This window comes from Lepisma saccharinum, chromosome 3 (assembly GCF_977018435.1).
Source record: "Lepisma saccharinum chromosome 3, izLepSacc3.1, whole genome shotgun sequence".
NCBI classification, from domain to species: domain Eukaryota; kingdom Metazoa; phylum Arthropoda; class Insecta; order Zygentoma; family Lepismatidae; genus Lepisma; species Lepisma saccharinum.
The window spans coordinates 25,031,953-25,102,613 of record NC_139231.1 but is presented as its reverse complement, the minus strand read 5'-3'; the positions used below and the strand labels follow the sequence as shown (position 1 = coordinate 25,102,613).

The following is a 70,661-nucleotide window of genomic DNA, read 5'->3' as shown; positions in this document are numbered from 1 at the left end:
TTCCCCTCCTAACGCAGGGGGGGTGTCGCGGCATCCTTTAATCCTTTTACCCAGCGCCCGCTATTCGGGGGTACCGATTGGTTTCGGCCAATTCCCGGCTGTGGTTGGGGGTACTACGCACAACCTACTCTCTCTTACAGGGGAAGCCGTGACGTCAGCGGCGACCAAAGCCCTAAATAAAATTAGGTCCCCATACTCCCCCCTGGCGCCTCACTGCGAGGAATAAATTGGATGTTCCCTGCCCCCCCCCCCTTATCTCTTCGAGACCAAAGGTGGTACAGGTGAAAGCATGTGCGTGGTACAGGTAAAAGCACGTGTGTGGTACAAGTAAATGCACGTAGGTGTTACAGGTAAAGACACGTGTGCTAACAGACATTCTTTTATTAAGATTATAATAAACATATATAAATATATATAAAACTGGTATAACCTTTCTTTACACCCAGCAAGCCCTGAGATAATTCTGAGTCTATGTTCTACGGCAGACAAGAAGTTAGCACATATGGGTAGACTTTTGCCGTCCACCATATGGCAGGGTTTAGTGTGCTGAACGCAGCCAGTGCCTGTACTCCTGCGCTGTGTTGTTGGGGTTACGTTAGTGCTGTTGTGAGCACGGGTAGACGTTGCACACTGCCCATCCACAACATGGACCTCACTGCGACAGCCACAGGAAACATCACACCGTGATCTGGTTTATATCTTCTAGTATATTTGACCACTTTGGGAGGCAACTGTGCCAAATACATCGTCAGTGCACGGACTGCAATTCTACCACTTTCACTTCACGATGTTTCATCATCATGGATTATTCTAATCTTCTGTGGTGTTGTTTTGGCATATACAAGTATTCCAAAAATACTATAAATTCAATCCTAATTTCTGTATTACCATATTTTTTTTTGTTTATTTGCATTATATTAATTTAAACACACAATACGGTGTACATGTCAACCAGTTATGTTGTTCCATTCTTCCTCCCCACTCGCATGCCTATAGTGGTTATCACAACGCGCTGCGACGCCAAGGGTCCCGGGTTCGAATCCCGCTCGGCCTTGGTTGTTTGTGAATGTCCATTCATCAATTTCATAATTTCATCACTCATCCCCATCCACGCAAATTAGCCAAGAGACACAAAACGCGAAGTAAAATAAACTAAATTAATCAATAAATAAATAAACTCACATGTCTATATTTTCTCTCTTCCAACAATGCAGCGTGTGGTATTGGACAATGTTTTGTTCTCATAGATTACTACCGTTCCTTCAAGTTCACTGAACCTTTTCTTTTTTTACGTTCGGATGTTCAATTGTTCTGTCATCCGGATTCATCCAGAGTACAATAGATCAATGTAACATTTATCTTGTGTTGATTTACAAGAGACCTGTAACACCTTGAAGTTACAAGGCATTACTACGCTCAAAGGTAGCAACTCTGGAAACGATAATCACAACTGCAACAAGTGTGGCAGCTTCTTGCATACCTGAGTTTATCTCCAAGTGCAGAAGATAATTTTCTCGGCCTGGGCATGGATGTTTGTGAGTATCCATTCATCAATTTCATCATATCATCACTCATCCCCATCTTCGCAAATTAGCCAAAAGTGGCACAAAGTGCGAAGTAAAATAAAGCAAAAATCAATCAATCAATAGATAACTTCGTAACAAATTAATGGTAACAAGTAACATATCCATATTCTTTCAGCCCGATTATTAATAACCAGTATCTATAAAGACCATACGAAAATATTTCTTACGTCACTGCATGTTGTAGTGTATTCTCAGTTATAATTCCTAGTGAAGACTTCGAAACATAACTATGCTTTGCTCAAGGATAACCATAGGGTATGCAAGTTTACTATTTGTAATTGCCATGTAATTTTTACCAACTTTTAATTTGTGCTTTTACACTTCAATTTCCAATTGCTGGTTTATTCAGCAAGGAATGGATTACGAACCGCTAGCGCCCTCTGTTGATCTATACTCCGTCCATTATGAGAACGAAGAAAATATACACAAAAGCACGTAATATGTGAGAAATCATATTCGTTAATTCGGATGGCAACAGTTCCACAATAATTTGCGCATGTGCATATGCGGTAGTACTTATGATTAAACTGTACCATTAAACTAAGACGGTAACGCTATCGGACCTAAATTCATGACGTTGTCAAAAATTCTGTGGACAACCTGAGTTACGATTTAATCAATCTGCAAACATAGTCACGTGGTTTTGTTTACATTCACTTCGTTCTTGCAGAGAATATAGTTTTTACAAGTTCCTTGATTAAGGGTCACAACGGTGTCTTTTGTATTCTTGGAAAACGTTCTATATGGATGCCCGCAAATGTGAGCGAAAGGTTATCGTATCATTGAAGTGAACCTTCAGGTATCAAGGTTCAGAGGATAACCATGAAGAATCACCCTCCCAGAACCTCTCTCTCTCTCTCAAACAATTGATTGTAAAAATCTTAGTGAAGCAATCAGTCATAATGAACCTAATTAAAAACGTCTTTCAAAGCACAATAAGGCATTCGATCACAGGGCCGCAAATTAAATTAAATTTAATGTTGTTTTTTGTTTAATAGGTGAACTTTATTTTTTGTGCCATGCTGATCACGAATATGAAATTCGTTTTTCTCTATCACGCAAGGTTTTCTTACAAATCAAATTTCAAAATTTGGGCTTTGTACAATATTGCATACTGTTTTATTATAATTTTTCTTTTCTTCAATCAGAATAAGTAGCTTATCTAGTGTGATGTTTATTTTAAAATGAATATAGACAGACACAAAGGACCCATACAATATAGAAAACGACATATAGCAGTATATAATATACACACAAGAAAATCATTACACAATACATATTTTTCAGTTCTGTTTACCACACTTTCTTCTGTAAGCTTTCCTAACTTTCTTGTGATTTTCTTCTGGCGTTTCTCTGTACAATGCCCAACAGTAGTCAGCCATCATGCTAACACTCCAATGTCCTTGATACCTTTCCTCCATATCCCTCATGTCCTGATGGAACCGTTCGCCTTGTTCCTTACTTAATTCACCGAGATTTTGTGGAAAGTTATCAAGGTGTGAATGCAAAAAATGTAATTTGAGATTCACGTTACAACCCAGCTCTTGAAATTTAAGTAACACATTCTCAACAACTTCTCTGTAATCAGGACTTTTGTGGTTCCCCAAGAAGTTCAACACTACACTTTTAAATGCTATCCAAGCATCTCTTTCAGCCACAGTCATTGTTTCCTCGAAGTCTGGTCCAACAAAAACACATTCTTTCACTTTGCCGTACGACAGGGATGGAATTTTGTTGCATATGAACTGGAAACATTGTCCTTCCTTGTTAAGTGACTTCACAAATTGTTTAATCAGCTCTAATTTGATATGAAGAGGGGGAAGTACAACTTTCCCAGGACTGACTAAATGTTGTTGTACGATGTTCTTTGAACCCGCGTTCAACGTTTTCCGTATTGGCCATTCTTTTCTTTCCCAAGTGGTAATTTCGTGCCCTACTATCCCACTCACAGATGTAACATGGCATTTTCGTATATCCACATTGTAGTCCAAGTAAAATGCTCAAAACTTTAAGATCACCCCACACCAAACAACCATGGTCCTCATATTTAATTTTATTAAGAACAAGTTGCATATTGCTGTAGGTTTCTTTTAGTGACACAGAATGAGCAATAGGAACTGAGGGGAACTTAATTCCATTATGTAACAGAACAAATTTTAAACTTGTTTTATTCGAGTCAATGAATAGCCTCCAATCAGTTGAAAGACAAGGAAAATTTAACTTACTCAGAAAACCGGACACATCACAACAAAACACGAGAGAATCTTGTTTCGAGAAATAAGGCACAAACTCTTTTTCTCGGTGTTTGTACCAGGAAAATGTTGTTCCACAAGCCAGCAAGTTCTTTTCGTTAAGTCTGGAACCAAGAAGCTCAGCTGATTCTTTAGATAAATTAAGGACTCTAACTAAATCATTGAGTTCGCTTTGAGTGAACGGTATATAAATGTCATCTTCCATTTCACTTCCTTCCACTGAATCACTTAGTGAACCAGGATCACTTACACACTCAAGGCTTGATGGAAGTGTCGGTACAGGCAAGTCTGGACCGTGCAACACAGGTCTCATGGCAAAGGGAATATTGGAATACACTATCCTCTTCTTGTTTCTAATATTTCGACCTACAATTTCACAGGAACAGAAGTAACAATCATTGCTGTGATCCTGAGGCTCCCTCCACACCATGGGTGTGGCATAGATGGCCGCTTTCCTGTTCTCCATGTGTGGGGCCCACGATTTATCTTGATCTCCTAGTTTCATTTTTAAGTATGCGTAATATGCTCTTCTTACAAAATCTGTAATTTTCTGTCTCAGTGCCCGGGGAACAAGTTCACCGCAGATGTAGCAAAACACATCTGGGCTATTCAGACAACCACGATAGGCCATGGCCACACCACAGTATGTACCACACTAAACAACCAAATGTTAATGTAGGAGATCAACGTATCTTACATACAACCATGGAAGCAAATTAGGACTTTTGACAGTTACATATAAAATTAATTTCAAATGATATATCAATGTTTTACATAGTATTATTTTCAGCATTTAGGCAAGAAACATATTAGTTAATTTAAATAAAACAAAACTTCTCTGTATTTAAAGCTTATTCGTCTTTATTACTTGTTGAATAATTTTGAAACGTACCAGTGACATCTAGCGACAATCACTTCAATTGCACTGAAACGTGCATACCACAACCCACATATATAAATCGTGAATTGTAAAAAATTCTTGCGTGATGTGAGAAAACTAATGCCAGTTTCAGCATCAGCAAGTTCAAATACATGTAAAGCAGCCAAAATTATAAAAACAACAGAACCCATGCGGCCCTGTGTAATGTATGTTATGGATGCTTCAATACTAAACGAGAAACTTCAGTTCTAGTAGCGTTCTAGAAGAAGAGGGTTGAAGGAAGTTAGGCGTTAACATATGGCCTACTTTCCTAATAAATATTATGCACGACAAACTATTATATAAAAAAAAATTAAACTTAATACGATTCAATTTATAAAATTATGAAAAGTGCGTAACATAAATAAAATCGTCCGCCATTTTGTAATTTGCCGAAAACTTTCTCTCAAATATCATGCAAGACCTGTTCTCAAAGATGTCTGATATAAAAAATTCACACTGAAAGCATTAAGAGTAACCACAGCAATGGTGGGCTAGCCTAGATCCTTTTAAGTAACTCAAATTCAAAGTTATATAACGTAATTATAGTCTTACTGATGTCATACAATTGCTTTCAGTTCTTTTAATTTTATAATAATAAAAAATATAATTCAGGTAAAAAGGTAAAAAAAAGGTAAAGTGTTCCCCTGTGCATAGCACCACGCCATGAAGGCGTATAGGGGGTGTGGGGGTAACGCCCCACACTTTCTTGATCCGGTCGTGAGTGGGGGTGATGTGATCAGCATCACGCCCCTGACCGCCTTTACCCCCCAGGGTTTCCCCCAGGTACCCATGTTATTCGACGCTGGGTGGGCGCCGGGGCCGCTTTCACCGTTAGAAAAGTTCCCGGATTTGAACCGGCCGGGGATCGAACCCGGGACCTTGAGCATGGTAGTCAGACGCGTTACCGACTGAATATAATTCAGGCAAAGTTGAATTTATCAGCAGAATAAAACACGAGTAATGTAAGGAATATATATTTTGTCTACCATTTTGAAACGTGTCGTTCAGATACAATACTTCATCAGGCTTTTCATGTATCTAGCGCCAGTCAAACCTCAAAAACTTTGATCCTCAACCAATATCGGAATGAATAATTAAAATATATCTTCATCGTATCAGCAGTGTATTGTTCAAGAACCGCCATCTTGAAATTTGTTGAACAATTTCTCTCAAATGCAATACCAGAACAGTAAAAAGGCAGCACCTATTTTTCCAGCCATAACCCTGCATGGAGCGTCTCTGCGGTGATGGAAGCGTGGTGCAGATCATCTCCACAAAAAAAGTTCGAGATCATTGAAGTGTGGGACCCTCCTACCCACACACACACTATGTACCTCCATGGCAAACAAATTGACTTTACAAAAGGTGTCACTCTCGTTCTCCTCTCGATTCATAAATGGTGTTCTCGGTTTCGAATTTCGATACGAGACCTTCTCCATACCATCCCCATACGCAATACATGCACCTTTTCTCGGATCATGTTTCACGTGAAAACAAGGAAGTAGAGAGATGCTATAAAAACACAGAAATAAGCGGATATGCAACTTTCCCGCCGAGCGTACGCAAAATAAACAAATCTCCCAGAGAAAGGCTGGAACGTTCCCATCCGCGCCGGGAGGAATCCGCAGATCCTGATTCTGGTTAATGCTTGCTTCCGGTTTCAAATTGCATCACGACTTGCACGTGTGCACTGGGAGACTTGTTTCCTCAGGAAAAATGTTCTCTATGTACCCACAGATTTAAGTAAATTCTATTTTGGAAACATGGTCGCGTGCGTGTGTGTGTATGTACTACGCGCATGTATGAATTTGTGACTGATTGATTTAAAATGTTTGTGTGCGTCAGCTCGTATGGCCATTTTGCACCCTTCAGTATGTGTGTGTGTGTGTGTGTACATGTGTATACAGAAATGATGGGTAGAGTTCAACCTACAGCAGGTCAAGGATGGTACATTTCTAGCAGTTATGATATAATTTTTACTATTTATTTGTTATTAATAAAGACTTTTAAATAAAATCAATAAAATTTTATCTCGAAACCATTTACGTAGATGTAAATATGGTAAATATAATCATAAAAGTATTATTTATATATTTAATAAATAGTTAAATAACTTTGTTACAGTTAGACTTTTATTTTTAAATCACCTACTTCGTGTGTCATGTGACCTATCTATCTGAAAAATCCTTTAGCTTTCGTAACAATTTGTGACCTAAATATCATCCCATGTTACTCGGTTTGTTTTAACACAACTTATAATGTTTAAATGTATCCACCTGATATTTAAATCGAGTACCAACGCAAATTTTAGCCATGTTATTTCGTCTTTCCAGGTGACATTCTCCTAAAAGGCATGTCATTTTAAGTCTTTGTTTAATCCAGTTTATAACTATCAACTGCTTATATTCTGGAGCCAATTCCCCCATTGTATTCAACAATCAAATTACCGTCTATATACCATCTCTTACCAAAAGGAGAAAAATGAAAGCATACTTATATAGAAATTATCGGTATTTAAAACTTGAATTATAAATAAAGATTAGGCCTATTCTCTGTCTGGAAACCATATTGGGTTTGACGAAATTAACCGTAGAAGTATCTTTAAAAGCGATATAAAATTAAGAAAAATTATCTCTTACACTGAAATAAACATAATTATTTAAATTAAAACTTCGATAAACGAAAAGTTGTTTTACCTTGATCAGTCTCATGTCAACCATTCACCAGTGTTCTCGGAGGTATAAACATAAAGCACTGACAAAATAACTTATATTGAGAAAGTTAACATCATGATTGTAAAATCTAGGCAACAGATAACAATGCTTGCACACCATGATCGATGTAATAATGAACAGTGAAATATATTTTACATTCCTGTTTCGATTGATTTACACTGTGTTTGCTTAAAAGAAAAAATTTCGATCACATGCCAATAGAACGTAATTACTTTGAATACCTATGTAGACTAGAACTTGATTGAGCTAGTTTTAGTAACGTAGCATCAATGACTTTTCTTAGTAACGTTCTTCTCGCTGAGATCTCGTTGTGACGCTACGATCTCTCCACGAACAATAATTTTTATTCTGTACGTATGCAGCACAGATTCATGAGATATTTTAACAGATGTCTACCAATAGTATCATATACACAATAAAAACAAAACACGAATACAAGACGCATAAGTATAAAAACCTCATTGATCAGTATTAATACAAAAGAAATAGCGCTGATATTTGGGGGGGCGGCAAAGCTAAGCAAGTCATAAATACATATTTCGTTCAGTTTGCGGCGAAGGGGGAGGGGGTGCCGAGAAAGTTCTTTAATATCAATAGTAGGGACCTATGAAATAATAGCTCTTTTCAGTTCTTACGGCAGGCGCTCTAGAAGCTGGCAGGGGAAGTGGGGAACGGGGAAACGACCTATCCAGCGCAACGAGACAGGCCGGTTAGAGAGAGAGACTGCAGCGTTGCCAGAGTAGCGGGAAGGGTGAGTTGAAATCGAAAGAACCATGAAATACAGACGTTCCATTGTTCGCGTATGGCCTGAGTATGCGTATTATCCCCATCTTGTGGTCAGTAGAATAACGATAAGTGTATGGTATCAACTGTATGAATATTCCTAGCAGATAACCACGTTATGATATTCGTTGTAGGAATTTTTTTCCAGCTGTACCGAATGGTACCGATTGTCCATTACAATCACTGCGTCCTTGATGTACCTTTCGTCAAGCGTATCTAAAACTGCAAAAACCACTGTGTAAATACTTTATATCAGTATGGTTTTCATCAGACGTCGATATTGCCTTTGGCCTGAAAACTAATTTACATTCCTGTAGAAAACCAGTGTGACTGGAACCTACGTGAGAAACAATAATGCGCCCACTATTACCCACGGACACTTTTAAACCCCCTGTACCCTCTTTATTTTGCCAAATTTTCGTTGGAGCGTAATTCTGGTGTATGTACGTTTCATCTAAATAAAATATATAGGGCAAGGGTTCCTTATTTCTGAGAAGATGCATTTTCCGCAAAAAGGTTACTCTGGCTGTAACTATATCGGCTCTCTCCATCAGGAATCGTCTACCGTCGTTGCTCTTTTTGTACTTGAACCCCATAGACTTCAGTATCCTCCATAACGACGAAACTCCCCACTGAGTGTTTGCAAATCAACGCGTAACTTATTCAGTGTCAGATATTCACCCTTTACATAATACCCGATGAAAGTTCTTATTATTATATCTTTATCGCAACCGTCGATTGCCTTTGTGATACTGTTCCTTTTGATTCGTTTGCGCGGTGATTCAAATTACGTGGAACCCGACGCCTCAAGACTGTTTTGCCTTCCCTAACAATACGCTGCACAGTTCGCATAGTCACTCCACAAGCTTCCGACATTCTCTGTTGCACTTTGTGCACGCTTACCAAGGGACAACTGTTTTCTGCTTCCTTTTGAAAATATTCATGAAGCCCACTGATTATTTTCCTGCCTTGGCTACGAACTACCTCCTTCCTGTTCGCCATCGGACGATACTTACTGCGTTGATAAACATAAAGCTCCCAATGGAACAACGAGAGTACAAATTAACGTCACATATCATGCAACATAGCCTATACGTTTATCGACGAAACAATGCAGTTAGGCAATACACGACGCGACAACAATTACTCCCACGCATGTTATTCCTACATTCCGCTCATAAAAAACAGGAATCAACAATGGGGCAAAACACCATCAGCAGCGCGACGAATTGGCAACACAGCAACGTCCAGAGCGAGGTCAGAGCTGCAGCTTCCTCCCGCGACTGCGTAATTCTCGGCTCCACCGCTAGGTGGTCTGTTCTCTGGTTGGTCAGCGGCACGTTCCCCGCTCCCCACTTCCCCTGCCAGCTTCTAGAGCGCCCGCCGTAAGAACTGAAAAGAGCTACCTTTGCAAAACTGTAATTACAATTTCTTACTCTGAAAACATAATTATATACATATCAAAGTACATGGACTCTGATTAGCTGGACAAAAAATCACTATATTGTGATTAAATATAATTATGGAACATAATACTTTATATGTAACGCATTATATGAATGTGTAACAATGCAGTATGAAGTAGCACATAAATGTAAAGCGGTTAAAATTACTGCTTTAACTGACCAAAATAACAAAAACGAAAAAAAGTGACCAAATACTGACATATTTCTGATCAAATGTTGACCAAATGCTGACCTTATTTACACCATATCAATAAATTGCCGTCCTAAAAGTAATACTGGTAGGTATTTCATTTTTTTTAAAAAAAATATCTGATGTCCACCATTCTCGCACATTTTTTATCGATGATCGTTTTTATAATTGTACAAAATTATATGAGCCCATAATACTGTACCATTCTATCACTTCTGTAGCTCAACTAGCAATGACTCACGTGTTGAAAAAAGCAAATGCTCAACAAATGCTTTCATAACAGGTAGGTAAAATATATTTTAGTTGGATTGAAGAAAAAAAATCATCTCAGTGGGGAGTGAGATGTGATGTAATGGAGTAACTAAATCATAAAAGTAACAAATTGCAGTCATGGAAACACAAAAATACTGACTTTACTAACCATCTTTAAAGAAATACTGACATATTACAGACTAAGATCAAAAACTGACTTTTACTGATTTTACTGACAATTTTTCACCCCTGCGTACATCAACAATAGACGCCAACAATGAGTTAAAAGTAGCTTCATTCGTGTGTGAAAACAAAGGCACATATTTTTCTATGGACTGACCAACTCAAGAACACGAGTACTACAGCATTCCCATAGTTCTTCCCCTATTCTCGCACATAATCATAACATACCATGCGTTTGCTGTAGAAAAAAAAATCCACTGCGTATTGGGAAAAAGTGTAAACGCATACACACTCTAAACCATAAACACTCAACTGAGTCATAGTCCCACATTACTGATGTGCCCATTTCAGAGCAGGGGCCTCCCCCATGGCGCAGTGGTAGCGTCATTGCCTTGTAATCAAGGGGTCCCGGGTTCGATACCCGGTGGAGGCACAAGTGGTTCGGATCCCACTTTAAACTGTAGGTCCAGTCCCAATTAGCCTTACTGTGCACAAAGTGGACTTAAAACACCAACTCAAACTCCATTTCAGAGCAGAATCCCGCGTAATTTTGCACTTGTGCCTCCACCGGGTATCGAACCCGGGACCCCTTGTTTACAAGGCAATGACGCTACCACTGCGCCATGGGGGAGGCCCCAGTCTCACATTCGTGTTCTATTTTTATTTTGTATTTGTTGCTATAAGGCCCGAACCCATGATTTTTAAAGGAGGAGGGGGTAGATCCGAAAAAGTGTAACAAGAGAAGAACATAAATGCTGTGACGTTCACTGCTTTTCTGCCAAGTTTATCTAATCGCGACAAGAGATTATGATGAGCAATGATATGATGAAATTGATGAAGGAACACATTCATTTATGCAAGGACAAAATATAAATTTTTAGAAATTAGAAAATCGTCAATGTTTGTTTCGTAGTTTTTATCAGTTAAGAGTTAAATATTTCATAGTTCGAGTACGGGGAGGGGGGCATGGCTCGCATGGCCCCTTTCCTGCTTTCCTGGGTACGAGCCTGGCTCATGTTATGTTCAAAGCAATCGAAAGAGTCGGACTTTTCGTAGCAAACTATGTAATATTAATGAAATTGGTTCATAAATAAAAAATTACTTACCTATATGTCAAATCGTACTCTGATATTTGCCGTACTCTGTATTTTATAATAATAGCCTACACAATAATAAAATAATTGTTATGCATTCCCCCCCACTTTCTCCCCCCCTCTCTCTCTCTCTCTCTCTCTCTCTCTCTCTCTCTCTCTCTCTCTCTCTCTCTCTTCGTGTGTGTTTGTGTAAACTAACTAGACTTTCCTGCATTTTTTAAAAAATATATTTCGCGCCTGATATGGTTAGATTTGGGTGGGTCGAATTGATACGTAGTACCCCCCCCCCCCCCACATCAGGTCCTGACATTAGTAGCTACATTGTATTTTATGTGAACCTCTTTTACCAAAACTTCTCCTGATAAATACGGCCTTGTCAGTTCCATCAATCTACGTGAGTACGTGATCATGGAAAGTGAAATTGGGAAAAAATCAATCTCATCATTCCTAATCACGAAGGCACGACCAATGTTTCTCACGGTACAAATATCCCGTGTTTCATCATTACCAAATATAGGATATTAGTATTGAAAAAGAAAGTCAATGTTCAAACTGTTACTAATAATCAGGAATTAAAGACATGAAAAATAATGCTGTCTAATTATGACTATTTCGGACAAGAGCATTTTTAAAATTATTAATTTATATTGTAGTTATACTTTATTTATTTATTTATTTATTTATTTCCCTTCAACAGAGACAAGTCTCCAATTACAGAAGGTAGTATCATAATGTTACATTTACATTTACATTTACATTTAGGTTTACATTTACATTTACAACGTGTATATACGTGCTCGCCCTTACTCAACATCTCTCCCTCCTGCCTCCTTTACACACACACACACATACATAAACATAGACATATAATACATAATACACACACACACAAACACACAAACACACAAACACACATACATCTTGGTGACATAACAGGTCTACCACTTAACTTTGACAACAAACGTTTTCAAATATTTACCCATTTCACCTGAATCACACAAAACACATATGACAAATACAATTCATATAATAAATCTATTATTTAGGAATAATACCCCTTAAACATATTCATAATTTTGGCCTGTGGACATATTTACTTGTTGTAATGCGAAAAGTACTTTAGAAACAATTTTTAAGGTAAGCAGTGACAAACGAACAACAATTTCTTTGGCCCTTGAGTACGTATCGAGGGGCTTACGCCCAACTGATATATATATAATAATTTCTATCTTTTCTCTTATCACTGCTATCATCTATAGAAGGGAAATTTCCTCAACGATCACTATACAGGTGTACTTTGTAGGTCTATTCATTCTTCGATTAAATTCAACTAAATTTTTAATCGAATAAGAAATTGTTTTGAAGTATTTTTTTCAATGCAATAAGGTTTTTCTAATATTAATAATATTTGTATTAAAATATAACATTAGATTTTAATATTGACACGCGCCTTCTGCCTTTGTAGCTTGAGGTTAGTTCGTATACAGCCTCTCAAAGGCTATAAGAGGGTCTGTAGGACCAAGTCCCTGCTTTGGTCTGTGGTGTAGGATTTGTTTGTTTTACCTAGAATTATTTGGAATAAAAGATTGTTATTATCTCTTAATTAGAGCTTTATTTCAGCTTCGGTCGATATCCATAATTCTTTTAAACAAACAATTCACCCGATATAACTTGCAGACCGAAACCTATTAGTTGCACCCCAGTTTTAAACCCTGGCCTTTTGGTGATGCAGAGAAGCACCTGTTCAGAGTCTGCGTTATAAATATCCGCCTTGGAGTACACCAAAGCTGCACCGAAGAGCGCAGCAATATATTTCCCTAGACATCACCTGAATCACCAGCCTTTCAGCAACCAGGAGAGTGTCACCCCTTTTATACAGAAAATTTGTTTACATTTTTCCAAGGCGACACCATAGTTGTTTTCTCATAGTTAGAGAATGATTTACAATTTTCTTGTATTTCAGCAAATTACCAAACTCTTTTAGATTATTTTTTAGTAAGATCTCAGTTCAAAAAACTTTTACATGTATGATATGAACAGTATTTTTAAAGAAATAAACATCTCTCAAAGAAATCGGAGTTGGCCACAGATTAATCTTACACAGATGGAACAGTTAGCCTTTGAAAAACGCGTAGTTGACTAGGCAAAACAAAATATTATTAATAACAAGAATATTATAATAATACGTCTTTTCTGCTTTTAATAATAAAAGTCGAATGGAAACTTGCTTATTTTCACTTGCATTAGGTTCGTCTATGGAAAGGCACTTGCCCACTCCCCTCTCTCCTATGCGGTCAGGCATTATCGAAGACACTGGAATCTTGTAACTACACCTGGAATAAAAGTACAAGTAAGTATAAGCCAGGAATTCTAGAAGGAAGGATAATGGGTCCATGGTTTAGAATTCGAGATTCGGACCGTTAATCACAGGTTAGGGCAGTAAGTCATGATTTGGGATTCGTTAGCACGTTGGTTTGGACGATGAAACCATGGTTTCGGGATTCGGACAGTGGATCTTAGGTTCGGGTGGTGAATTCACATTTTGCTATTCGAGATAGTTAATCTTCAATTCTGGTACCAAATGCAAATTCGGTGTTGAAATGCTGAATCCCGTTGTAAATCCGCCTTGTAATCAAGGGGTCCCGGGTTCGATACCCGGTGGAGGCACATAGTGGTTCGGATCCCACTTTAAACTGTGGGTCCAGTCTCGATTAGCCGTACTGTGCATAAAGTGGACTTAAAACACCAAATCAATCCAATCAATCCAATCCAATCCGTTGGAAATCCGTATATGGAATCGAATAATTCGGATTTGAATTCAAGAGCCTGCCTCAAATTACAAAAACTAGCTTAACTGCAGCGAACATGCGGAGTGTGTGTGTTCTCGTGGAGTTACAAACAATTAGGCAGTGGTTTTTGAGAAAGCGTTGTTTATCATGTCTATAACAATTCAAAATCGCTTACTTTTATTATTATTATCATGTACGCCCGTAGGAAGGGTGAAGGTGAAAAAGGGTCATTTCTTCGCCTCTGGAATAAGGAAAATTTCCCTACTTCTCTTCTCAATTTTATTTGTAACCCCTTCTTCTTTTCTTGTATCTTCTTCATCTCTTTTCACATTTATTTATCATTTTCTTTCCCTCTTGCTTATTTCTTGTACTGTGTTTTTTTTCTCTAAGTCTCTCAATCTTCACTCATTTCCCTTCTTGCCTTCTCTCTTTTCTTAACTTTTATATTTCTCCTTCTGTCCCTTATTCTCCATTGCTTCATTCATATCTTTTGACACGGGTTTCTGGCTGGTTCTCTTTTCATTTCTCTGTATTAAAAACTAGCTTTATTGTTTTATTTGGAGCACCATAACCCATTTTTATACTGCCTATAAATGTTTATTTGAATTTTAGTGTATAGTTTGCATAAAAATGCCTATTTCGGTATTTCTTGCTTTTCTTCACTACTTGGGATCGTCCCACAGTACACAGTAGAAGGTAATCTCTGTTTTGTGAGTTTTGTTTTTAATGTAATATACCCATCATCATCGTCACGATTAGCCGAAAGTGACATAAAAGAGACTTGAAAGTAAAAAAATAGAACCCAAAATTGAAGTCAATAACCAACTAAGGACAATTAATAACAAGTTTATGTTTAGTTTCCGTTTCGGCGCGTTTTTTCATTTGATAGTGTCCTTTTAAATGTTTATTTTGTAAGCTTTTAATGCCGATAAATCAGCCCCTAATGGATTACTCACAAAGTATGACATCAATATAACTTATGCTAGTTTGACCTTCCTCAAAATTTTCCGCAATTGTGTATTATTGTTGTTGCTATTATTATTATTATTATTATTTGTCAAAACAAGAGTATTTGAGTGAAATGTGGCTATTTCTTTTGCCCCGAGGGCACGTCTACACAAGAAAGAGGGGAACAAGCTCGCGCACCATGTATACGTACTTGCCGTGATGTAAAGTGCACCGCATGCAACTGAGAAAGATACACAGGCACAGTTTCATGGCCGCAGCGACGTTTTATCGCAGCTTTCCATGCGTCAACATTCTCTCCGGTGTTCGATGATCCACTCTGGGGATGGAGGAAGGGGAGGGGGTCTCTTTCACCCGTACTTTCACCGTTTTGTCGAAGGCTATGAGAAATTTCGTGCTCGCGTAAGTGCTTACCCACGGGTTGCTGCACAGAATACTATCAAAGTACTTTTACCGCCACACTTAATGTACGCGAATGACAATGATCGCATGGTCTATTAAGGTGTGTCGATATTATGTCGAGGTGTGAATTGGTCTGCAACTTCAAACAAAGCTGGCGACAAGCCCAGCACTTATTTTCGTACCATGCTTATTAAGGAATATTGCCCTAAGCCCCTAACCTTTCCTAATTTTGTATATTTAAAAGTTATGAATATTTCAAACGATTGAGTTAAAAAGTTGATTGATTAATTTCTTTTATTTGATTTCGTTTTTCTGCCAGCTGTGACTAATTGTGAAGATTAGGATGAATGGGTGATAAGATGAAATAGATGAATGAACAATAACCTGGTCCAAAAATTTGAAAAATGTGAGAATTTGGCAAGCGTCCCCGCCCCCGCCCTCTAAGTTGTGTGCCAATGAACGTAAAAACATCCCACACGGAATTTGAGATCCGAGCGACATTTTCCGGCCTTGCACCACACGTTTTTATTTTTCCCATAAGAATAACACGCCTAAAAAAAGAGCATTTGGTATTTAACACCTCAACACCGCGAGTATACACCAAGCTTGGTGTTCCTCAACACGATTACTGATGTTCTAAAAACATCAGGTAGGGAGTTTCTGTCGCACAATTTGATTTCACTGATTCATTTGCTTTATTTTACTTCAGTAGTAGAGGTCTACGCCAACGTCAATCGCTATTTAATATTCGCAATTCATTTGCACGGGTGTTAATTAATTTGCACGTACTTAGAACTAATTCGCATGTACTTAGAATTCATTTGCAGGTACTTAGAATACTTTACATTTATGTATTTGCATGTTTATAACTTTTTATGAATATATATTTATTTATTTTATGAAAAATATGTATATAGAAGGTAATTAGAGGTACTAAACGGTATGCATATGTTTTTATATTCATTACTGCAAAGTATGTAATGTATAAATCGATAATAATTAATGTTTATAGTATTGAAAATAAGAGTTTACGGTTTATGAACCGTTATGAACGGTGGTAATGGGTGTAGGTACAGGTCCAATTACGATTGGGGACGGTCCCGGTACTCGAACCCGCGATATGTAATATTATTAATTAGTACTATGTAATAATTGCATTACGTTATTATGTTATGAAACACGGTGGTGCAACACGCTAGACAGAAGACGGTGAACTCCGCGCTCCGCGCTGAGGGTAGACGAGAAAGGAATTTGGGAGATGTGCGGTCAAGGTCAAATGACGTCACAACGTCAGGACAAAGAAGGAACCCGATTGACCAATCAGAGAACGCGTCGGTAGGTTTTCAGAACCGGTTTTTTCAAGGTTAACCAGTACGCAAGAACAGGGGAAAGCTATGCAATGCCGTAGGGCAGGGGAGGGATTCAACCAGACAACAAAGAATGTCTGGAAATGCGCAGCAAGAGTCAAATCTCTGAAGCTATGCGGTTTCCGCCGCCAATTAATATTCCGCTCAGGTTTGCCTTCAAGGCACAGGACGCTTTAGCGCAGGTTTTTTTTATCTGTACTATGAAGAAGGGAGAGCTATTAGGGACGGGGCCTACAGTTTTCACCATTTGCTTTTATCACGGGGTAACGAACCTAGGACCCTTTGATTATTGATTTAGGTAGTAAATGTATGTTACTGTGTGCTATTTAACTTAATTTTGAGTTTATTTTTTACCAAACTTTGACTTTATGTCAAATCTTTTACAAGTTTTTATGTATTTTTACCAAAATAACACTATTTATACTATTCAGGCAACACTTTTATTAAATTTTGGACTCACAAAGACATTTTTTTACAACTTTTTAACTTATTATTTACAATTTTATACCTATTTTTAACCTAAATAACACTATTTATACTATTAAGGAAAGACTTTTAGTTATATTTTCGACACACAAAGTGTGTGTTCTCAACTTCTATCTGTTTATTTTACAATTTTATGTTAATTTTTTTACCAAAATAACAGTATTTGTACTATTCAGGCAACATTTTTTATTAAATTTTGGACTCGCAAAGACATTTTTTCAACTTTTAACTTATTATTTTACAACTTTAAGTTAATTTTTTACCAAAATAACACTATTTGTACTATTCAAGCAACATTTTTTATTAAATTTTGCACTCACAAAAAACATTTTTTCAATTTTTAACTTATTATTTTACAATTTTATGTTAATTTTTTTACCAAAATAACACTATTTGTACTATTCAGGCAACATTTTTTATTAAATTTTGGACTCACAAAGACATTTTTTACAACTTTTTAACTTATTATTTAAAATTTTGTACCTATTTTTAACCTAAATAACACTATTTATACTATTAAGGAAAGACTTTTAGTTATATTTTCGACACACAAAGTGTGTGTTCTCAACTTCTATCTGTTTATTTCACAAGTTTAGGCTTATTATTATTCAAATAACACAATTCAATCTGTTCAGGAAAGACTTTTAGTTACATTTTCGACACACAAAGTGTGTGTTCTCAACTTCTATCTGTTTATTTCACAAGTTTAGGCTTATTATTACCAAAATAACACAATTCAATCTGTTCAGGAAAGACTTTTAGTTATATTTTCGACACACAGAGTGTGTGATCTCAATTTCTATCTGTTTATTTCACAAGTTTAGGCTTATTATTACCAAAATAATACAATTCAATCTGTTCAGGAAAGACTTTTAGTCGCATTTTCGACACACAAAGTGTGTGTTCTCAACTTCTATCTGTTTATTTCACAAGTTTAGGCTTATTATTACTCAAATGACACTATTTGAACGTGTTTTTTATTACATTTTGGACTCTCAAAGACACACACACACACACAGAGAGAGAGAGAGAGAGAGAGAGAGAGAGAGAGAGAGAGAGAAAAGAGAGAGAGAGAGAGAGAGAGAGAAAGAGAGATTTTTTCCAACTTTACAGGATTATTCTCTAGTTTACTCAAATAACACAATTTAGATGTGTTTTGAATTATATTTTGGATGCAAAAGTATGTTTTGACAAGTTCTACCCTTTTATTTTACAAGTTTAGGCTTATTATTACTCAAATAACACAATTTAATCCAGCCAGGAAGGATTTGTTATTATATTTTGGATGCACAAAGAGATGTTTTCAACTTTTTTACTGATTTTTTTTGCAGGGTATGTATTAATTTTTATTTATTTTGTTTTGTATCATATATACATTTACAAATTTTTAACTTAGAGTTTAGTATTTATTTAATTTTTTTCAAAAACACTAAAAAAAAGTACTTTTAGCTAAAATGTAAGCCACAGAATATATTATTATTATTATTATTATGGTTTACTGATTTCCACTATGCTATTTTTGGTTCTGTATTTCTATATGTATTTATTTAGGGCAGGTTACGCCTGCCACGTAGGAAAGTTTGTTTATTTTAGAGTTTGCTGAGTATTTTGTTACTACTAGGTAAAAGTTTTCTAAATATACCAGATAGAGTTCTATATACTTTTGTTTTTGCTATTTTGGAGATGATGCGATCAGCACCACTCTCCATCTGCTTTTTATTTTATGTACCCAATATTATTTTGAGGCTTAGTGAATTCTAGAGCCTATTTATGCAGGAGAGAGGGCTTGAAAATTTTGATCTCAGACAACCCACAACTATTTGTCAGAGTATTTTAAAGGATATTTTATACTTATTATGTGCCACTAGAATATCAAAGCTTGCTTAATTTTTATGTCTGTAACGCATTTATTGTATTTCTAGCTAAGGCTTACTGGATAAAGTACACGAAATGTTTAACATTTCAACTATTTGCTTTTATACGAGGGCAATTTTTTAGTGTAACGAAAATTATGATGTGTCTATGAGGTCTGAAACCCCTTTACCGAGGGTCCATATTTGGACGCTTACTAATATTGTTTTTTCCCCTTACATATAACAATTTAACAATATAATTACAATACGAAGTTAACAGACGGCTTAGGGGCCTAGTTCCACTTTCCAAACTTTTTTACTATTCTAGAAGAATTATTTAGCTTTATAGCCTTTTTCAAGGTATTTTTGAAGTATTACTTGCTTCTTTGGGTGCATCAACACTTGGGTTATTTCTATTTGGTTTATTATACGAGGCTACAATCACTATCTGAACACTGAAATCCTCAGATTGAAACTTAAAGCTTAGGCTGTAACTAGGGACTTAGTATGTATATCGACAATTTATAGGACAACACGAACCTTACAAAGGATTATAGGTGACGTAGGACCACACGCCAGAGCTTTGTTAATCTGCAAGAAGCAGTTGCAACTAATGCTATGAGGATATAATGTTGATTTTTTACTGTTTCACAAGAATGCTATTTTTTACACAACCAATATTTGCTTTTTCAAGTAACTACATGTACCAGAAGCACACATGCCAACACTAACTAGATTTTGATTTATACTATCTCAGGTGCTAAATGTATCAAGAACACTGATTGTATATATTTTTGAGAATCCAACTATATCAGGATTTTTCTATGTAAGTATATTTTTATTGACTGGCTTATTTAACAGATCAAACATAAAGACTGCAAAATTCACTAAATGTAGGTGGTTTCAGAGATATAAAAAGAACAAATATAAGATTTCGCTTTTTTTTTTTGCTTCTGAGGCTAATCGCGACGCTAAGGGTAAATGGCGAGGAAATGTAACGGAGGAGAAACAGTCCCAAAAGTTATGGGCTGCATGTAAGTTAATACCACAGAGATATTACAGTAGGTGTAGGTTCTACCACCAGAACTTTTCTATCATAATAATAATGGTTATGCTGTACTGTTAGCTAAAGATGCTGATATTTGAGAAACTTAAAAGCTTACTCACGACTTACTGTTGCAAAAGATCCGATGACAAAATTTAAAAATTGTTATCGTCCAGACAGGGACTCGAACCCTGGACAGATAGGTTAAAAGCCTAACGCTATACCAACTAAGCTATCTGGGCACAAGGTATTCTTTTTTTGAAAAGTTAGTTATTTTAAGAAATATATTGAAACACTTGAGAACACTTTTGGTCTGGTTCGACAGACAAGGAGACAACATTTCTAAATTTTTACAGACTGGGTGTATTTTTCCACTATAGAGGCCTTCACTATATGTAATTCGAAACGCTAAAGTTCAGCTAGCTTCCAAAATTGAGGTAAAGATTGTGTTTGGCGAGATTAACAAGTTACAATTATATCCAGTTACGGACAAATAAAGCTAAAACTCTTAGATTTACTGTACTAGCCAAGTTTTAGTAATATTTTCTTCACTTTAGTACAAATACCAAAGAAATAGGTATATTTTATTTATAATTTGACAAAATGTACTAGTATTTAATTTACAAAGTTAGGTAAAAAGCAGTATTTTTTAAAAATATTGTTACTGCCTTCAAATTTTATGTTATTTAGCCACTAACAACTGATTTACACTGTTTGGAATTCTTTAAATAGGAAAAGAAGGAATTATTTGTTTATTATTTTTACTTTATATTTATATTTATTTAAGAAAACAATTCTACAGTTTAACTTAATTTTAACAAATTGTTACTAATTTATATATCAAAGTTATGTTATTTAGAGTGTATCAAGGCGTATAAAGTTAACATTTGTACTTATCAGTTCAACTAACAATTATATTTTACACACAAAAGATGATGTTTACAGTTAAATTACTTGAATCGGAGAATAATATTTTACAGTAATTGATTCATTCAGCACTAGTCAGTACTTTTATGCTTCAGAAAGTTTTCTTAATTTTCTATTACGCATGCTATTTTGGGCTATTTTTAAAATGTATTTCTAAGGCAAACTGGTTTAATTTTCTGCTTATAATGCAAAGTTGACATAGTTTTCGCACAATGCATTGTACATTTGTTATATTCTCTACTTACAATTCAAATATTATGCTTATTTAATGTATAACTAACTAACTCTCTAGCCTTCTTAAACCCGAAGGTTCATGGCTGCAGCAACACATGCCTTTCATCTGTCCCTGTCCTGAGCAAGATCTATATACTCCTTTCCTTCCCTACCAATTTCCTTTTGGTCCATCTCTACATTATCCCTCCTTCTTTGTTTTGGTCTTCCTATTGATCTTTTGCCATCAGGTTTCCCAACAAGAATCCTGTATACTCTTCTTTCCTCTCCCATTCGTACCACATGATCTACACACCTAAGTCTTCTTGATTTAATCATTCTAATAATATCTGGACATGAATACAAATTATGTACTTCTAATTTATGTAACCTTCTCCACTCATTTGTCTCCTCATCTGTTTTAGGCCCAAATATTTTCCTAAGGATTTTATTTTCAAGTAGTCTCAATTTATGTTTCTTTTTCAATCTAAGGGACCAGGTTTATTTACTGTATTTAACTTTTATTTTTTGTAATTAACAAAAATTAAAAGCTTATACTGTAGTTATTATATCTTTTTCTATCAGCTTATTTTGAAATTAATATTATTAGTTATAGTCTTTGATTTATAACTATATTGCTTTTTTATCAATTTATCTAAGAGTACACGCACACAAACACATGTGTACACACGTTTATGTAAATAGATATGCCTTTTTTCAATATTTTAGTATGAAGATTGCACTTTAGCTATTTAAGCAAGGGTAGGAAAGGTAGGATTTCTGAGAATTTGTTGCAGGATTTTGTTGTCCAAGTATAGATGAGAACTGAGCTGGGAGACTGTTTTGAACATTTTCATGAGAGTTTGCATGTGAACTGTATGCAAATTGAGCACTATTGACTGTGCATGCTTCTAAGTTTTGCTGTTATTTCACATCAACTTTGTGAGACTGTAGACAGTTTTCCTATTTCAAGTAGTTTTTATTGATTGTATTTGTATATGTTTTGGGGACTTAGCAGTTTTATGTTATGAGGCAGTTTGTTGTAGAATATTTTTACCGGATTGTTTTGAGATATTGAGTGCCTGCTGTTTTACTTGTAATTATTTTCCTTCTTGTGTTGTCTATTTGACTATATTTTGTTCAAGTTCGTAGTATTTAGAATAATTGTTATTGACTTGTAGATGTAGGGAGTAATAATCCTTTGCAAGATGCTCTATACTTTAGTCTGAACATTATTCTTAGTGTTCACTTTTGAAGCCTTAGTATTCTGGTAGTATTATTAATGTAGAGGTAAATTAGGCTGAAATGTAGGCATTTTTCTGATACATTATACTCACTTAGTTGTTTCAGCACGTAGAAGTTGCATGATGGTTTACTGCTGATGATGTTAATTTGCTCTTCTTATGTACTACGTATGATGTAGCTTACTTGAGTAATTGGAATTTTCTACTGAAAAAAGGATTGCTTGTCTATTTTATTCCTATGTTGTTGAGTTTGTCCATAAGCAAGCCATGTTTTTACTCTATCCTATGCCTTGGAAGAATCTAGATATATTGTGTTGGCAGTTTTATGTTTCTCTAAGGTTTCAGCTATGTAGTTTTTTAAACTGTGCTATGGGTGTGACTATTGATTTCTCTTTCTGGATGCCATGTTGGTTTCTGTGTATTCCTCTTGCTGCTTGAATTTGACTTAGGTTGTTTGCTTTTTTTCTTAGATCTTTATTTGTTTATTTGTTCAGTATTTTTTATTTTTTTGAATTTTAATTATTTTAATTTTACATTAACTAACATATATTACTTTAACAACAAAATAATTTACTCTAGTAAAAAGAAACTTCTACTAACAAAAATGTACTATTATAACTTTTAATTTTAGAAAATTGTATTTTTAAAACTTTAACTTTGAAAAATTGATGTTTAATTACTTTAATTTTACATTAACTAACAAATTTTACATTAACAACAAAATAATTTGCCCTAGTACAAAAACTTCTACTAACAAAAATATACTATTATAACTTTTGATTTTAGAAAATTGTATTTTTAAAATTTTAACTTTGAAAAATTGAATTTTAACACACTTTGACTTTAACAATGTACTTTGATTTTTTTATGTAAAAGAATATTAAAAAAATAAAAAATACTGAACAAATAAACAAATAAAGATCTAAGAAAAAAAGCAAACAACCTAAGTCAAATTCAAGCAGCAAGAGGAATACACAGAAACCAACATGGCATCCAGAAAGAGAAATCAATAGTCACACCCATAGCACAGTTTAAAAAACTACATAGCTGAAACCTTAGAGAAACATAAAACTGCCAACACAATATATCTAGATTCTTCCAAGGCATAGGATAGAGTAAAAACATGGCTTGCTTATGGACAAACTCAACAACATAGGAATAAAATAGACAAGCAATCCTTTTTTCAGTAGAAAATTCCAATTACTCAAGTAAGCTACATCATACGTAGTACATAAGAAGAGCAAATTAACATCATCAGCAGTAAACCATCATGCAACTTCTACGTGCTGAAACAACTAAGTGAGTATAATGTATCAGAAAAATGCCTACATTTCAGCCTAATTTACCTCTACATTAATAATACTACCAGAATACTAAGGCTTCAAAAGTGAACACTAAGAATAATGTTCAGACTAAAGTATAGAGCATCTTGCAAAGGATTATTACTCCCTACATCTACAAGTCAATAACAATTATTCTAAATACTACGAACTTGAACAAAATATAGTCAAATAGACAACACAAGAAGGAAAATAATTACAAGTAAAACAGCAGGCACTCAATATCTCAAAACAATCCGGTAAAAATATTCTACAACAAACTGCCTCATAACATAAAACTGCTAAGTCCCCAAAACATATACAAATACAATCAATAAAAACTACTTGAAATAGGAAAACTGTCTACAGTCTCACAAAGTTGATGTGAAATAACAGCAAAACTTAGAAGCATGCACAGTCAATAGTGCTCAATTTGCATACAGTTCACATGCAAACTCTCATGAAAATGTTCAAAACAGTCTCCCAGCTCAGTTCTCATCTATACTTGGACAACAAAATCCTGCAACAAATTCTCAGAAATCCTACCTTTCCTACCCTTGCTTAAATAGCTAAAGTGCAATCTTCATACTAAAATATTGAAAAAAAGGCATATCTATTTACATAAACGTGTGTACACATGTGTTTGTGTGCGTGTACTCTTAGATAAATTGATAAAAAAGCAATATAGTTATAAATCAAAGACTATAACTAATAATATTAATTTCAAAATAAGCTGATAGAAAAAGATATAATAACTACAGTATAAGCTTTTAATTTTTGTTAATTACAAAAAATAAAAGTTAAATACAGTAAATAAACCTGGTCCCTTAGATTGAAAAAGAAACATAAATTGAGACTACTTGAAAATAAAATCCTTAGGAAAATATTTGGGCCTAAAACAGATGAGGAGACAAATGAGTGGAGAAGGTTACATAAATTAGAAGTACATAATTTGTATTCATGTCCAGATATTATTAGAATGATTAAATCAAGAAGACTTAGGTGTGTAGATCATGTGGTACGAATGGGAGAGGAAAGAAGAGTATACAGGATTCTTGTTGGGAAACCTGATGGCAAAAGATCAATAGGAAGACCAAAACAAAGAAGGAGGGATAATGTAGAGATGGACCAAAAGGAAATTGGTAGGGAAGGAAAGGAGTATATAGATCTTGCTCAGGACAGGGACAGATGAAAGGCATGTGTTGCTGCAGCCATGAACCTTCGGGTTTAAGAAGGCTAGAGAGTTAGTTAGTTATACATTAAATAAGCATAATATTTGAATTGTAAGTAGAGAATATAACAAATGTACAATGCATTGTGCGAAAACTATGTCAACTTTGCATTATAAGCAGAAAATTAAACCAGTTTGCCTTAGAAATACATTTTAAAAATAGCCCAAAATAGCATGCGTAATAGAAAATTAAGAAAACTTTCTGAAGCATAAAAGTACTGACTAGTGCTGAATGAATCAATTACTGTAAAATATTATTCTCCGATTCAAGTAATTTAACTGTAAACATCATCTTTTGTGTGTAAAATATAATTGTTAGTTGAACTGATAAGTACAAATGTTAACTTTATACGCCTTGATACACTCTAAATAACATAACTTTGATATATAAATTAGTAACAATTTGTTAAAATTAAGTTAAACTGTAGAATTGTTTTCTTAAATAAATATAAATATAAAGTAAAAATAATAAACAAATAATTCCTTCTTTTCCTATTTAAAGAATTCCAAACAGTGTAAATCAGTTGTTAGTGGCTAAATAACATAAAATTTGAAGGCAGTAACAATATTTTTAAAAAATACTGCTTTTTACCTAACTTTGTAAATTAAATACTAGTACATTTTGTCAAATTATAAATAAAATATACCTATTTCTTTGGTATTTGTACTAAAGTGAAGAAAATATTACTAAAACTTGGCTAGTACAGTAAATCTAAGAGTTTTAGCTTTATTTGTCCGTAACTGGATATAATTGTAACTTGTTAATCTCGCCAAACACAATCTTTACCTCAATTTTGGAAGCTAGCTGAACTTTAGCGTTTCGAATTACATATAGTGAAGGCCTCTATAGTGGAAAAATACACCCAGTCTGTAAAAATTTAGAAATGTTGTCTCCTTGTCTGTCGAACCAGACCAAAAGTGTTCTCAAGTGTTTCAATATATTTCTTAAAATAACTAACTTTTCAAAAAAAGAATACCTTGTGCCCAGATAGCTTAGTTGGTATAGCGTTAGGCTTTTAACCTATCTGTCCAGGGTTCGAGTCCCTGTCTGGACGATAACAATTTTTAAATTTTGTCATCGGATCTTTTGCAACAGTAAGTCGTGAGTAAGCTTTTAAGTTTCTCAAATATCAGCATCTTTAGCTAACAGTACAGCATAACCATTATTATTATGATAGAAAAGTTCTGGTGGTAGAACCTACACCTACTGTAATATCTCTGTGGTATTAACTTACATGCAGCCCATAACTTTTGGGACTGTTTCTCCTCCGTTACATTTCCTCGCCATTTACCCTTAGCGTCGCGATTAGCCTCAGAAGCAAAAAAAAAAGCGAAATCTTATATTTGTTCTTTTTATATCTCTGAAACCACCTACATTTAGTGAATTTTGCAGTCTTTATGTTTGATCTGTTAAATAAGCCAGTCAATAAAAATATACTTACATAGAAAAATCCTGATATAGTTGGATTCTCAAAAATATATACAATCAGTGTTCTTGATACATTTAGCACCTGAGATAGTATAAATCAAAATCTAGTTAGTGTTGGCATGTGTGCTTCTGGTACATGTAGTTACTTGAAAAAGCAAATATTGGTTGTGTAAAAAATAGCATTCTTGTGAAACAGTAAAAAATCAACATTATATCCTCATAGCATTAGTTGCAACTGCTTCTTGCAGATTAACAAAGCTCTGGCGTGTGGTCCTACGTCACCTATAATCCTTTGTAAGGTTCGTGTTGTCCTATAAATTGTCGATATACATACTAAGTCCCTAGTTACAGCCTAAGCTTTAAGTTTCAATCTGAGGATTTCAGTGTTCAGATAGTGATTGTAGCCTCGTATAATAAACCAAATAGAAATAACCCAAGTGTTGATGCACCCAAAGAAGCAAGTAATACTTCAAAAATACCTTGAAAAAGGCTATAAAGCTAAATAATTCTTCTAGAATAGTAAAAAAGTTTGGAAAGTGGAACTAGGCCCCTAAGCCGTCTGTTAACTTCGTATTGTAATTATATTGTTAAATTGTTATATGTAAGGGGAAAAAACAATATTAGTAAGCGTCCAAATATGGACCCTCGGTAAAGGGGTTTCAGACCTCATAGACACATCATAATTTTCGTTACACTAAAAAATTGCCCTCGTATAAAGGCAAATAGTTGAAATGTTAAACATTTCGTGTACTTTATCCAGTAAGCCTTAGCTAGAAATACAATAAATGCGTTACAGACATAAAAATTAAGCAAGCTTTGATATTCTAGTGGCACATAATAAGTATAAAATATCCTTTAAAATACTCTGACAAATAGTTGTGGGTTGTCTGAGATCAAAATTTTCAAGCCCTCTCTCCTGCATAAATAGGCTCTAGAATTCACTAAGCCTCAAAATAATATTGGGTACATAAAATAAAAAGCAGATGGAGAGTGGTGCTGATCGCATCATCTCCAAAATAGCAAAAACAAAAGTATATAGAACTCTATCTGGTATATTTAGAAAACTTTTACCTAGTAGTAACAAAATACTCAGCAAACTCTAAAATAAACAAACTTTCCTACGTGGCAGGCGTAACCTGCCCTAAATAAATACATATAGAAATACAGAACCAAAAATAGCATAGTGGAAATCAGTAAACCATAATAATAATAATAATAATATATTCTGTGGCTTACATTTTAGCTAAAAGTACTTTTTTTTAGTGTTTTTGAAAAAAATTAAATAAATACTAAACTCTAAGTTAAAAATTTGTAAATGTATATATGATACAAAACAAAATAAATAAAAATTAATACATACCCTGCAAAAAAAATCAGTAAAAAAGTTGAAAACATCTCTTTGTGCATCCAAAATATAATAACAAATCCTTCCTGGCTGGATTAAATTGTGTTATTTGAGTAATAATAAGCCTAAACTTGTAAAATAAAAGGGTAGAACTTGTCAAAACATACTTTTGCATCCAAAATATAATTCAAAACACATCTAAATTGTGTTATTTGAGTAAACTAGAGAATAATCCTGTAAAGTTGGAAAAAATCTCTCTTTCTCTCTCTCTCTCTCTCTCTCTCTTTCTCTCTCTCTCTCTCTCTCTCTCTCTCTCTCTCTCTCTCTCTCTCTCTCTCTGTGTGTGTGTGTGTGTCTTTGAGAGTCCAAAATGTAATAAAAAACACGTTCAAATAGTGTCATTTGAGTAATAATAAGCCTAAACTTGTGAAATAAACAGATAGAAGTTGAGAACACACACTTTGTGTGTCGAAAATGCGACTAAAAGTCTTTCCTGAACAGATTGAATTGTATTATTTTGGTAATAATAAGCCTAAACTTGTGAAATAAACAGATAGAAATTGAGATCACACACTCTGTGTGTCGAAAATATAACTAAAAGTCTTTCCTGAACAGATTGAATTGTGTTATTTTGGTAATAATAAGCCTAAACTTGTGAAATAAACAGATAGAAGTTGAGAACACACACTTTGTGTGTCGAAAATGTAACTAAAAGTCTTTCCTGAACAGATTGAATTGTGTTATTTGAATAATAATAAGCCTAAACTTGTGAAATAAACAGATAGAAGTTGAGAACACACACTTTGTGTGTCGAAAATATAACTAAAAGTCTTTCCTTAATAGTATAAATAGTGTTATTTAGGTTAAAAATAGGTACAAAATTTTAAATAATAAGTTAAAAAGTTGTAAAAAATGTCTTTGTGAGTCCAAAATTTAATAAAAAATGTTGCCTGAATAGTACAAATAGTGTTATTTTGGTAAAAAAATTAACATAAAATTGTAAAATAATAAGTTAAAAATTGAAAAAATGTTTTTTGTGAGTGCAAAATTTAATAAAAAATGTTGCCTGAATAGTACAAATACTGTTATTTTGGTAAAAAAATTAACATAAAATTGTAAAATAAACAGATAGAAGTTGAGAACACACACTTTGTGTGTCGAAAATATAACTAAAAGTCTTTCCTTAATAGTATAAATAGTGTTATTTAGGTTAAAAATAGGTATAAAATTGTAAATAATAAGTTAAAAAGTTGTAAAAAAATGTCTTTGTGAGTCCAAAATTTAATAAAAGTGTTGCCTGAATAGTATAAATAGTGTTATTTTGGTAAAAATACATAAAAACTTGTAAAAGATTTGACATAAAGTCAAAGTTTGGTAAAAAATAAACTCAAAATTAAGTTAAATAGCACACAGTAACATACATTTACTACCTAAATCAATAATCAAAGGGTCCTAGGTTCGTTACCCCGTGATAAAAGCAAATGGTGAAAACTGTAGGCCCCGTCCCTAATAGCTCTCCCTTCTTCATAGTACAGATAAAAAAAACCTGCGCTAAAGCGTCCTGTGCCTTGAAGGCAAACCTGAGCGGAATATTAATTGGCGGCGGAAACCGCATAGCTTCAGAGATTTGACCCTTGCTGCGCATTTCCAGACATTCTTTGTTGTCTGGTTGAATCCCTCCCCTGCCCTACGGCATTGCATAGCTTTCCCCTGTTCTTGCGTACTGGTTAACCTTGAAAAAACCGGTTCTGAAAACCTACCGACGCGTTCTCTGATTGGTCAATCGGGTTCCTTCTTTGTCCTGACGTTGTGACGTCATTTGACCTTGACCGCACATCTCCCAAATTCCTTTCTCGTCTACCCTCAGCGCGGAGCGCGGAGTTCACCGTCTTCTGTCTAGCGTGTTGCACCACCGTGTTTCATAACATAATAACGTAATGCAATTATTACATAGTACTAATTAATAATATTACATATCGCGGGTTCGAGTACCGGGACCGTCCCCAATCGTAATTGGACCTGTACCTACACCCATTACCACCGTTCATAACGGTTCATAAACCGTAAACTCTTATTTTCAATACTATAAACATTAATTATTATCGATTTATACATTACATACTTTGCAGTAATGAATATAAAAACATATGCATACCGTTTAGTACCTCTAATTACCTTCTATATACATATTTTTCATAAAATAAATAAATATATATTCATAAAAAGTTATAAACATGCAAATACATAAATGTAAAGTATTCTAAGTACCTGCAAATGAATTCTAAGTACATGCGAATTAGTTCTAAGTACGTGCAAATTAATTAACACCCGTGCAAATGAATTGCGAATATTAAATAGCGATTGACGTTGGCGTAGACCTCTACTACTTACTTCGCTTCTTGTACCACTTTTGGCAAATTTGCGAAGATTGGGATGAGTTATGATATGATGAAATTGATGAATGGACACTCACAAACATCCATGCCCAAGCCATGGCGTCGTAGAGCGACGGGGGCCGGCATCGCACCATTTGAGGTTGCTCCAGAGTACCCACCGCTTTTGGTGTTGAAGAGGCGATATATTTATAAGGATGGAGTTTTTTCAGGCATGGAGTACGTACCTGACAAGTACGCAACTCAGATTTTTAAATTACATTTTTTTCCCCTTTGTATGTAGCCAAGAAAAAATATAAATATTGGCGAATTATGATATACCTGAATTTCATGTAACATTTTTTTACGTATTTTGAAGTAAATAACATATTTTTTTATTCGGTCATAGTAGAGGAAAGTGTGGTAATATGGAAGCCTGCTGATAATATAGAATCCCTCAATATCTAAAGAATACGGTGCTGCACTCTAGTGATGGCACTTGTCACTTGTTTATTAGTTTGACCTGAAGGTCGTAGAACCGCTACAGCAGCCCAACGTGTAAATGGCGGGTGCTCGAGAAGCACTTCTGTCTTTCGTCGAATTTCCAGCCGTAGGAAAGACATCCGAAACCTCGTTTGTCTGCAGCTTTTTGATGATTTACAGATCATGTTTAGAACCAGACACTTTACTACATGTTATTTTGTAACATCTTAACATGCTTACATATATTTAGTCTGGTTCATTTTAATGGTAAGTTGCAATGTTTTTCAAGATGGCATTTTTGTATTATGGACCGCCATGGTGCTGGTAATATGGAACAAGGTTTCATATTATGTGAAAGTTTTTAGAAAGATTTGTTTATATGATGCGTTGCTGACAGTGATTCATATAGTATGTGTAATATTTTAAAAAAATCAAAATGGATTTCGCTTTCGTTCATGATTTTAGATTAAAACAATTATTGTATGCGTTAGACATTTGTAACATTTGTAACTTTTTTCATTGAATAGAAAATATATAATAATGGCGCAACAGCCCATTGAGGGCTCAAGCCCGCCTACCGACTGCCGGCCTAACTCGCATCTGATCCTATTCACTCACTCACCCGATGTGGGAGATCATCCAACGAGTTACGGGGCGACGTGTGGTCAGTGCGACGAACCCCGAGTCGTTGTTGTAGGTTTCCATAACCGGATTTACTAGTCAGTCGTAGCTCCCCAATTTCCTTACGATGGTGCGTGGCCACCGGGCCCATACACAGGCCGAAATCTCAGGAGAGAAGTTGTTATGCTCCCCCCCCCCCCAGAAGACTCGAACCTGCGCGCGTTCCGTAGCCGGGGCCCAAAGCATGACGCCGCACACCCACGGTGCGCGACTTGAATAGAAAGTATTGTTCTGAAATTATCATTATTTTGTAATGTTAAAGAAATTTCCATGTGCTCCACCCATAAAATAGAGGAGTATATTACCAGCACCTTTGCATAATAACTTACTTGTACTTTTCTCGATAATTTTTGCACAGATTATCCTGTAAGTAAAATGTTGCACATTCCAATTAGGAATGTGTAGTCAATAGAATAAGGAAGCTCAACATACCTAGAACTTAAAAATTGAGCTTATAGTTCAGACAAAATAGCTAAAAAACAAAGTGAGGTTCCATATTACCATATTATCCATTTCATAAGTAAATTCACGAGGTCTTACTTTCCCAACCTGAAGCAGTAGTCTCACCGGGACCTTTGGTACATGACCTAAGGTTGACACTTAGTCCGGAGACCGAAGTCCCCTTCCTAGGTGTCGGGCCCAGCTAACGGTTTTGATTCCAGGGTACGTGTGACCGGATCGGTTTTTACCCCCGACGAATAGCCGACTCGTGCATAAAGTGACGTTGAATAATAATAATAATAATCAATAATAATAATAATTGATGTTAGCCAGCAGAAATGCTTTGCTGACTTAACGTTGAACTAAAATATAAATACCACCAGTTATGAGGATAAGTATACTATATGTTTAAACACAAATCATAGTCAAATCATATATAACAATAATGTATATTATATAACACACAAAAAATAGACACATTACACAACCCCTCACTATCATTCAAGCATTCACACACTCTCTCATACCGCAGGGGAATAATTACATTAAGATAAGTACATTGGCCCTTTTTAGACACCATGCAATATTTAGTTCTTCATAGGAATATTAAACTGCGCCCGAAGACGTTAATGTGCTTAGAGTTAAAAATACTAAACTTTCATCTGCGCGTGCTCATTACATTCTGCCAACGGGCATGACACGTAAACTTTTTATTCTTGCAATTTATTTAGACATTTAAATAATTGTGGTAGAATTATCACTAATGCGCCTTGGAACTTCAATAACATTAGGCTTAGATATCAACTGCAAGGCACACATGTTTACAGAATAAAAATGAAGACACTGTTGTATGAATACATTAAAAATAGCACGAAGTTAATCTACTTCCTCACTTAGCAAACTTGAGAGGTGATCTATGCAAGAGATACACGATTTATGCTGTTTTTAATCGAATATTTTACCGAGTAAAGCATATAAGGTGACATAAATAAAAATTATTACTCAACAGTTCGGCGCAGAGCGTGGAAAAACAACAGTATGCTGTGAATATATCTTCCGAATTAGCAATTGTCGTGAAATTTAGATGATGCTGGCGAGAAATAATTATGATCAATACCTTTGCGACTTTTAATTTTAAATACTGGTATCTTTTCGTCCGACAGCCGATCTTTGGAGGCTTGGGTAGATGATCACTCACACATATAGAAAATGAACAGTAGTATACTATACCATCTCGGCGTTCTAGACGTTTCAGCGACGTTTACCGTAGTCCTCTAAACGGCGGCGGGACGTCGATCCGCGGTCCTCTTTGCAACACTAACACTTCCCCACGCTACTTCTTTGTAGCGGCACTTCGCAATCTTCTGGGACACACCTTCCTTCTAAGCTTCAACATCACGGCGATCATCTTGTCGGCCTCGTAATGGAGCGATTAATTGCTTCGCATCGTCTCTCTCTCTCTTTCTGGGGGGACGGCGAAAAATGGGCGAAGTTCCTTTACCGGGGGTTCTCGTGGATTCTCGCTGCTAATCTCACGCGGGACGTCGGCGTCGTCTCAAGACGCAGTAGGTGTCGCTTCATTATCTCAATCTTCTCTTCTAGACGGTAGATCTAAGTGTGGGCTGGTGTCGCTTCATCTTCCAATTTCTCTCTCTCTCTCTCTCTTTCTCTCTCCGTAGAATTCTCGTCGGGCGTCGGCGTCTCGACTAGCGGCTTTCGGCGGTATCATTTCATGGCTTCTAATCGGGCTGTGGGCGTCATTTGTGGCTTTCGTGGCTTTTGTGCCGGCGTTTTAGTGGTGTGGCGTCGCGACGCTGAGCGATGATCTGCTGCGTTGTCGGCTTCATGCAGGCTAGGAAGACCCAAGGCCCTCCTTCTCTTGATTTTAGCCCGCCATATTTGTATTAATGTTCCTCGTCACAAAACGAATAACGCGAATCCAGTGCACAGGTCACTAATTAACACTGCGTATTCGTACAACTAGTCACTGTCACTCACTCACGCAGGATAAAATACACGGCGCGGTAGAAAAAAGACAAAGTCCCGAATCTTTACCCCGACTGTCGCGGAGGTGTTGTCGGTTCGAAAACTGGCGGTAGACTGTATATGTTTGTTCGTTCTGCCACTATATAAAGACAGCTTGAAACTTCGAATACAACGGACTGACTTTTAGGCGCGGGAATCTGAAGTTACGACGTTGGTGGTCAAGCGTCCATTTTTTGCCTGGTCCAGCTTCTTCAAGCATACGTGTTGCGTTAGAATGGGGTGAAAAGAATAGTTCTACCCTCATCCGGTACGTAACATGTTCCTCCAGTAATTGGCCTCCCACGTTGACTTTCCGTCGCCAAATGCACAAAAGTCGCTCAAAAATAGTGAAAGATTTATCACAGCATATTGTTGGTTCCGAGCTCGTACGACCGAAAGGGGGCAAAGTCAACAAAAGCAGAGAAACACAAAAGGTTTAGAAACGTGGTGTTTTTCTACCGAAGCTTCACGAGGATACGAAGTTACAGAAAAATATAAAATAACGAAAACCTAGGATAAAAAAAAGTAGGTGACAAAAACTGATTGTCATATCTCGCCCCCCCTAACTTGAAAAAAAAATTGTAGGCTTGAAAAATCGCTCTCGGCTGGGGAGATTTTTGAAGGTTACATATTTTTTTAAAACACCCTGTATATGGATACATACATGAAAATACTTTTACGAGTAAATACACAATAAAACAATCCTTAAAGGACGTTAAAAGATAATACATTGGAATATACCCATATAAAAATCAATAATGACGCAAGTGTAAAATATAAAAATATAACTAGTCCATTAACATAAACTTGAAATCTCTAAGAGCGGTCTCCGGAACGCTGAAGTCCGGAGACGCCAGGTGTTGGAGAGTCACTTCTTGTTTGCACCTGATTTCGCTCTTCAGTCCCTCGGTCCGACTGCGGGCTCCTTGATCGACTGTGGGGTCGGTAATAACCATCACGTACGTGACCTCGTTGAAAGGTACCGTCCCGGTTACCCTGTTCTGTGCCGCGCGGCGGTCGACTCATATTTTCTCCTCCACGTCTGCCTCTCTGGTACTGCCGCCGTTCTCTCTGTGGCGAAGGTGGTGAGGGGTGAAAGTTTTGGTCATCGGCGGGTGGAGCGTGGTGCTGTCCTCGCAGTACCATCTGAACTCGCTGGCGTCGGTTCCGGCCGTGACGATTGTCTTCTCTTCTGGGACGCTTATTCCAGCGCTCTGCCCTGTCGCGTTCTTCTTCTTCTGAGCACTGGTACAGGTTCTCCAGCGTCAGCGACATCGAATCGGGGTCGAACACACAACTGCCATTAAGGTGACGCCGGACATCTTGCGGAAAATGATATATCAGCGCCGCGATTATTTCTGGAGCCGTCATTTGAGGCTGCAGTGCCTTGAATTCATTATATTTTTTCCAGAAATATTGCGCGTACGTAACTCCCGCGTTTCGGCTGTAACGTTCATTGCGCAGTAACATTAACATCCTTTCTACTTGGATCGGCCGCTGAAAGTGTCCTAGGAACATCTCCCGGAAAGCTTCATAAGATGTGAAATGCCCTTCATTCGTTTCAAACCAATTTTTGGCCCGATCTTCCATCAAGCCTCGCAAAACCAGGATCTTTTCATTATTCCCCAAGGACAGCTCCTCTGAGGTAGTTTCAAACCGTTCTAAAAATGCAGACGGTAAAACCCGATCAGCCCCGTTGAATCTTTTGAAATGGTTCTTGTATTCAAGAGGGAAAATAGCTCGCCTCGCAATTGTGGGTGCCGAATAATGAACTTCGCAGCTGTTGGTCGCTGGTCGAGTGGGTAAACCGGGGAAACTCTCATTTACTGCTCGCTCATTGACACTTGTCAATTCGGGTGAAGGCTGCTCATTATTGCTGGTGGCCGAAGTACTTGGGTTAGCCGTGGGCGTTTCTCGTCGCTGAGGGTGAGAAAGGTCCAAACTGTCCATTTTTCTTTCCAAGGCTTGTATCCTTTGCGAATGGTTCTCAACCTCGCCTATTGTTCTCGTCACGCGCTCTCTCAAACCTTCATAGTTTTGGTGACAGCTCGCCTCAAGCTGGGCCGAGGAATGTCTCGTAAGCGCCAGTTCCTCTTCCGTGTGATCTGTCCGTCGCGACAGTGTTGCCAACTGCTGGTCCTGGTCATCAACACGGGAATCCAAGCGAGCGATTTCCGCGGTGAGTTTCTGCTCACTATCTTGCAAGCGCGTGGAAAAACGTTCAGTCATTTGTTCCACCGAAACACGCACCACTTCCTGGAATCGGGTCTCAAGCTGTTCGATTCGCTTTTGTGTGTCTGCATGCTCCGCCCGGATCAGCTGTCTTATCATCTCGAACATCCTGTCGTTGGTGCCGGCGCCATTCTTCAATGCATCATCTGTTTTTTCCATCGGAGCGACATCTTCCGGGGGGGAAACGGTCAGCTGATTCAGATCTTCAAAAGGTGGCGTGGATTCAGTATTTACAACTAAGCCCCCGTGTCCTGGAGTTCCTGACGAAATAACACAAGTACTACAGCGCGGCTGCGCTTCGTTCGATGGGTCCATTTCACTTAATGGGATTTCAATCCCGCAAACTACACACTTCCGTGCTTCGCTCATCTTTCCATAAATAATTTTCTCACTTCTCAATTTCATTAGATATTTAAAAACACTCACTATGACCTGAGGTCGTCAGAAGATAAATCTGCACTTCAAAATATATAACGCACTACAGAAAAACAATACAAACAATAACCTATCAAAAAATGCAGAGAGGAGGGCACGATGGGTCCCCTTTTCTGCTACCTACAAAAAAGCCTACGCACACACACACAAATAAAGTCGCCACTAAATGTGCATGAAATAATTCCTAGAAAATTCGCCCTTGCCGATATTCGCCTACTTAATTGCCCTTACGTTAATTCAAATTCGCGCCAAGAATGAATAACGCAAACTCAAAATACTAAATGACACAAAAAAATAATAATAACGCCACAAGAATACACGTAAACACAAAATACCCAATAAAAGTTTTTCCAAAGCAATGAAAAAAATCCTCACGCTATCTATCAATTAAAAAATGAAAATGTACTTCCCTCGACGAGGGTAAAAGATAGACCGGTCCCTGTTCGGGCGCCAAATTCTCACCGGTACCTTTGGGTACAGTGACCTAAGGTTGACACTTAGTCCGGAGACCGAAGTCCCCTTCCTAGGTGTCGGGCCCAGCTAACGGTTTTGATTCCAGGGTACGTGTGACCGGATCGGTTTTTACGCCCGACGAATAGCCGACTCGTGCATAAAGTGACGTTGAATAATAATAATAATAATCAATAATAATAATAATTGATGTTAGCCAGCAGAAATGCTTTGCTGACTTAACGTTGAACTAAAATATAAATACCACCAGTTATGAGGATAAGTATACTATATGTTTAAACACAAATCATAGTCAAATCATATATAACAATAATGTATATTATATAACACACAAAAAATAGACACATTACACAACCCCTCACTATCATTCAAGCATTCACACACTCTCTCATACCGCAGGGGAATAATTACATTAAGATAAGTACATTGGCCCTTTTTAGACACCATGCAATATTTAGTTCTTCATAGGAATATTAAACTGCGCCCGAAGACGTTAATGTGCTTAGAGTTAAAAATACTAAACTTTCATCTGCGCGTGCTCATTACATTCTGCCAACGGGCATGACACGTAAACTTTTTATTCTTGCAATTTATTTAGACATTTAAATAATTGTGGTAGAATTATCACTAATGCGCCTTGGAACTTCAATAACATTAGGCTTAGATATCAACTGCAAGGCACACATGTTTACAGAATAAAAATGAAGACACTGTTGTATGAATACATTAAAAATAGCACGAAGTTAATCTACTTCCTCACTTAGCAAACTTGAGAGGTGATCTATGCAAGAGATACACGATTTATGCTGTTTTTAATCGAATATTTTACCGAGTAAAGCATATAAGGTGACATAAATAAAAATTATTACTCAACAGTTCGGCGCAGAGCGTGGAAAAACAACAGTATGCTGTGAATATATCTTCCGAATTAGCAATTGTCGTGAAATTTAGATGATGCTGGCGAGAAATAATTATGATCAATACCTTTGCGACTTTTAATTTTAAATACTGGTATCTTTTCGTCCGACAGCCGATCTTTGGAGGCTTGGGTAGATGATCACTCACACATATAGAAAATGAACAGTAGTATACTATACCATCTCGGCGTTCTAGACGTTTCAGCGACGTTTACCGTAGTCCTCTAAACGGCGGCGGGACGTCGATCCGCGGTCCTCTTTGCAACACTAACACTTCCCCACGCTACTTCTTTGTAGCGGCACTTCGCAATCTTCTGGGACACACCTTCCTTCTAAGCTTCAACATCACGGCGATCATCTTGTCGGCCTCGTAATGGAGCGATTAATTGCTTCGCATCGTCTCTCTCTCTCTTTCTGGGGGGACGGCGAAAAATGGGCGAAGTTCCTTTACCGGGGGTTCTCGTGGATTCTCGCTGCTAATCTCACGCGGGACGTCGGCGTCGTCTCAAGACGCAGTAGGTGTCGCTTCATTATCTCAATCTTCTCTTCTAGACGGTAGATCTAAGTGTGGGCTGGTGTCGCTTCATCTTCCAATTTCTCTCTCTCTCTCTCTCTTTCTCTCTCCGTAGAATTCTCGTCGGGCGTCGGCGTCTCGACTAGCGGCTTTCGGCGGTATCATTTCATGGCTTCTAATCGGGCTGTGGGCGTCATTTGTGGCTTTCGTGGCTTTTGTGCCGGCGTTTTAGTGGTGTGGCGTCGCGACGCTGAGCGATGATCTGCTGCGTTGTCGGCTTCATGCAGGCTAGGAAGACCCAAGGCCCTCCTTCTCTTGATTTTAGCCCGCCATATTTGTATTAATGTTCCTCGTCACAAAACGAATAACGCGAATCCAGTGCACAGGTCACTAATTAACACTGCGTATTCGTACAACTAGTCACTGTCACTCACTCACGCAGGATAAAATACACGGCGCGGTAGAAAAAAGACAAAGTCCCGAATCTTTACCCCGACTGTCGCGGAGGTGTTGTCGGTTCGAAAACTGGCGGTAGACTGTATATGTTTGTTCGTTCTGCCACTATATAAAGACAGCTTGAAACTTCGAATACAACGGACTGACTTTTAGGCGCGGGAATCTGAAGTTACGACGTTGGTGGTCAAGCGTCCATTTTTTGCCTGGTCCAGCTTCTTCAAGCACACGTGTTGCGTTAGAATGGGGTGAAAAGAATAGTTCTACCCTCATCCGGTACGTAACATGTTCCTCCAGTAATTGGCCTCCCACGTTGACTTTCCGTCGCCAAATGCACAAAAGTCGCTCAAAAATAGTGAAAGATTTATCACAGCATATTGTTGGTTCCGAGCTCGTACGACCGAAAGGGGGCAAAGTCAACAAAAGCAGAGAAACACAAAAGGTTTAGAAACGTGGTGTTTTTCTACCGAAGCTTCACGAGGATACGAAGTTACAGAAAAATATAAAATAACGAAAACCTAGGATAAAAAAAAGTAGGTGACAAAAACTGATTGTCATAGTAGTGCCCTATAAACTCGTACAAACAATTAATTTACATCTGTCCCCTTGAAGAGCAGAACCTAGGGTGTTCATATTTTTCCTCTCTCTCTTAGTACTATACAGTAAAACCTCGTTAATCCTGACCCCGATAAGCCGGACTTTGGACAGGGAAAAGGCAAAAGACCAAAAAAAAAAAAAAAAAAAGAATGCAATGTTTTAAATGTGGCTAGAAGTCAACAAGAGAACTTCCCAAAGAAAAGGCAGTCAACCACTGATGAAATTCTGTTTCCCGCAGACTTTGTACTGTAGTGTATAGTGTATTTAGGCCTATGCCCTTTGGAATACACCATAATAAACGTGTCTTGTTGCTTTAAACGGAGTTTTAATTCACTTTCTACTGTTCTCTTAGTTTATTTCAGTTAATCCGGACTTTCGTTAAACCGGTCAACTTGTCCTTATCCTTATAGTTCGGCGTGGTTTCGAACCCCTTCATGCTTTAGAAAGCCGGATAACTGCCTTATAATCCAAGATGTTACTAATTTAGTAGTCAATTTTACGTAATTTTATTCCCAAAATAACGTATATGTAACATAATTTCTAAAACGGACTCTTCTTGTATAATATGTTAGCAAATGTTGAACTCTTTGTCAACATGATAAAACTAGAATAAATTTTCCCAAATGAGATTTTTGTGTTTTTTAAAGTGGAGGAACCGTACGAGACGTCCTCCTCCGTGGCAGTGCGGTGCTATGCGGTGCTGTGCTTTGGACTCCGACTGCGGGACGGCATGGGTTCGAGTCCGCGTGGGTTAAGTCTCTGGGTTTTCGGCCTGTGTGTAGGACCGGTGGCAACACCATCGTGAGGAAATTGGGGAGCGACGAGTGAGTAGCGTAATCCTGTCTCGGAATTCTCCTGCAACGGCTGAGGGTTAGACGTGCTGACCTCACGTCACCCCATTACCGGTTGAAGATATCTACACCTCTTGGTAGGATTGTGGGAGGGAGACTGGCAGTCGGGAGATAGGCCAAGGGCCTTCCAGGGCTGTCAACCTTACGAGACGAAATTAGAAGTGAAGAAATTCCAAATAAATGGAAGGCCGGAGCAATGGTGGAAGAAATTTAAAAATATCAAATTGGAATCAACATTGTCTAAGAATGCCAAATAGCCACTTACCTCGAAAATTATTAGATCACAGGCCAAAGGAAAAATAAATTTAGTAAGACCACATGCCGATGGAATGATCAATTTTTGTAGTCGCAGAACTGGTTTTGGTTACACCCACCTGCAAGAGGAAGAAGAAGAAGAACGTATATGCCTTCAAATTTCGCAAAATAAATTCTTAATTCATTACGCCCATGCATTTGAGGGGAGGAGCTGCTGCCGCATCAGCCCTCCCTTCTGTACACCCTTGCTTCCGCATCAAAACAACCAGTGGCGTGGCAAGAGGTGGGCGACGGTCCTGGGCCTCGCGTCCCACGGAATTGAAACGAAAAATGAAATAAATGTAAGAGCAAAATATGGAGAATGGGCTAATTTTTGTGGGCAATAACATTGATAAAGGGACACTCACAAAGAACACCCACGTCCATCTGGGATTCGAACCCGGGACCCATAGGGCGTGCTATCCATTTCGTCACGGTTGGCGAAATGTTGATGGAGTATTAAATGTGACCACCAATGTTATGGTAGTATTGCAGCTAGTGCTAAGTGTACACCCAACGGCAAAAGTAATGTGCCCATTACTATTTTCATTCAGTCTGTTTTCCACAGTGTAATGATAATGGGTTGAAATGAAAAGGCCAATTAGCAGATGTCAACATCAGATTCGCATCAACAGAATTCCATCCCTTAGAACAAGGATTAGGGTAAAAACAGAATGAAAATGGTGATGAATAATTTTCTATTATATTTGCTATTGGCTGTACAATTGTAGACAATAGAGTTGCAATGTTATGTGGAAAAATCAACTCACCGATACCTCCCCCCTCCATCCGAGAATCAATACAGTGGCTTGCGGGCAAAGGTTGTCACATGGCGTACAGCTTGGTGCTTCTTGTTTACATTAAATTATCGGAAGTATTCTAATTGTGTTCTGTTTGGCCAATGAACATTCATTTCATTTCTTTTTTAAATTTTCTTATACCAGCACAATTGAACAAGCCATGATGATGCTATGGTTAGAAAATAATATATTTATAAATCAAATGATGCCCATTAGCAAATGCGCGTTAACAAAAAAAAAAAAAAAAAAAAAAAACTAAACATTTTCGTAACACGAATGCAGTTTTAAAAAAATCGGGACACGGATTTAAAAGAATGGACTGTCCTGACTTAAAGTGGGATATCTTTTAGACTTGCATCAATGGTTATAATACAAAAAAAAATACTCAGTGTTGCAGACTACAGACTTCTGGAGCCTGCCTCTCTCCCCAAACAACCCATATTGAAGGACGAAATCGAAATTATTGCACAATCAGAGAAATCGTCAATTTTTATTTTCTTAGTTTTTTATATCTTATTACGTAGTTCGAGGGAGAATCATGACCCCCATGGCCCTTCCTCTGGCTACGGGCCTGCCTTACAGCTTCAGATTTCAGCTCCCGGAAACAGAAAAACACATTTTTAGGATGAGTGGAATTATTAAATAACATTTTCGTCAGTAATTTATTATTAGATATTATTTTAATATGATAAATTGGTGACGTATCCCTGTAGATTTTGTATCGATTCCCATTGAGGTTTCAAATTTAAAGAACGGATGGGGTCTCGCATTATAATCTCGACCAGGGCCTCCGCGATATGTTGCTACGCCACTGAAAACAACAGCGTATATTTGAGCATTTTAAGAAAGGAATATGTGTCCAATACAAAAATATTAGTTTTTATCATAAGATACAAAATAATCCTTCTTCATCTTGTCAGTGGCGGCGATTAGGGGGCGAGGGGGGTAGTTGCCCCCCGCACTATGCTAAATCTTATCTACAAAGGGAAATATACTGTATTTGCCTCCCCCCAGTTTTGACACCTTACCCCGCCCCCTCGGGTTTGGAACCCAATTGTCGAGAATTGACAACTTTATTCAGTGCTAAGATAAATATTTCCTCTTGTCCCATTTGCAGCACAAAGTCAATTTTTAATAAAACATTAAAATACTGACCAAGGCAAAATTTATAGTATAAAAAATATAAACACTAAAAACGTAAATTTCCACCCTTTAAGACCCCGTTTTAATATTTTATTAACATGGAGAAAAAGGCTTAACTGTTTTACTATTTTTAATGAGAGTGCATTTCGACAATCCTCTCTCAATTGTGCAACGTGTAACCAGCACTGACAAGAAGATGCGATATATGATCATAACGTTTGAGAAAATATCACCAGTGTGCGAATGACGGTTACATTCAGTTACATTTGAAATGTAAATTTGCTCAGCGTTCAGCTCTTGCAAAAGCACAATAATGAGAATTTATCTTTCCTAAAAAATAATTGATTTCCTCAGTGCGTCCGGAGATAAATTTTTGGGTGTTGGGACTCAAGGCGGGAAGAAATATTACCCGATGGGCCTGCTTTAGGTGTCATGGATTCTAATATTCTGTTTGCCTCTTTACCTCTTTGTTCCTTTATCTCTCTCTTCCTCTCTTCCTCCTCTTTTCACCCTCTCTTTCTCCTTCTCTCACTACTTGTGTGAATCTCTCTCCATCTCTTCTCATCTTCACAATATGTTTTTCTTTCCATTTTACTTTGTCTTACTCCTATTCTCTCTCTCTCTCTCTCTCTCTATCTCTCTCTCTCTCTCTCTCTGAGTGTATGTGTGTCTGTCTGTCTGTCTCCCCGTTCTTTCTGTCCTACTTGCATGATTTTTTTAGCTTTACTTGAAATGATTCATGTGTTAAAATGTCTATTGGTGTTTTAAATTATCTTACATTGGACTATTTTAGTCCAATGGCGTATTGGCCTGAGCCCATGCACTGTTTACATTTCAAATATTTTCTCAAATTAGTTTCTATTGTCTCTTAGAACAGTCCCATGGAAAACACAAAGGGAAAAATTCGTATATTTCAGGATATCAATCTTTCCCATTTATATCTCGAATAAATTCTGAGATGTCGCGACGTAAAAAAAAAATCGATTGTTGGCTTTCTTTCTACTGCTCCCGTAGACAAAAGGATGGATCAATTGATATAATTTGTTGTGTGTTCGACTAGCATTTGCCGGGTCCTACATTTGACTAAGTTTTATGTCTCTGCCTTTAATGTTAGTGAGATATCGGCATTATATCGATTGTGTCCTCTCGCGGACAGATGGACAGTCTGAGCTGTACAATCCATGATGTAACTCGTATGTAGTTACAATTTGATTGTTCTATCAGTCTTTGTAGTTCAGGCAGTTTTTGAGATGATAGATGGCACGATCGGCCACGTCTGGCGCATAAGCAGAGTGATATTTGAAGAGAAGATGAGAGGGAATCCCCCTACTGGTTGCTGATTTTTTATACTTGAGAAGTACCAATGTACTTGAATGTACTTGAGAAGTACAAAATAAGTTACTAGAATTCCCTCATCCCTACCGGAAGTATGTCTAGTGCCACACTGCTCATGAGGAGTACTTTTCCAGTTTTGGTGATTAGTACCCTAGCAAGTACGATGTCAGAAAAATTGTGCGTGTGCAGGAGCTATATATTGAAAAATTAAGGTGCTCTCGTATTTATTTCCCCCTTCTCTTATTTTAATCTCGCCCCTTACTTCTTCTCCTGTGCCATTTTTCCCCTCTTCAGTGTATTCTGCTATTTTTCTCTTTTTGCTCCGTCACTTCTCTCGTTCCTGATTGTTCAATTTTCTTTCAAGGCAATTTTGTTCAAGGGATAGAATTGCGCAATCCCGTGAGTATAAATACCAGTCGTTTCGCTGGCAAAAGATTCATTATTACATTTCCGATTTTTAAGGTAGTCACCTCGCGCGTCAGGGTCCAGAGCTGGGAGAATGCGGGCATTGTGTGGGGAGCTCTCCCTTACTCAATGTCCGATATTTTCCGGAAGCTACCTTTGGAGATTAGTGTTGGTCAGCACAGTCTCTAAAGGGGATTTTGCGTGCTTGTATATAATTAATTCTTATATAAACATATAACCTAAATAATCAAGAATAAATAACTATCATAAATTTAGCTAGGTTTGCACTGGTCAGTGTGACTCTGATATTAAATCATGATAAATAAACTAGGTTCATCTAAGTCATACAATCTTCCGTCTAGTTAATTTTTTTTAATATTCTAAACCATTCGGAATTCTCCTGGTCAGGAGGATCTATTAATAAATTTTATTCTTAGTTGTTTTAATCCGAGAGCACGCTTCTGGTCAGAAGGTGTACTTTAATATCTTTGTGAATATAGGATACATATCCGTTCGGAGTCTGAATACTTACGACAATGGGATAAAGTAATGGTTTCATTTAATGGTTGGTAGTTGTAGAAATTATTGGGATAGCAAAATTAAGTTGTAGGTCGAATATATATATTTTTTTAAAATTCCTTAAGTGATGGTCTATTGTTCTGCTTTTATGATATGAGTAGCCGGCGGCGTTTATAAAGGGTAGATAATGGTTCCCCTGTTATTGTATTAAGAATGTTTTGAGGTAGACCCTGATGTTGGTGGTACACCTCTTGAATTCCAAAGAACATAATGTAAGAGTGAAAAGATTATAGAAGCAGGAATATAGAGTTTATGTCTTATAACATATTAATATGTTTTGTTCTGGTAAAATCTTGGATACCAGTTGTAACTTCGACCTTTTTGTGAAATTATTACCCAGTTGTTGAAACCAGGTTACTGTTGTATTAAATCTTGAATGGATTAGGATATGTAGCAGAAAAGAGAGTGCTCTTGGCTTTATGGTTATTTAGTATCAAGCTTCTTACCAGATAACTGAAGTTGTTAAGTAATTTTGTTTGCATTTTAACATGACCAGAAGTTTGTATAATTTTCTTTTTACTCCAACTATGCTTGAGATCTGTAAAATCTTCAATTAATGTAAAAAATAAGAATCGTCTCTTTGTGTTATTTTCGGTGATGTTTACTTTTGGAACTGAGATGTAAATAAATTCAGTAATTAGTAAAGTCTGGTTTCTTTGAAAAGTAAATTAGGATTATATATATTAATTTGGTTTACTGACAAGCTTCTGGTTTGACGGGGTGTCCCGCCCTCACTGGTCAGTGGAGTGGAGGCCCTATTAACCCAAAAGTGTGTCAGTCTCAAGGTGCTGCTTCCTTTATGACTCGCATGCGCGTTCTCACTGGTCAGTGGAAGTTTAGAAGCAGACCCTTACACGAACTCTGGGATGCGGGCTCTCATGTCCCGAAGGTACTGAGAATTAGTCGAATTATCGCCGTAGAGTTAGGCAACACACATAACGTCATGCAGGCAAGCGAGTATTTCGGGATGTAGGTGTCCCAATTGCTATTGCCGGTGACTGTACATCCTGGGTTAAATATTGTATTTCACATTTTAAAAATATGAATTTTTTACAAATTTGAAATACCTCTGTGATTTTTCCATCGATCATGAGAGGAGCGATCTTCGATAACCTGAGAAAATCATTGAAAACATAGAAATGCCGATCTACAATATCAATATTATTGTCGATTTGCCAAATATTTAGTACAAACTTCCACCCTAGCTCCACTGATAATAGTGAAATAATAATAATAATAATAATATTTGCATACACCAAACAAAGAAGCCGATCCACTACAACATGCGAAAATCAGTTGTAATCTCTCTAGCATCTGTTTATTTTTAATGACCAACTAAGCGAACCAACAAAATCAATCTAATTCAAGAGAATAATGAATATAACAAAAATAAATCACTCAGATCACACTGCGCTGCTTCGAACCTAAGAATTTTTCTTTCTCTTCTCCGTATCCTTATTATTACTGCAGTCGTTGCACGTTGTAGCTAACTTCCCTTCCTTGCTTCGTTGGCAAAAAAATAAAAAAATGTTAAATATTAAGTCTGTGCTTTTGCTGTGTACAGTTTTATCTTTCGCTAGGAAGAACACGCACATATAATTTGAACACATACAGCACAGAACTGTAGGATTGTCGGTACGAAACGCAATGCAATTGTAGAGAGATGCCGAATTCATAGACCCTTTTGTCACCTCTAGGTCACGAAAGCAGATGTAATGGCGGCCGCGTGAGATGTAAACAATGTATCACTTCACATTTTTAAAAGACGATAACTATTCAACCGAGAGGAATAGCGTTTCGTGTTAAATTGTTTTAGGTACAAAAGAATGTCGCTGATTAAATACATACTTCATAGCTTTTACTGTACACGTATGGATAAGGTGACCACTGACCATAATATTTTGACCCAAAAACGGGACACCCCAGTGAGATCAGTTTACCTCCGTTGCTGGAAATATCGGTTAGGCCTAATTGTAAAATTATTGTTATTATTAACGTATTATTATTATATATTTATTAAAGGATGGATCACATAAATGCTACATTATAAACAACAAATATGATCTCCCATTGCCAAAAGGTATTAATTATTATAATCTAGGTATGGCGTATCTCGTTCTTTCTGATCAAACATTGATGTTAGTCCTTTGATGTTAGTCCTACGCTGAATTGAGTAACGACAGAATTATTTATCAGAACAACTAATCTTCTTGGGAGCACATTTATTCTTCACCAATCGTTCATAAATCTACCCGAAAACCTTACCCCACATATCAGACAGGTAACTCCAGAATTATCTCTTGAGTTTTTGTCAAGACGCAGGAACTTTAAATTCTTGTTGGGATTCCGTAAAGAAACTGCATGCTTATTCACTGCTCTGAAAATAACGGCACACGAACACAAAACATATTTTTAGCATGATATGTCTCTCAAAGTTAGACTTGGTTTTCATGATAACTCCTAGACTTTTATAAAACGGGACAAATAGTGGCTTTTTAATAACATGGACGGGACGACCGGGACACGACTCTGAAACGGGACTATTCCGGTAAAAATGGGACGTATGGTCACCCTACGTATGGAAGAATATTTCAGTTTTTTTCAATTCTAAACACCGTGCACTCACCATGGATGGTGTAACACGATATGCCTCTCGTGCTGTATGTATTATACATTGAAATCGCAAGAGCTAACCGAAATTCTGTGCCGAAATGTTCCATGGAATGCTTTCGTGTATGGGTGTGCGGGATCCCGAAAAGTCGGGACCGGGATCGGGAAAAAAATTCCCGTCCGGATCCCGAATTCGGGGAATTAATTCCCGACTTTTCGGGATCCCGAGGAGTCTGGAAATACCGAATGATCATTATAAAAAGTAGTTAATTCTCGACGTTTTCTGCGTTGTAAATGTCTGGAACTTACCGAAAATTGTTAGTTTTTGTACCAGAAATGCCAAAACAATCACTTAAAGTGAAAATGACGTGTAGAATTCAAGATTGTCAGAGCTTTGGGAAATTTTGAACAGTTCCCGTTCCGAAAATTTCCCGACTTTGTCGGGAAATTGCAAATTTTTCATGTCCCGAACGTCGGGATTTAAGAAATGTCCCGTCCCGACCCAAAAAAAAAATTGTCCTGCACACCCCTACTTTCGTGCACAGACAAGAAATGAAAGTACGTACGACCTATCGCACTACTATTTTTGAAGCATTTACTTAGCATTTATGGTAGCAAAAATGTTAAAGGAGATGCTTCCGTCTAAGAGGACTCGAGAAAATACATCAACGTCTTTCGAGTTTCTAAAATGTCCTACTTCTTCCTTTGGAAATAAAATCATTTAGACTAATCGTTAGTCTATTTATTCCTTTCCATGGCGTACACAGCCATGGTCAAATGTGAACTTGTCCAATTTATCTTTGATCGTATACATGAGCAATTTCAGACCATTCAAGATTTCCAATAGAAACGCTGTTCAACGACTTTCAATTGCGTTCAATTCAACGAGTTGTTCATGATTAATTTGATCGTGTACAAGGCGCTTTATTCTCATACGTTTCCAAAATGCTTTACAATAGTTTGTTACGTGATAATCTTAGTTAACACACATATACGCACGCTCGTGCACACAGATTTTTTTCTGATTAATTCAACAATAAACGGTAAACTCAATAAATTTCTTGTTTACATCAACTTTTCCCCTTAAATTTGCGAACTTTTAAATCAAAAGTCAAATATCATAGAATATATTACGTACTTGTCTACACAATTTTCTACGCACAATTAATATTGTTCTGCCCATTATAACAAAAAATTGTATCCAAAGTATTTTCCGGTAAAGAGTGTTCGCTACCAGTGTTTGGTAGTAACAGGGTACTGTATTTCAATACAGTTACAGGTAACAGTTACTTTTCTGTACATTTCAACAATAAGGAACAAAATTATGATTTGCTAAAAGAAAAAAAAGAATAGCGTGTATGCTACCCTTATTACAGAATTTTAACTCCACTTTATGCACAAAAAGCTAATCGGGACTGGACTTACAATTTAAAGTGTGATCAGAGTCACTATATCCCTCCGGGTTTTGAACCTGGTACCCCTTGATTAGAAGGCGACGCGGGGAGGTGTTATGTTTTGTGTGCCGTAATTCTTTCAAGTAGAAGAGAGTACTTTCAATTTTCTAACGTATATAGTTTTATATTTAAACGTATTATGTTTATTGTAAATTAATAAAAGTTCATTTTAGTCTCAGATAGACATTAGTTACAACGGAACAGTCTACTAGCAGTTGATGTTTGAAACAAGCTGTGTAAGTTATATCTTATCTAGAATAAAGTACCTGTAAAAGTAGGCGACATTTTTTTCAAGCAACGGTAAGGTGTAACTTTAGTACTTTTCAATACGAGTGACTGTAATTTTAACTCAGTTACTTCGAAACAGTAATTTTTCGAATACTGATAACAATGACCGTTATGAAGTGGGGAAATATATGCAGCAATTCCTTTAGCATAAATGTTGGCTGGATTACTTCCTTTTGTTACCGAATTTCCATGCCTGGCTGCTTAGGTTACGAGGTAAGGGGTTCTACATTCGATTCCTGAGAAAGGTACTTCGTGCATCATCCTCATTGGTGCGATTACCTAGAAAGACAGGAAAGAACTAATCGAGATGGAAATAAAAACTAGCCTAATACAAATTTTGATCACAATTACGTGACAGTCTCACCTCTAGTCATTGTTCATTCTCTGTTCAGGCTTGCAGATTAATTCAAGAAGAATTAACTTCATTGGGGAACATGACGTCAAACAGAAGTTCAGTCGAAAGTTGACGTCGGAGTCCTACGAAACTTGAAAAATTAAGAAATACGGCAAAGCAAGACCGAAAGGAGCTCGTAATTCACCAAAGTACAAGCGAAACAAAGCAAGTGCTTCCTTTCCAATGGGCGTGAAAGGAGGGGGAGGAGGGAATGTAGGCTCTAATGGAACATGAAGCCGCAAAAGAGACGGCCGTAATGCTATATCAACACCGTATGCAGCACGCCATTTCTCCCCCTCCCACACATCCAACTAATTGTGATGCCAGACTGGTCTTGCACAGGATCCCACTTTTCCTTCTCCCTCGCGTGCACCGGGCAAAGTTCCACTTTTTCTTTCACCTCCGTCGCCCCCTCTCCCCCCTCCGCTGACGACATCATCAAGTCGCGGAAGAACATAAGCATCGGCAATAAGATGGATACAATGGCCTCTTACCTTTACCCACAATTCCCGTCGCTCTCTCTCCCACAGTCGGCAGCGCCACTCTCTTTTTTCCAAAGAACCGAAGACAGCCTCTCTTCTTCCATTTCCCACAGTTCCCCCTTTCATATTTTTCAGCAACTCCCACCAAATACACAGCATCATCGACACTTCAACGTGACGTCATCTTTGAAAGGTAAAATGCAGGTATAAAGGCATCCGTGAGCAACGCTACAGCACAGTTCGCACCTCTTCCTTCCTCAAGGAACAAGTTGGGATCTTGTGATACGCCATGAGGACCTTTGCACTGGTAAGGCTCTGTTTGCCTTCTTTTGGACTTTTCTTTGCCTTAGTCGACGCCGAAGACACCAGCTTTTTACTATACGGTGTTGTGGCATTTCTGCTTTCATTCCCCGTATCTTTTGGTTTAGTTGAACGTGAGTTCTATCAGTGATCTCTGACTTAACGCGAGTGATTTTGCCGAAACGTTCCTGGCTACATTGTGAACACCTAGTACAAAAGGACTCTTGTGCTCTGTCGAAGCAAGCAGGGAGAAAATATCACCAAGAAAAGCCTGTAGTAAGGATGCAACGCTTCTATCTGAAGAGTCAAATGCGGAACTCGCTAGACAAAATCAACTGAGAAACTATGGACAGGTCTTCACGATTAGTCCGCGGTGCACAACAATTTATAAAGCGCCATAATTTTCAATAATTTACGTTTCCTGTTACTTGATTTACGTTTTATTATTTATATCCTCCCTTGAATAAGATTAAAAATGCTGTGGATTGAACTGTAGCGTAGAGCATCGAGTATCTACTGAATTGTCTTCCATCCGCCAGATAATCCTGTAAAAGCGTAGAAAACGTTCACAGAAAACGCTAGTGTCCCATCCTGTAGTAAGCAACATTTAGTTTAACTTTAAAGGGGTCACTTTACAGAAACTTTCGAAGTTTTGGCATTCGAAATTGCATTCAAAGCCAAGTGGTAAGAATTTATGTGAGAAATATAGGAATATTTATGCACCTGGCTGTACAGAGCATGACGAAGTCTGCAGCAGTTTGTGACATAATACTTCCGGTACAAACTTGAAAGTATTATCTAGGAAATCTCACGTTTAATCCAAATGCATATTCTAAGTTAGTTGCCACCCAATAACAAACAGCCTACTGTTAAAAAGTGGAAAAAGTCTTAGATGCAAATTGCACCAAGTATTTTCTTGAAAGCAAAAACGCACAGTTAACGTGTTGTTACCAAGAAATCTCCGGTTTGCTGTCGAAGGCCCAAGCTCTAGAATTCTACGTAAAATTCTACATGTTGCTTCTGTGAATGCGGATTTTTACTTGTCACAAGTTTGCTTATTTATTCCATTTTGTGAAATTCGATGTAGTTGAAACGATCCGCAGGAAAACCGAGAAACTATCACAATATGTCTGAAAAGGGTAAAACTAACGCATAGGAAATTATAAATATGTAAATTGTATTAACGATTCATCAATCTCAGCAAAAACAAAAAAATCTGCCCAACATCACGACAATGCGATTCTATTCCCTGTGAAACTTTTACAGTGCATAAATTGATTTTAATATACATAATGCTAAATTACAATTCATGTTTGCAAAATACAAAGGGGCAGTTATAACTTGGTAGAAGACGTTTTTCCCAATGCGCAATTGACTGGACCGAGTTTAAAAATCATATCCAAACCATTGAAGGTATGCCAGCTGGGAATCCAATCCAGGACCCATTGATTGCCAGGTGGCATTTACCATCATGTCATCTGTAATTTGAGTACATATTTCGTAATGCTGATTACATTAGCACGTGTTTTAACAGCGACAATGAAATAACAGAAGTTCTGAAATAACAAATTCCAGGGAAAGAAAAAGAACAAAAAAGACCTTGGTCTTCGTTAACGGTAATAACCTAACATTCGTTTGGAGCTACTGAGGAAAAATATAAAAGAAATTTGGGTATTTCAATTGGGTAAAGACGAGTTCATAGCTTTCTTATCAATTCCTATAATATTGACTTGTCATTAGAATGCAATGTTAATTGGACATTGTGCCTCTAGTGCATCTTACATTTCGAGAGAGCACCTCTTCTCTCAAAACGTAGTGTTAGAATTAAGTAGTAGTAGCACTAGACCATGGATAGTGTCCAATTAACGATGCATGCTAATGAAGATCCATCGTCACTAACATTCAGAGTTAATGACTTGTCACAGTGTACCATACATTTTAATGTAAGGATGGCACAATGACCAAATCCAGTCTTGTAAGTTGCAATCAAAAGTTAGAAATATGAAATGCAAGGGAAACACTGATAGGTTTGTCGGGACTAAACTTTAAATTTAAAGTACAATCTTAACCACCTCACTGGGAATCGAACCTGTAACATTTGAACGTTTTGTGTCTAGCTAATTTATAAATAACTACCGGCCAGCCATAAAAAAAACTCATTTAGGATTGTAATAGAAACAAAACGTTCAAAGGACTCTTTTATCGAATATTCCTTGCCCTTGAACAGGATTAATACTCATTCCAAATGCGCATTCATTAATACTTTTAAATTTACTCTACATTTCAACATGCTTTAATCGACTATTTCCATCACCGTAGGCTACACCAGAAAGAATTATAGGTCTATTTTTGTAAAGATAACTTTCCCGTTTCCTAAAATAAGGTTTAAGAGATATTTAGTGTAGTTCTCTATCTGCAGCGCAGCATACATAGCATAAATTAAATCAATTTCTACGATTATAAGGAATTAGTTTCTTTTTTTAAAAAAAAAATAATAACCACTACATGTACTCAAACTGGAAGAAATGTGTAATCAATGCGAACCAAGTTAATGATATCTTGAAAAGTATTTAATTTGCATATCAAATTAAATTCGCAATTTGTAGTATCCATTATGCAGTAGGCATCGTTACTTAAGAGAGCAATTGGGGGGGGGGGGGGTTGTCCTGAACCCTTTTTCATCTTTAAAACAATCTAGAAATCATGCAGCCAGCCGGCCTTAGTTGTCAGCGTAACTAAATGTCCCAGGTTCGAACTCTGAGTACGGGACGGGTGGGTCATTATTGTCCCATCATCATTCATACTCATCGTCGCCATTATCTCAAGATGTAAAATAGCGACGTAAAATAATAGAAACCACATCTTTCTCTACGACACCAATTCAAGTTCTTTGTAAAAACTCGAGGAGTTCGAGTTAACATATTTCTGTATGACAGGTACAAAGCAGCATTGTTCATGAACACGCGAATGAAACGAAAGAATGACACAGTACAAGAATTGGCGTGCAGGAAGTTTTTCCCCTGCACCTTCACGTGCATTTCTTGACGTGACTTACATTCGGGAAGAAAACAAAGGCAGAGTCATACAAAAACTGTTACAACGGAATACCTCGTTTCTCTGTTAAGTATGACCTTGTATGACCTTCACACACCGTAACCGATTACTGTGCGAGAATTTCTTGCTATTGTGCATCTGTAACTATACACACTTAATTTTAGCAAAATAAGCTATTGAAAGTTGAATAATGAGAGGGAAAGCTGTAATATGAAAGCTTTTAAAAATTGTTGTGTGGGTTTTCTTGTCTATAACAAAAAGGAATTCAGATTCTACTGAGAAGTCTGCTACACGAAATCATTGTATTATACAATGCATATACATATTTCTTGCATCTGACTTTTGATATACGCGTATTTAAATTGAATTGAATTAATATTCTTACAAATGGATAGCAAGTACAGTATAACGAATTCAAATGAAATCTCGAAGATAATTGCACAGGACAGGCTACCCTACAAAGCTTATTCTCCGTTCACACTCTAATGTTTAGTCTTACGAGAAACATTAAGCAAGTCTACTCACGAAATTAGATTGTTGCACGACTGGATAGATTAATCGAACGAGGAACACAGAAAAATGAGCTTTGTAAAGGAGGTACACCATTTCATTTGGCACAGACATTGAGAAACTAACTCTCTCCGTGTCACTCGAACTACGAGTCTATGTTTCCTCTTTCGACAATGCATGCAACAAATTTGCCAGCAGATAGAGCTCGAAACACGAATCTGTAGCAAATACGTAAAAAATGACCCAAATAACTGTTTATTTTAATTGTCAATTTCACATTACTAAAATATAATTATACCCACAATCCTGAGAAGGTAGGATAGTGTTGACTGTTATTTTAGAGATGAAATTTCTGCAAAGGAACTGAAAAAAGAAATAGAATTTGGGAAGCACCAATAGGTGTTGAAGTAGTGTTCCTTCGTCAAAATGGTCAGTTGTAACTTACATGAAGTTGATTGTATTAAACCAATTCGATATTACATAGATATAGGAGATATTTTCAGCTAGTAAAGACGGTACGATGTATTAAATTCCGTTAATGAATGCAAGGGAATAGAGCAGACTTTGTGCATTGTGTAAATAAAATCAGATATCTTGAAGGGAAAAGTGTGTTATAAAGATAATTCTTCGTATCACATGGTATATTAAAACGTAACAGGCTTCTCGTCTAGATAATAAGGAATAATATCTTAAATTGAATTCAATGATCTCATAACAATATGTACATTTGTTCCCATGGAAGTATACTATCAACGTTATCAAGTGATGTAAGAGAAAATTTAGAATATTCCGTTGATTAATGTGAAAATATACTATGTGACCTTAGACTTAGGCTCAAATTAGCTTCGCAAATTGTAAAGAGAAAACTTCAAAAAACCGTTTTTGATAACCTACTCAACAGTGGTTGCACTAGCTAGTAGCTATTGTGGAAGTCGAATGCTTCTAATTGCAACAACTTTTGTCTCTTTAAAATAAACACGAGGAGTCTCAATTATTGTTTATAGAAATATTAAAAAGATTTCAGGAGGCAAAATGGTGGCTTGGTTTGAATTGTTGTTGTGAGTCTACTTTATGCACAGATGGGCTAATCGAGACTGAACCTATAGTTTAAAGTGGGATCTGAACCACTATGCTTCTCCACCGGGTATCGAACCTGGGACCCCTTGATTACAAGACGACGGCGTTACCACTACGCCATCGGGGAGGTAGATGGTTTAGTCATAATTAGGTTAGTGAAAAGACTAACATAAAATCACCTCTGTAGTAACTTAAAGAAATTCGAAAAGAACAACAGCGTGGCTTCGTCACTGGGTTTAGATATGCTATGATATGCTATTCCAGCATATATCTGTCCATTTTAGAACATAACATCTGTAAGAATGACATAGATTTGGTATTTATGTGAAAAAATCACAAAGTGAAATATTACCTACTAAAATTAGTACAATCCATCCTGTTGTGTCGCAAATAAGATGTAATTTTCATAGAGGTGTCCTGTAACTTCCAAATTTCGAATCAGCAAACAGTACTTCTTTTGTAAATTCCGTGAAATCCTTGAGATCACCCCTAACGTAGTTGTTAAAGCTGTAGGCTCTGAGTACGAGCATTAGTAGACCGTCTAATTGAACGACAAGTCTAAGTTGAGCTTCAGGACAGTAATTATGTAGAATATCGTTCTGCTTTTGTTTCAGTTTATGCTGACATTGTAATTGTGTTTGTGTTTCTGTTCTCCGCAGTGCATGGTTGCGGCTGTGCTGGGCGCCGTGTACGCCGAGCCTCCAGCAGGTGGTGGTTACAGCTACAACCGCCCATCCGGAGGAGGAGGAGGAGGATTCTCCAGCGGAGGATTTTCTAGCGGAGGAGGTGGATATTCCGGAGGTGGCGGCGGTGGATATTCCGGAGGCGGTGGCGGTGGATACTCTGGAGGCGGCGGCGGCGGTGGATATTCCGGAGGTGGCGGTGGCGGTGGATTCTCTAGCAACGAGGGAGCCAGCATCGACGCCAACCTCTTGGAACAAGTGAGGCAGATCATCGCCCAGGAAGAATCTAAATCCGGTGGATCTTTCGGTGGTGGTGGCGGTGGCGGTTATGCAAACCCCTCCTCGTCCTACGGTCCACCATCTTCCAGTTACGGCGCACCAGCAGGCGGTCCCGTCGACATCAGCCTGGAGGGCGTCCGTCAGTCCATCCAGGTCGCGCAATTCTCCCAGAGCATGAGAGGCCCATCCAGCTCGTACGGAGCTCCCGCTGCGCCATCTAGCAGCTACGGCGCCCCTAGCGGCGGATTCGGAGGTGGTTTCTCGTCTGGCGGTGCCTCCTCTTCGTACAGCGCTCCGTCCAGCTCGTATGGAGCTCCGTTCTAAAACTCGAAAACGTGGAACCGTCGTAATGTATATAGTTACACCTGAAGATTGCGAGAAGAGGCCAAACTGTCATATGACGTAGATTATAAGGACGCGTCTGAACAGCGATGGAGGATCAATAAAAACGTGACGGATGCCCTACACCCGATAGAACCACCTACGCAATGACCAACCTGAAGGTCACGATTCAACGTAAATGATACAAAGATTTGGAAGAAACGGGTCTGTTAACTTGTCGAACCTTTTGTCTGTATTATTTTTATCTTTTTTATACGTATATGCATCTGATGGTATAAAAATACCCTCTACTGTATGTATGACGTCTTTCTATTTGTATAGCTTTTGTACGAAAACAGAAATAAAAAAAATATTCATTATAAACTGTCGCGTATCATTATCATCAATGTCTAATGTAAGAAACAAAGGTGCTAATATGTGGCTCAAGCTTAATTTTGAATAAAAAGTTGCCAGGAAAGAATATTTTTACATTGTATCCGGTAAGAAAAATATGTTTGCTTTCAATATTTTCTGGAATTCGATTTCACATGGTATCCTCCGGAACATATTGCCCTTGCATATTAGCAATACAACACTTTACCAGCAGAGTTTTCATATTATACCCGAAGTACATAAAATGCTTTCCTCTTCCATTTTCTTGTTGAAATTAATAAAGTGATTTGTTTGAACTACATTTAACAACGACAGTAATTAAGATAATATTTCAAAGCTGGGTAATCAGCAAATCAATGTAACTACATTCAGATACATTAAGAGTATTATGTGACTAATTAACTTTCTTTTCTTCTTTTCACTACTTAATTTCCCTAATTATTATACTGTACTCTTCCTAAAAGCCTAAAAGATTCAGTACATAAATTATAGTGACATTCCTTATTTAATCTTTGATGACTTTACGCCATTATACTGATGGTCTTTAAAAAGTAATTAATTTGCTTTGTCCATCGAAAAATGATAGAAGTTTCTGTAACGTAACATGCAAATTAAAAACCAAGAAAAATAAGGATAATGTTACCACTTAATAGAAACTTTTACTTCAATTTGATTCAAATGATCTTATACAAAAGGTTATTTCATTCTTTTAATTACGCTCTAGGTTATGTAACTATGTGTTTATAAAACGCAATACAATTTTATGAAATAATTAGCACACTCTACTGACTTCTTAATAGCTAGAGAATTCGTATAAAGTTCTTGTAGCAATTTTAGAGAAATTTCTTGTACTTTCAGCCTCGACTAGACTCATCTTAACTTGCAGGTTTGAACTCAAAATTCAAAATGACTTGCAATATTAAAGCTTATATTTTCCAGATAAAATATGATGGAAGATGAAACATAATGTTTTATAAGCAATGGAAATCGAATTAGATGACAACGGAAACGTGTAGGGCTAACTGCTTCATCAGTTTCACAACTATTCCTGCCTGGAACAATACTTAAGATATGCTAATGACAGCTCTATCTTCAAAACCGTGTCACGAATCCAAACATACCGAGTACAAATCAAAAGAGAAAGGAGTACAAACAGAAAATAGCGTTGGAATACGCATCTTGTGAAAGCTCAACAATATAGTTGCGCTGTACCGGAGAAAACCAGCATGATGGGACAATTTTATTCTTCGCACAAAGGCACTTAGCCACAACGACGTGATTACTTAACACCTTTGCCTCAATGAACGAGCCCGCTTCAAGCCGGTAGCCAAATCAATTCTCGGCGACCGGTAAAAGTGGGTAGCATCACAAAAGAAAGCTGGACGTCCTAAATTTCCCATCAAATGACCTTTTACGTAACAGAGTGACCATCGCTAATGTAGGTCGTCAGTCTCTTGTGGATGCCTTCCGCTTTTCACCTGTGCCACATACTCAGATATCTTCAACAAGGCCTTTCTACCAGTTGATGACTTTACACATCATTATTTACCTGCTAACTGCATTCTAAGTCTTCTAAGCCATCTGTACTGATGATAGCGGCAACATCTGTGAAGCAGGTCTTCTTTTATTTTTGTCAATCTTCTCTGGATCACTCACAATAGAAAATCTGTACTCCATATGCTACTGATCTAACTCCGTATTTCAAAAAATAAAACAAAAAAACATCTATTTTTTATACATGTATCTGTCTGTCTGTATGTGTGTGTATGTGTATTCTGCATATATACAGGGAAAATTTCCGTTTTCAAGTTCCGTCGGTGTTGTACAATGAAATGAATTGCTTGACATGTTTGGTACTTTATTTGAAAAATCACCACAATCATTGTAGCAAAATAAAAATATCGTATATAAAAACAAAACATAATGTTTTCTATAATAAACCGAATTACATCAGACTATAGCTACACAAAAAATTCATATTTCAGTCATTTCACGTCGCTTTATCATCTCCATACGTTAATCGCAACGATGAGGATGACTCAGCTGATTGTATACACTTTACTCAGGATTTAAACCTACTTTCGCTCAAAGGTGGAACCAAAATGGGGGCAGGGTGCATTGCCCCCAAACCATGGACGGAAACCAATTATGGGTGGGGGGGACCAACAAGGGGCAATCATGTAAATAAGCAAGGTATGACGAAATAGGATATTCAAGGTTCAATAATAGAGTGTCTAGAAAACGGAAAGCACCTAGAGAGATTCGAATACACACCTAATCCATCAGAAGAGACAAAATATAACAAAACAAAGAAATGCTTGGGAAAATATATTATGAAATATTAGATACAATAACGTGTCAAATGAAAGAACGATTGTCCCAAAGGTAAGATTAAACCAATAGAAATTACGTTACCATTCCCGGTTGCTGAATTGGGAGAATGATAAGAAAACCGAGTCCCAAAAAACTGCATATTGAATTGAATGGAATTCTTTCATCCAGGAGATAAAAATGTTTCCCTGACTTTTTGATGAGAGCTGTTGCATCGCTGACATAAGCAAACTACGCTAAAGTCTTCTTCAGGAAACAAAACGGTTATTGCCGCTTGTGTGGAAAGTGCTATTACTGTTGGTCGTGCCAAGTGATTTATCCATATACCCCGCAACAGCCCCCTAACACTCCCTCAAAATTTCAACACCCAATAATTTTTTTCAAAAAGGCCCAATTGATGGTCATTTGGCTCTAAATGTACACTCACACCCCCAGAGGGAAAATTGTGGATAAACCCCTGGTCCTACCAGCAACAACGGCAAAGGCATGAACGGTCCTTCTCAGCAATGAAAGGGAATAAAAACTTATTTAAGAAGCACAATGTCACAGAAAAGGCTGAATCATCTTTGCGTACTTCATGCAATCATTGTAAATCAAGTAGTGGCCACATTGTCAAGAGGCAGTTATGGACAGAGATGTCCAGCCTCAGCCTCAGCCTCGGCCTCGGCCTCCAGGAGCCTTGCGAGGCTGAGGCCGTGTGAGTCCGGAGTCCAAGATGGAGTTTGGACGCTGAGGCCCTGTGATGCCGGAGGCTGAGTTGGAGGTCTGAGTTTGGGGCCGCTGGCCAAGTTGGAGTTCGGAAGCTGAGGCCCTCTGAGGCCGGTGGCCGAGATGGAGTTCGGAGGCTGAAGCCCTGTGAGGCCGGATGCTGAGTTGGAGGTCTGAGTTAGAGGCCGCTGGCCGAGTTGGAGTTCGGAAGCTGAGGCCCTATGAGGCCGGTGGCCGAGATGGAGTTCGGAGGCTGAGGCCGGAGGCTGAGTACAAATAATATACGTAATGTATTCTATTTATAACTTATATTATCTCCAGTTAAAAAAAGTGGTTTTCTAGTCAGCTGCTTCAGTTCTCGATGAAAGGTCCGACGTAATTCTGGGTCAAAGGTTCTCAATCTACTTATAGTATAGTATATATACGAGGTGTGTTCCACATTACTTGGTAATTAACCATTAACATATAGAATTATAGTTACAAAAACGAAAATATTACTTTTATTATACATATTTGTAACGTGGACACTGCTACACGTTACATTTTGCATAAATAAATTATTTTCATAATAATAAATGAGAGACTTACCAGGAGTAGCACCTGCCATGTCTGCAATCTCTCACAATATATATTATCTAACTTCAAAGATGAGGTGGCGGCACCTGCCAGGTTCCAAAACAAGTTCTAAACACTGCTTCAGAAGTCATCAATCAACTGCCGGCATCGTAGTTGTAAGAGGGCGGCAGCAAAAAAAAAATGATTTCAATGACATACACATATGTGACCGTCAGGGCCGAAAGGGTTAAGGTGTAAACTTTTTACATATATTTTAGAAAAATATATAAATGTTGAATTTTATATTATTTGAAGATAAAAAATCCCCCCAAAAAATCTTGATGGCGCATACTGCGCCATATTATTCCCCTGTGGAAACCCCTGGCAATGTTTATGTAAACATTTATCCTTGTGTTGTAACTTTGGTCAGTGTGTGTCGGCAACATGGTTCGCACAAAAGGAAAGACTCCTTCTGAAAAGGACTTAACACCCGAAGTGGGGTGGGATGAAATATTGGATTGTAGTGGAGATTGTTGAAAGCAGACGGAGCGATAAAATGTTTGGGTTGTAAACAATGGTTGCATAAAGAGACTGTGTAGGAATGAGTGAGGAAGAGTATAAAGAAGACGAAACTGACATTGGTAAAGAATTCTTCTGTGAACGGTGCAAGAATCGAGTTGAGAAAGAACCTGCCGTTGGAGTAAAAATATCGGAAAAAGAACAGGGGGTTTCGAAAGAAAGTGACAAAAATATATCTCACGTTGACGTTGGTCGGGGAAAGGAAAATGATGTTTTGAATTCAATTTTGTAATTTATGGAACAGAGTAGGCTAGCGCAGGAGAACTTATGCCTAAAATGGGAAGAAAATATGGAACACGATAAGCTAAAATGGGAGAGATTAATGGAACAAGATAGACAGCAAGACAGGTTAGAACGGAGACAGAGAGAGGAAAAAGATAGGCTCGTTCAGGAAGACTTATACAGAAAATTCGAGCATAAACAGGAACAGAATAAATTGGAACTCAAGGAAATAATAAATGCTTCCATGCAAAAAATAAATGACAAGATGGAGGAAAGACTGGGTGTTTTGGAGGTGGAAGTAGGATAGAAAAATGGAGGACGTTATTCAGGATAATAATGCATCATGTCACGCCGTGATAGATGAAGTGAAAGATGATTGTAATGAGGTCCGTGAGAAGAACGAAAAGATAGAAGATAATTCTGATCAAGTAGAAGTGGATATAGAAAACGAACAAAAAGAGACAAATTGGAAAGTACAGGCTGTAGAGGAACGAGTGTGCGTGTTGGGAATGAAAAGGCAACTAGTTGAAGATGAGTCACTCGGAATACAGCAATCTCAGGAAGTGATAAGTAAAGAATAAAGTTTTCACGAAAAACCTCAGAAAAATTATATGTTTTCTAAACTGAAAGAATTTGTAACTTTAGACGTGACGATACCGAAAATGACTCTGATCAGTAGAAGGAAGAGAAGTAAAATGAGGCTTAAATATATTTCTGTAAATAAAAATAAGGAAATGAAGAGAAATGAATTGAAAGCTGCAAAGAAAGTTGGGGAAGCGTCAGTGAAAGTGAAGAAGAACGTTCGTAAAAAATCTAAGAATGTCAGCGCAGAAAGATTAGACACAAGTATGAAAAAGATGAAACAAGAAAAGAGAGCAATGCATTCATGTTATGAGCGTAAAAGGAAGTTCCAAAAGAAACGAGACAGGAAAGAATGGAAGAAAGTTAAGAAGAAAGTTACTAGTGATGATTCTCATAGTGAGGAAAATATACTAATGGACAACCGGAAACGAAAAGAAAAGACTTTAAGGATAAGAGAAAATACAAATAGTTTTGGCAGACTAATAGTTTCTCTACTTGACGAAAGTTGGAAGAACAGGAAGAAATATAAAAAGCAGAGGAAAAAGAAAAGGAAGAAGAGGCATGATATAGTAACGACGAACAGGGATCTTTAGAAATGGAAGTAACAACCAAGACGGATAATTCAAGAAGAAGGGATATTCTGAGTTGTCGATTGATAATGATGTGTTCCTAAAGTTGGTATATTTTAGTAAAATATCACAAAGTTTCCATTTCACTTGTAGAAATGTTGATAATCACTAATTTATGTAGATTTTTGATAAAAGAGTGGTAATTGTTAAATGTAAATAAGCATTTTTAGAGTTGTCTATATAGTACGGAATTCTGAGCATATTGTAATCAGAGTATTTAGGAAGAAAAAAATGTTATTTATTATCAGTTGTTTGAAGTACAGGTTACGTGAAACTTGTTATGGTTCAATTTAAAAAGTTTAATGATGGTTTTGGTACAAGCGCTGATAATTATTTGTGTCAATATGCATCTCAATGAGCGCGTAGATAATGAAAATTTGAATTTGAAAATAACTTTGTAAAAATATAAAAATGCCAAAGAGTAAGAAAGAAAAATGGAAGTAATCAGATAGAAAAAATGGAAGTAAGCCTCAAAATCGTTAAGAATAATGAAGAACAGATAAGAAAGAAGATAGAACAGTCCTGCTCAGAAGAAAGTTATTTGAGAAATTCTTCACAAAGCAAGAGAAGATAGCATTAACGAAGGTTTGATAGGTTCGGAGTGAAGGACATGGTAATGTGGATTAATATACGTTGCACAAGATAAAAACCAGACGGTGAACAATTAACATATTTAATATAACTGGACGTTATGTCCGAAACATTCAAGTACATTGAAATCATCATATAGCAAGAATTACACAGAATACATCTGCTTATGATTCCTCTTCTTCTGGCCGTGAAGACCATTCCTTGTAGCCATACGCTTAATACCTGGACCGTATCATCCCTCCAGGTGTCCCATAAGAAAAAATCAGGTATGCTGATGACCGTATCGATCTGGCGGGCGGCGAATCCTGGTAGACCTTTTCGGAGACGAGTGAGGTGTGCTAGGACCTGGTCCTGGGTATCCGGCTCTGCCTGGGGTAGGTTCTGGTACTGTTCCACCGGGATTTGTTGAATTTCTATTTGGTATTGTAACGTTGAAGTCGTCGCCATCTGTAGTGTCGCGTAAAACACGTTTCTTCAACCACCTGGGATGTACCACTCGTTTGATTCCATCTTCCAACATTATCTCGTAGAGAATACTATCCCCAATTCGACGAATGACAACTCCTGGGATGTAATTTGGAGTACCGTGCTTAGGTGATTGAACCCAAACTGCTGAGTTGATGGCGAAAGTACCATATTTCGACGAATAGTCGTTCCGAAACTTTGCTGACTTCCTCGGCTTGAACGGAGATTCACTGGACAGAGGCACTTTGTTTGGTTCCCACCAAAATCTGGGTCGGTGTTTCAAGACCGAAAGTGCTGGTAGGCTTCCTTTTCCGCCCAGTCGCGTGTTCCGAAGGATGAAAAGAAGGTTGGCGATCCCCATATCAAGTTCAAGCGTGCTCAGATTGGGTTTGTCAGTTATAAGCTTGACAAGAGCGGTTTTGACAGTACGAACGTATCGTTCGGCTAAGCCGTTGCTAGGGCTGTGATAAGGCGGTAAAGTAACATGTTTGATGCCATTCTTAAGACAGAAGTTACGAAATTCGAGAGAAGTGAACGTTGGCCCGTTGTCGGATACGATAGTATTTGGTATCCCTAGCGTGGCGCAAGATTGCATAAGCCAGCGGATCGTTTCCTTTGTGTCCAATGTGTGTACAGGCCACACTTCTGTCCACTTGCTGAAGGCGTCTACTATCAGTAGGAACTTACGCCCTGCAAAGAAAAAGTGGTCTACATGCCATCTCTCGTTCACGTACGAAGCGAGAGGCCATGAAGAATCGGGTCCGTTGCGGACCTTAGGAGCGTTTGCTCGGCATGTATTGCAGCTCGCTACAAAATCCGTAATCTCTGCTGACATGCCTGGATACCAAAATCTGGATGGACATAACTCTTTCATACGAGTTGAACCTATGTGTCCATCGTGTAAAGCTCTAAGAACTTCATTCCGTTTAACTGTGGGAATGATAAGTCTACCCGACCACATGAGCGTTCCCTGCTCGTACGTAAGGTGAGCTCTTCTTTCGAAGAAAGGTGCGAGCTTCTTCCGTTCAGTAGACGTGTCGAGTTGATCTGGCCAACCATTTACTATACAGAACACAACTAATGAGAGCAGTGGGTCTTCTGAAGTGGCGTTCTGTATTGAGTCTCGAGAAAGAGGAGCTACAACGTCTTCAATGGACCCGAAATATGCATGAAGCTCTTCTTCTCCAGCTGGTATTGTGTCACGTGTTTGGGTAGGCAACCTGCTTAGCATGTCAGCTACTTCCACCTTAATGGAATGAATTATATTATATCGGTATGAAGATAAAAGTAGAGTCCATCTCATCAATCTATTGGATGAATGTTTTGAAATGGCTCGATCCGGAGAAAATATAAACTTTACAGCACGTGCGTCTGTAACAATCTCGAACTTGGATCCGAGTAAAAATTTGTGAAATTGCTTGATTCCGTGAACTATGGCTAGAGCGTCTCTCTCTACCTGGGAGTATCTCCGCTCCGTCTCACTGAAGGTGGTAGAAGAGCAGGCGATGGTCTGTAGACCGCTTTCAACTCGATGACACAATTGCGCGCCACAGCCGAAAGGAGACCCATCGGTGATAAGTACAACTGGCTTTGTTGGGTCGAAAGGCACAATAGGATTTACCTGTCGAAGTTCCGACATGATGCTGTCGAACTCTTGTTGACAGTTATCGTCCCAGTTCCAAGAGACGTTCTTCTTGAGTAAAGAAAGCAAAAAGTGAAGTTTTGAAGCTAAGTTGGGTACAAACTTTCGATGAAAGTTGATCATCCCGATGAAGGAACGTAATTGTGATTTGTATTGAGGTGGTGGAGAATTTAGAACGGCCTCCAAGTTCTTGTCTGACGGCCGTATACCAGTGACGTCAATCTTGTATCCTAGGTACTCGATAGATGAGGTCAGGAATTGGCTTTTGCTGGCGCTCGCTTTGACATTGTGTTTGGCCAGACGATTCAGGACATCACACGTGCGTGTGAAGCATTCTTGCAATGTTTCACCTCCGACGATGACGTCATCAAAGTAGAAGGAAACTCCGGGAATGTCATCTAGAATCTTCGCTAGTACCATTTGAAACAGATCTCAACTTATGTTTATGCCAAAAGGTAGTCTGTGAGGTTTATATAATCCCCAAGGTGTGTTGACGACACTGATGCGTTTGGCAGCTTCAGAAAGTTCCAACTGTCCGTAAGCCATTTGAAGGTCAATTACCGTAAAGTATTTACACCTGGCCAACTTAGAGAAAATATCCTCGACTCTAGCAATTGGAAACTTGACGTTTTCAGTCATTTTATTCACTGTTCCTGAGAAGTCAGTGCATAGACGAAGTGAGCCATCTCTCTTGGTAACAACAACAAGTGGTGAGGCCCAATCAGAATATTCGACCGGTTCCCATAACCCTACTTTTACTAGATTTTGAATAGAATCCTGAACACGGTCTCGAATACCGTAAGGAACTTCGTAATGTCTACGAAATATCGGTGCAGAGTTGGATCTCAGTGGTATATCGACCAAATAAGGTGCAACGGGCTTGGACAAATCACCATCAAAGATTTTCTCGTATCTAGAAGAAATTTCTCGCCTTAGGTCGTCGGCACCAGCGTTAGTAATAGTACTTTGTACTGTGTTAGTTGAAAGAACACTGGCTGTAACTAATAATCGCCTCCAAGATGGTTGAATAATGTCCAACCATGTACGACCGATCAATGAATATGAAAGTTTCTCCTGACAGAGAAAGACAGGTAAAGTATAATCTCTATTGTCTAAGTATAGATGTTTGTGCTGTAACACGTGCATATCCTTCGTTTACACCTCGTAATCGTAGGCTAGAATTACATTTAACATAGTGTGGAAACAACTGATCAAAATACTTCTCGTTTAAAAGAGTAACAGCAAACCCAGTATCTACTTCACATTTAACAATACACTTATTGATTTGGAGATTTATTATGAAGCTATCCGAACTGATTTGGTGCTCCAGAATGTGTTGAGTAGAAGTAACCAGTGTGGAACGATGACTGAGCGCATCAGTGTTGAGATGGTTGAAGCTGAACGTAGACAACTCATCGGGTGTTGTGCTCCGTGAGGTTGAACTGGACGTTCTATTCACGGCTCTATTTTTCTGCTTCTTTCTGCATCGTATATTCCAATGGCCTTGTCGTTTGCAGTAGCTACAGATTGCGTTTCTTGCCGGACATAGACCTTGTGGGTGATTCTTTGTGCAGTTGCCGCACTGGGAGTGAGGAGTTTGGTTGGTAGCAGTTGAGTTCTGAGGTTGATTGCGGCTGTTCTGCTTCATTTCTCCCGGGCGTAAACTCGTCGAAGGGTCTGTCTGGCGATCTGGATTCATCCGCGTCAAATTTCTTGAGCTGGTGGCAAAAGTCACAGAATCTGTATTGTACTTATTTCAGAATAATTTAACTTCTCGTTCTAATAACTCACAATGCAAAGCAATTTCTTGACATTTAGCAAAGGAAAGATCACTTTCAGATAATAATCTTTTCCGAGCAGAATCTGAATGTATACCAACGATGAATTGTTCAACAAGTGCCTCATCTAAATACTGCTCATACACACATTTGGCTGCTTGTTGTTTGATTCTCACTACGAATTGAGTAACTGATTCTCCTTGAGACTGAGTACATTTTCGAAACTTGAACCTTTCTGTAAACTTGTTGGTTTTGGGCCTGAAGTGCTGAACCATTTTATCTTGAATGACAGCATATGTTAGATTACATGGCATTTCAGGAGCTGTAATATTGCGAAGTACTTGGAATGCCTTAAACCAATGACTGCTAATAGAACTGTTGCTTTTCTTTCATTTGCCACATTTTGGGCAAGGCAGAGTTGATCAAAACGCATGAAATAACTTTCGATATCTTCATTTTCTTCAACAAATTCGCTGAATGTAATGTTGAGAGCCATGTTGTTGAAACGTCAGATTACGTTAACTGATAGATATAACTGGAAAATATAAAAGTTACGATGTGTAACTGAAACTTGCTTTTGCTTAAGCGTGAACCAAATTAGCAAATTGAATGTTGCCTGTAAAACACCGTCTTGTTGATTTGCTACATGAAATCGTACTTGTCACTTTCCCGTGCCGATAAAGTCATAAAGTTATCGTGACGATATCATTAGAATCCTTCAAATTTTCTATTCACTGTCAATCCTCTGTTCACTGTCCACAGCGCCAAATTGATAGGTTCGGAGTGAAGGACATGGTAATGTGGATCAATATACGTTGCACAAGATAAAAACCAGACGGTGAACAATTAACATATTTAATATAACTGGACGTTATGTCCGAAACATTCAAGTACATTGAAATCATCATATAGCAAGAATTACACAGAATACATCTGCTTATGATTCCTCTTCTTCTGGCCGTGAAGACCATACCTTGTAGCCATACGAGTAGTGTGTTTTGTGATAGGATGAGGACAAAAATTGTACAAATGAAGAGCTCATATGATTAAACAGATTGATTCGGCTATACTTAAAACAATGTCAAGATGTGTATATGAATCAATCGGCCAAGTGTGCACACAGTTGAATCTAAAGAATCTTGAGCCCTAGTGTACAAATGAAGAATCACACAGTGTACAAATGAAGAGCTCATATGATTAAACAGCCCGATTTGGCTATACTTAAAACAATGTCAAGATGTCTATATGAATCAATCAGCCAAGTGTGCACACAGTTGAATCTAAAGAATCTTGAGCCCTAGTGTACAAATGAAGAAGCCTCAACAGACAGATTTAGCCATGTTTGCAAAGGCTGAATCTGCCAGATTGTTGTCCATAAGCTTGTCAAAAATATGCCCCTCTTGATATTGTTTTGGCTACACTTAAAACTAAGCCAAGATGCTCATAAAAGCCACCCTCACCCACCCACACCCACTTATATTTACTTCCGGTCCGGTAATATGCAGAGGCCTTCTAGAATTGCTCTGTGACTCTCTCATTTCTTACATCATAAATATATGATTTTTCACCTATAAGAATATCACTACATATGGTGTCATCAGGCAGTGTATCGTGGAATTCACAGATAATTTTAATGTTTGTCCTGTCATTAACCACAACTTGTTTCCTTTTTGAGGTGTTGATGACAAACATGGGTCTCTGTGCTTTGAATTCATCTGGTGTGTAATACATGTCAGTATTGCCAGTAGTGACCCTTTTGTATGCTGTAAATGCTTCATATAATTTAAGAAAATCATCCTCGGACATGTTTAAATTATAATTTTCTCTAGGAAACACCTCATTTCTGCCATTTTTAAGATATATGTTCTTGATGTTGCAGTTATCAAATTTACTTGAAATTTTTTTCCTGATTATTGTGTCTTCCAGTCTGAAACAGTACCACCACAAAATCTGGCATGTCATATTGTATACTGAAGAATGAGTTTGTAGCATCAAATTCATAATAGGTACCAGTGGCAGGCTTCTGCACACATTGATATGTATAAAATTGTAAAGGCACCTGTGGATTTTTTAGGATATCTGCTTTGTATTTAAGAGCATAACTGGCTTCATATTCAACAACTGGGATTCTTAGCTCCATAGTCTGAATAAGGCACTTGCCCTCATCAGGTAGGGTATTAGGCAGAGCTTCCCCAGTGGAATTTAATGTACTGTACCTCATCAAAGCATTATTGTCATTAGCAGCTCTTCTAAATGTGATTCTTAAACCACCCTTCCACATAATATCTTTGTAATCTGAGAAGAATCCTGGCAACAGGCCCATAGGAAACAGCACTGTGTGGCTCTTAGATATAATTTTATCACCAGCCTCAAATACACCTATTTTGTAGTATGATGCCTCGGTTTTGGATAATTTTAGTGTGGCCAAAGCTGTAGAGGTAATTACCAGGGTAATCTACTCTGTTTATAACAACACCATGTTTTCTGATCTCAATTTCAGAGAACAGATGTGGCACAAAATTGTCTACCAATCTTATATTTGAATTTGTAGGATAATCTGTACCATCGAGCTTTACAACGTCAAATTTGATGTATAGATCTGCTCTGTGGGGGTGTATAAAGCCATCCCCTACATCAAGATCAACCTCAATCTCTGTGTTGGGTTGATTTAAATTTGCAAAGGTCCTCCTGTTTGGGGGGAATGATTGTAACTCATAACTCTCAATATTTTCCATTTTTTTGTATGTATTTTTATATAAATATTAATCTCTATGATAGCAGTTGTTGTGGCTCCAGCAAAATCAACTAATTCTTCTTTTTCATTAGTGACCATCAACTCAATGTAATCTATTCTATTATGGCACACAGGAAAATATAATGTTGGTGATGGGGTGTAGATGATGGGCTCCATAAATTCAGAGTTAGGTTTGAATGTTGCAATGATGCCAGTTTGTTTGTGAGTGCCTATGCCATTTGATTTGGTGATCATACCCTCGGCCACATTACAGTGAATATTTAGAGTTTCTATGGCTAAGAATTTAGGTATATTAATAGCAGTGTGTTTAATGGCTGGTTCAAGTTTTGTGTTGTTCTCAAAGCCTAACAGCTCTCCTATAGTACCCAGATCCACTGTTTCTGAAGCAGACACAATCTCTACTCTGTGAGTGACAGAATTTTGAGTTAAAACTATACCTCTGGGTAACTGAGCATTTAAAGTAGACAGATTATACTGCCCTGGAGTGATAACAATTTTTTGATCACCAACTGCAATTGTGTTGTTGTGGTGTGTAATATTAGGGATCAAGTACATGCCATAAAATGCTATAAGAGCTATTGTTTTGGAATATACTATATCATCATGTAATCTAAGTTTCAATATTGAATTTTGGCTGGTGAGATGGAATACTCCCATGATGCTTCAGATACCACAGGGCTTTTTGAAAATTTTCAATTGATGGTTTATTTATTTGAGACATATATAAGAACAGATAAACACAGATGTCCACAATTAACATCTTTGAAGTTTTGAACACGGGCATTATTGTAATAAAGATTAGTTGATTTTAGATATTTTACTAAATTTTCAGGTGGAACACCTCCAAATGAATCAAACACAAATGCCTCATCTTT

General features: G+C 37.5%; 1 protein-coding gene across 1 annotated transcript; it reads left to right on the top strand.

Annotated features, from left to right (window-relative positions):
• Positions 1–50,545: 50,545 nt before the first annotated feature.
• Positions 50,546–56,940, top strand: LOC145984940 (uncharacterized). The gene is made up of 2 exons (XM_083118357.1): positions 50,546–50,639; positions 55,933–56,940. Exons 1-2 carry the CDS (start codon positions 50,622–50,624, stop codon positions 56,557–56,559), a joined length of 645 nt encoding a protein of 214 aa, XP_082974483.1. The 5' UTR covers positions 50,546–50,621; the 3' UTR covers positions 56,560–56,940.
• The last annotated feature ends 13,721 nt before the right edge of the window (positions 56,941–70,661 follow it).